Source organism: Coregonus lavaretus, assembly GCF_964263955.1.
Source record: "Coregonus lavaretus genome assembly, chromosome: 22".
In the NCBI taxonomy this organism is placed as follows: Eukaryota; Metazoa; Chordata; class Actinopteri; order Salmoniformes; family Salmonidae; genus Coregonus; species Coregonus lavaretus.
The window spans coordinates 34,899,129-34,959,128 of NC_140009.1; the positions used below are offsets into that span (position 1 = coordinate 34,899,129).

General features: G+C 43.2%; 2 protein-coding genes across 2 annotated transcripts; both read left to right on the forward strand.

Moving 5' to 3' along the window:
• Positions 1-24,696: 24,696 nt before the first annotated feature.
• LOC311149941 (baculoviral IAP repeat-containing protein 5.1-B-like) lies at positions 24,697-25,665 on the forward strand (the record flags this gene model as incomplete). Its single annotated transcript, XM_084187165.1, has 3 exons — positions 24,697-24,800; positions 25,038-25,155; positions 25,567-25,665. The coding sequence occupies 3 exons, from the start codon at positions 24,697-24,699 to the stop codon at positions 25,663-25,665; spliced, it is 321 nt and encodes a 106-aa protein (XP_084043291.1).
• Positions 25,666-41,253: 15,588 nt separating this feature from the next.
• Positions 41,254-42,372, forward strand: LOC311150042 (neurogenic differentiation factor 4-like; the record flags this gene model as incomplete). Its single annotated transcript, XM_084187285.1, has 1 exon — positions 41,254-42,372. One exon carries the CDS (start codon positions 41,254-41,256, stop codon positions 42,370-42,372), a length of 1,119 nt encoding a protein of 372 aa, XP_084043411.1.
• Between the last annotated feature and the right edge of the window lie 17,628 nt (positions 42,373-60,000).

Here is a 60,000-nt window from a genome sequence, read left to right on the forward strand (position 1 = left end):
CCCGACACAGCCTAAACATGAACTACCTAACCACTAACCCAACCCGACACAGCCTAAACATGAACTACCTAACCACTAACCCAACCCGACACAGCCTAAACATGAACTACCTAACCACTAACCCAACCCGACACAGCCTAAACATGAACTACCTAACCACTAACCCAACCCGACACAGCCTAAACATGAACTACCTAACCACTAACCCAACCCGACACAGCCTAAACATGAACTACCTAACCACTAACCCAACCCGACACAGCCTAAACATGAACTACCTAACCACTAACCCAACCCGACACAGCCTAAACATGAACTACCTAACCACTAACCCAACCCGACACAGCCTAAACATGAACTACCTAACCACTAACCCAACCCGACACAGCCTAAACATGAACTACCTAACCACTAACCCAACCCGACACAGCCTAAACATGAACTACCTAACCACTAACCCAACCCGACACAGCCTAAACAGTATGTCTGAATACTGCCAAATGCCTGAAACAAAAACACACAAACCTCGGAGGAAGAAGACAATTGCTTCTGAATTGCCATTGTGAAATGTTGTGTACATTTTAAAATAAATGTAATTTTCTCTAATACCTTTTTTCATAGTTCCATAGTTCCTCAAGGAGTGACGTTTAACTGTGGTCACGTGGGTCGTACTGGGGTACGGATGTAAAAATCCCACAAATCTGCCGTTGGCACACTTTTAAATTAGCCCCAAGGTTGCTTTGTTAAAAATCTTGTTCATTCTCAAACTAAATACCATGACTGCTTTCTCATTAGCTGGGAGTTTTGTTTGAAATGTCCGATACAACATACTTTGGTGATATCCTTATGAACCTACTGCATACCACTTAAAATATACATTTTAATGTGCAGAGTGTGCTATAACACTCATTAAGACAGGCTGGTAGAATAGCTAGCATAACTAGCAATCGCTAGCATTCACTGGTTGAAGTTGAAGTAACATTTGAGTGTAATGGTGTTGACTGGTGACTATCACATGAATATATATAATTCTCGACATTTGGACAGGAGCTATAATCTAGTTATAATACAAAAAAAGGTAAACTGTGTATCGTTAGTGCTTGAATTCAGGCTTGGCTGAACTGCTTTCAATGGGGAAAGATTGCTTCCGTACCCCGCTTCTGTGATTTTCGTTGAACACTTCACTTGGAGCTATAGAACTCTTTGGATTCTATTTCAAAACCTGGTAGGGACATTCTGGGGATTAGATGAGCAAGGCCAGGCGGCCAATAGGAGGAGGTCTTCTTAGGGGTCAAACGTGAGACAGTGTCACGATCGTCTGAAGAAGCGGACCAATACGCAGCGCGTGGAGTGAACATGATGACTTTATTTAATAAAGCAACCACAAAAAACAACAAATGACGATAGTGAAGTCCTCTGTAACACTGACAGAAACATGGAACAAAAACCCACAAAACCAAGGTGAAACCACACAGTATAAATATGGCTCCCAATCAGAGATAACGAGCCGACAGCTGACACTCGTTACCTCCGATTGGGAGTCATATGACTAAATCAACATCAACACCAAACATAGAAATGAAACAACTAGATCCCACAATGAACTACACCCAAATGAAAATGACAACCCTGGCTCACTACAAAGAGTCCCGGAGCCAGAACGTCACAGACAGGGCTCTGCAGTGACATGTTGTCACCGACTCTGTCACATGGTTAACATCACAGGCCACATGTTTTTACATACAGTCGCCAGTGAAAGTCTACACACCCATACACAGCCTTAAGATTTTGCTGCATTCAAATTAAATCTAAAAATAAATAAAAATTATACAACATTTTCAGAAAACATGTTTTCACTTTGTCATTATGGGGTATTGTGTGGATATATTTAATCAATGTTGAAATCAGGCTGTAACAAAACAAAGTCAACAGTACACACACGCATGCAAGGACGTGCACACAAACGCATACACACAAATACACGCACACTAAAATCAGTCCAGTCTAAATCTCTGGTGTTACATTCAAGGCAGAGGTGGAGTGGTTAACAGGTGTAGCTGTCATTACTGTTGTCAGCTATCCATTAACAGGATATGTACGTATATATTTGGTTGACAGATCCAGACTCTAAAGGGATACACCATGTATGTATATATTCGGGCAATGAGAACATCTCTGAAGATTGCTGACAGGTATTGGTAGGGACATTTAAAAGGCCACTAGTTCAATATCTGTTTGGAAATCTCAAGGAACTTCTTCTAATGAAATTAGAAGTCAAAACAAAACAGCCATCTAATATGACACTGTTGTCACTTAGAACTATAATTGAAGTTTATCACAAAGTCAGACAGTTTCACATAATCGTACTATTACACTGTACTGTATTTAGGTTCTAAATAAGGGGTTATATTTACAATTTATTGTATCCACAATACAAAGACCCAGACCATTTTCTCACAAGATATCTCTTCTGTGCAGGGTTTCACCCGGCAACAACTACTCAAGACCACCATAACAATTCAGTAGGCTATTGTCACACCACAACTAGAGCCAAACAGATAAAGCAGAAAAAGCCATACCTGAAGCCCACATTGCCAGCTCTCTCTCTCTCTCTTTCTCTCTTCCTCTTTCCCTGAGTCTCCCCTCTGTTCTTGGTTAGCGACACCAACCCTCGGTTCAGTCCCAGTCCAACCGCACAGCACCTCCACCGGAACACAACTATTTCCTGTGTGAAATCCCTCCTGGCTTGAAACTATTCAGGGGTTTAAGACACAGTACACCGCTGATCACTGGATGGACGGGATGACAAAAAGAGGACGCAAGGAGAAAAAAGATCCAGACATTTCAAAGATTCTGGTCAATTCCGAGAGTCAAAGCAGGAACGTATGCAAACACATATCTCACACTATGGACATTAGCAATGTGGAACATGTGGAAAAGAGACCACAAACACATTTTGTCTTTCACCCCCACCTTCTCTCCCTCCCTCCCTCCCTCCCTCCCTCCCTCCCTCTCTTTCCCTCCCTCCCACCCTTTCGCTCTCTCTCCCTCCCTCTCTCTCTCTTTCGCCCTCGGTGACAAAACAAAACAAGTGCAGGAGATTCCAGCAGCTAATCCCACCAGAACCTTAATATGTGAGGACAACAGTGTCGCGAGAGGGAGAGAGAGAAGAGACAGAGAGGGAGGATGAGAGGGGCTGGAAGGGAGGGAGATTATGAATAATCTGTGGATCGACGGAGTGGCCGACAAGTCACCCAGAAGGAGCAGCCATTAGGAAAGGACTAGGATAGCCTGAATCCAGATCTGTTTGTGCTGTCTTGTCAACTACTATGTTTGTCACAGCCATTAAAGTTGGCAAGACAATACAAACATATCTGGAATCAGGCTAGGGCCATGGCCAGGGAACAAAGCTGAGAATGAAGCTCTGAGGCTCTGTAATAAAAGGGACCAGTGTGTTGTACTGTACAGTAGGAAAAGTCATGTCACAGACAAGTTGGCATTGACCCAACCGGCAGACAGACAACGAATATGGAACATCTATCTAACCCAGAAAGCTCAATGCCTGAAATGTACATAAAATACAAGGCATGGATAACAATCCCATACCAAACTAATGTTATTGAAGATTGATAAAGCACAACAACAAAAACAACAATAAGAACTTTGTAGTACATTCAGTATCAGCAATGCTACTATACATTCATGTGCGGAGTACGCACAGCCATGAACAAATGTGTCACCATTCATGTACAATCATACACTCTTCCAAAACAGTCATCCACAACCCTCCTGTGACTGCTTGCTCAGTGATTCACAGAGCCACATACATCCCCATCAGCTGCATCACACATTATCATTATTTAAGTGGTGCATATTCACACCAGTCCTCTACCCAAGGACTCAGGCTGTCTCCCTACAGCAGAAGGGCAGAGGGGGATGCAATTTGAAGCAGTAAGCACATTTCACAAGCTGAGGGTAAGGGGATAGGGTTAGAGTAGAGGCACAGGGCGACGACTGTCCCTACCTCTCAGTAATAAACAGGCTTGTAAAGTTCACACCACAAACAGTTAAAGCTGAGTGCCATTTCTCTGACATCTTATCCTAACCCTATATCGTTATGTTTTATCTGTACTGACTAGGAGGCCAAGGCAACGTATATTTTGTGACTTTTCTCTTGAGCTCTTGTTTCGAATGTTGATTCTGACTTAAGTATATTCCATAATACTGCAATAGTGTGAATGTCTGAAAAGTCAGGTTTTCGCTATTGTGATCATGTGAAAGTCATAAATAGGACTTTAATCTATTCGTCACCAACCACTCAACGTCATGTGGTTATGTATCACGTTTCAGGAGAAGACCCAGATGCAGACAGTGTCGAAGTAACAAAAGTTTATTACAAAAACAGGGGGAAGGCAAACGACAGGCCAAGGGCAGGCAGAGGTCAGTAATCCAGATCAGAGTCCTAAAGGTACAGAACGGCAGGCAGTCTCAGGGTCAGGGCAGGCAGAGGTCAATAATCCAGGGTGGTGTGACAAGGCACAGAACGGCAGGCAGGCTCAGGGCAGGCAGAATGGTCAAAACCGGGAAAACTAGAAAACAGGAACTTGAGAAAGACAGGAGCAAGGGGAAAACCGCTGGTAGGCTTGACGAAACAAAACGAACTGGCAACAGACAAACAGAGAACACAGGTATAAATACACTGGGGATAATGGGGAAGATGGGCGACATCTGGAGGGGGGTGGAGACAATCACAAAGACAGGTGAAACAGATCAGGGTGTGACAGTTATGTGTGTTTCAGGGTTGGGGTCAATTCTGAACATTTGAATTGAATTTGAATTGGACACACACCACATGAAGCAGAATTTGAATTTAATTTGAATTGAAGGAAGTAGAATTTAATTCAAAGCAATTCAAACAAATTCAACTGAGACATAAAACATGAAAGTCTCATTCATTTGACAAATATTTTATCTAAAGGAAATGCCACTTTTTAATGCAAAGAATACACATACCATTTTAAATATTAGTTTGATTTGAACTCAAAGATGCCAAACAGCATTTTTCTTAGTCATGAGATGTTAGATTGTTCCCTTCCATTCTGCAGTGTTTGATGAATTGATCTAATGCATTCTAGGACATTTATTTTTATTATATTTAAATTATGAATTATTTTATTTATAAATGATTACAAATTATTTAATTATTATGAATGATTATATAAAAAATAAAAATAAACATGATCTTAGAATATTTCCAGACTCAAACATCCTGACCAAACAGGGTTTATTAAGGGTCGTCAGACAGCCAATAACATGCGCTGTGACGAGTACTGAGGATACGAAGAGGTAGGACGCAGACGCAGGAATCAACAATGTAAAGGTTTACTTAACACTGAGCAAGAGAACAACAAAGAGCGAGTACACGACATGACACTAACAATCACACACAACACAACACTGAACAGTCCAGGGCTATATAGGGGTGGTGATGAGATTATGAGGTGCAGGTGCGCTGGAGGTGATTAGGGTGCGTTGGGTTTCCATTCCGGTGTTGCCGAGGTGGTGCGCTCAGACCGGTGGCTCAGTAGACCGGCGAATCAGAGCAACAGAGGGGAGCAACGGAAGGAGACATGACAATTACAAGATTTATTATTTTCTGGATTGATTCCTAAAAAATTTGCATTCCTGTTTTGTTCATCTGCCTTGTCTTATTATTAAACTCTCTTTCTGCAACTGCTTCCTGACTCACTGCGTATACGTCACAGAATACTGCCTCAGTAATTATGGAAGCAGCAGAAGAAAAAGTCCTCTCTCAGACAGTTGGTGAACAGGATACCGACTCCGCCAACACCCGCCAAACCCTTTCTGGTTTTCATGTCATTGGCTGGCTGTCCCTGAGGTGTTGTCTCTAAAGCTCTAGTGGACTCCGGTGCTGCAGGGAATTTAATCAAAACAGGCCCTCGCCTCTTCCCTGAACATAGCCTCGTACCCGCTCTCTTCTCCTTTTCCGGTCCAAGCCCTGGATAATCGACCATTGGGATCACAGCACCACTCACCCTCACCGTGGGATCCAAGCACCAGGAAAGCCTTCCCTTCCTCATCATCACTGCACCCGTACACACAGTCATCCTCAGCCTCCAATGGCTCCAACGTCATAACCCCATCATCTCCTGGTCGAGGATGAAAATCACTGCCTGGGCACCAGGATGCCGAAAGACCTGCTTTCCCGTACCCTGTGGTTCCACGTCGGTTGAGAGTCCTGTAAGTGCCCTCCAGCCTATCAATCTGTCCTCCCGTAACATTGGCCCCGTGTTTTGGGACATAGATGTGGACATCTGCCAGGCTCTGGAGATAGAACACCCTCCTGCTACCTGCCCTCCTGAACGCATCTACGTCCCCACGGGGGTGAGAGATCGGCTGTTGACCTGCGCACACACATCTCTCGCCACCGGACACCCAGGTATCACCTGCACCATTCAATCCATCTCCGATAAGTACTGGTGGCCCACCTAGGCGTAGGACGTCGCCCGCTATGTCAACTCCTGTTCAGTATGTGCCCAAACCAAATCTCCCCCACATGCTCGAGCAGGGAACTTCCTTCCCCTTCCCGTGCCTCAGCGGTCTTGGTCCCATCTGTCTCCGTCTGATGGTTTCACCACTATTATTGTTGTTGTGGACAGATTCTCTAAATCCTGCCATTTTATTCCTCTCTCTGGTCTCCTCTCCGCTCTCCAGGTCGCTGAGGTACTGTTCCAGCAGGTCTTCCGGCACTATGGCCTTCCGGAGGACATCGTCTCCGACCGTGGCCCCCAATTCACACCGCGGGTATGAAGAGCCTTCATGGAGAATCTGGGGGCCACGGCCAGCCTCACATCCAGGTACCGGCCTCAGTCCAACGGGCAGGTGGAGAGGACCAACCAGGAGCTGGGGAGGTTCCTTTGGAGTCACTGCCAGGAGCAGCAGCGGGAGTGGGCCCGGTTCCTTCCCTGGGCGGAGTACGCCCAGAACTCACATCGTCACTCCTCAACCAGGCTGTCGCCCTTCCAGTGAGTCCTGGGATATCAGCCGGCCCTGGCCCTGTGGACCCCAAGCCAGACCAAAGCCCCTGCGGTGGACGAGGGGTTCCTGCACGCAAAGGAAGTTTGGAACACTGCCCATGTGAAGCTCCAGTACGCCGTCCATCACCAGAAGGAGCAGGCAGACCGCCACCGCTGTGAGGCTCCTGTGTTCCATCCTGGTGATTGTGTCTAGCTCTCCACCAGGAACCTCCCGCTCCGCCTGCCCTGCCGGAAGCTGAGCCCCCGCCTACTCCCGCTCCACCTCTCCAGCGTTCAACGTCACTGGTTTACTAACCACCAGTAAGGAATCACCTGGATTCACCTGGTCAGTCTATGTCGTGGAAAGAGCAGGTATTCTTAATATTTTGTACACTCAGTGTATACATTACAATAAGATCAAACACACCTGGGATTGAATTGCCATGATGTACTCATAGAGATCCTGTTAAATTACTAGAGGGGCAATGTCATAAACACTAAAAGTTCCAGAACGGTAAGAAAATGGCAGCCATTGTGGTAAGGGAGAAATCGTAACATTAAGACTATAACTACTCTTCCCTGAAGGAGGGAAATGAGGTACAAAATACTTTGGGGAGTCGCACTCTTGCGACTTCAGTTGAAGTATCTACAATTAAGCCTGACAAGGCCAATGAAATCTGTGCCTCAATGGAAGGCCGCCTTCCACAGGTGATAAGGGTTGGCTCAGATTCGTTCCTTCAATTTAATACCGCTCTTCACCGAGCCCAGGAACGGGCAGAGTGGGGCCAAACAGGTGTTGAACCTTGTTTCCCTCCTTCAGGGAACAGTTGTTAAAGTCATAAAGTTACATTCTCTTTCAGTCAGTCAACTTCGGAACAACATACTATGGGGAAATATCATCATTCCCCAAGCCAACCACAACGGATTCTAAATGAAACAGCCCATGGGAGACGACCAAATATCTCCTATAGTCAACCCTTCAAACAACGCCCAAGACACTGCCAGACCCCTGGTGGAGTGGGAACGTACAACACTAGGTAACCCTTGCCCCTTGCTGATATATACCAGGGAGATAACCTCCACAATCCAGTGGATTGCTTAGAGAGCACCCTGCCGCGAGCTGGATTAGCAAATCAGACAAAAAGCTGGTCACATAACCGGATATCAAATCAAATCAAATCAAATCAAATTTTATTGGTCACATGCGCCGAATACAACAGGTGCAGACATTACAGTGAAATGCTTACTTACAGCCCTTGACCAACAGTGCATTTATTTTTAAAATTTTTAAAAAATAAAACAACAACAAAAAAAGTGTTGAGAAAAAAAGAGCAGAAGTAAAATAAAATAACAGTAGGGAGGCTATATATACAGGGGGGTACCGGTGCAGAGTCAATGTGCGGGGGCACCGGCTAGTTGAGATAGTTGAAGTAATATGTACATGTGGGTAGAGTTAAAGTGACTATGCATAAATAATTAACAGAGTAGCAGCAGCGTAAAAAGGATGGGGTGTGGGGGCAGTGCAAATAGTCCGGGTAGCCATGATTAGCTGTTCAGGAGTCTTATGGCTTGGGGGTAGAAGCTGTTGAGAAGTCTTTTGGACCTAGACTTGGCACTCCGGTACCGCTTGCCGTTCGGTAGCAGGGAGAACAGTCTATGACTAGGGTGGCTGGAGTCTTTGACAATTTTGAGGGCCTTCCTCTGACACCGCCTGGTATAGAGGTCCTGGATGGCAGGAAGCTTGGCCCCAGTGATGTACTGGGCCGTACACACTACCCTCTGTAGTGCCTTGCGGTCGGAGGCCAAGCAGTTGCCATACCAGGACCTCTATACCAGGCGGTGTCAGAGGAAGGCCCTCAAAATTGTCAAAGACTCCAGCCACCCTAGTCATAGACTGTGATGCAACCAGTCAGGATGCTCTCGATGGTGCAGCTGTATAATTTTTTGAGGATCTGAGGACCCATGCCAAATCTTTTCAGTCTCCTGAGGGGGAATAGGCTTTGTCGTGCCCTCTTCATGACTGTCTTGGTGTGTTTGGACCATGATAGTTCGTTGGTGATGTGGACACCAAGGAACTTGAAGCTCTCAACCTGTTCCACTACAGCCCCGTCGATGAGAATGGGGGCGTGCTCAGTCCTCTTTTTTTTCCTGTAGTCCACAATCATCTCCTTTGTCTTGGTCCGTTCAAAGTATGTGCGTAAAGCTTGCACCAGATATAGGGCATGTAACCTCTGTTGCTCTTCAGGAGTGAAGGAGGCGAAAAGGGAAATAGCTCAAAAGCTAAGGACCTATAGGACATAGCCATGACTTTCGGGACGAAGGCCGCATTTGGACGCAATGTCACCGTAGAGTCACCCGGGGAGAACTAAGTACAGGAAGGGTGTACGGATAACGCGTGGAGGTCCCCCAACAACTTCAGTTGAGGCCAAAGCCATGAACAGGGAGGTTTTGCAGGATAGGATCTTCAGATCCACCGACTCCAGAGTCTCAAAGGGGGCCACACACAGAGACTCCAAAACCACTGTCAAGTCCCATGTGGGTGCAATAGGTTTAGAGACTGGTCTGAGACGACGTACACCTTTCAGGAACCGCACCACCAAGGGGTGAGCCCCCGGTGAGGTTCCGTCAATTCCCACATGACATGCTGATACAGAGGCCATGTACACTTTTAAAGTGGAGAATGCTTGAAAACCTCCTGTAGGAACATAAGGATGTCCCTCACAGAGCACTGAAAAGGAATAAGTCCTTCATCTTGGCACCAGAGCTCAAACGCTTGCCCCACATACAGCTATCTCGTGGAGGGCGCTCTTGCAGACTGAATGGTAGCAATAAAATTCGGAGGTAAACCTCTAGCCATCATATCGGCCCTGTTAGTGGACAGGCCCATAGGAACCAAGTCTCCAGCCTTGCTTGCCAAACCTGCCCATGCGCCTGTGACAACAGGTCCCTGCATATTGGGAGTTTACACGGATCTGTACCTAAAAGGCAAATGATCTCCACGAACCAAGGCTGCCTGGGCCAATGAGGAGCCACAATAATCAATGGTAAGCCCTCCTGGAGCACCCACTCCAACGTGGGCTGAATCAGAACCACTGGCAGAAACGCAGGAAAGGAGGGTTTGATGCAACTGGTGTGCCAGAGTGTCCGTTCCCAACAGAGAACTTGGGTCCCTCATCGACAAAAATAGATGACGCTGCACATTTTCTCGCGATGAGTAAGATCCACGTCGGCCCTGCGAAAAATTCCCCATACCTGGGAGAGACTCCACTCCAGAGAGAGAGGGTGCCACCTGGATAAAAGATCTGCACCTGAGTTGAGGCAACCGGGGACATGCGTCACCTAAAGCGAAAGCATGTGCACACTGCTCCCCAGCAATAGGGATCGAACCAAGGTTCGGAGGGAGAGAGACAGAGTCTCTCCCCATCTGTTGATGCACACCATCGCTGAAATATTGTAGGTTCTGACCAGCACAAGCCGGATCAACAAAAACAGGGGGAAGCACCTAAGTGCCAGATACTCTGGGTAATTGACATGCAGGGCTCTCTGCACCAGTGTTCATATCCCCCGAATCGAGTTGCCTTCGTACAGCGCACCCCACCCCCGGGAAAGGAAAGACGCCATCGGTAATTCCAAGCTTCCTCAAAAATGCTACACGTCCTTCCAGGGATTCTGTATGCAGTACGTGGCAATGCGCACACGGACTGGTTCGAGCGAGGCCCACCTGAGCGTGCTTCAATCCGAGACAAACTACACATAGATCGTGAGTATCTTTCAGATAAATGCTATGACCGCACGACTGGAGGCATGATCTCGACCCCGAACTCAGCTTAGCCATCATCGTCTTGGTCATTTTGTTAGCCATCTTACTCATTGCACCAGCAAATTGAAGAATAACAAATTGTTTGTGATTAGAAAACTTATGAGAACAAGTACAACCTTTAGCACGCAATGTCCAGGGGGTGAGCACACTCTACCAATATGGGAAAGTTTAGTTGGCGCAACATAAGACAGTCTAGTTGTTCAATTGTTTGTTTTAGTAGCGTGAACCGTTCCTGTTCACACTAAGGTGAAGAGCAGAATAATTTAAGGAACAAATCCAAGCCTCACACTTATCACCTGTGGAAGGCAGGGCTTCCAGCGAGGCACAGATTTCATTGGCCATGTCAGGCATGATTGTAGATCCTTCAACCGAAGTCGTGAGATTGCGACTCCCCATAGTATAATTATAGTATGTTGTACTGAAGTTGACTGACTGAAAGGGAACCCAATAATCTCTTCTTTCTCCTAAAGTGTGCACTTGTTCACTTCCCTTTACTGATTTAATAGGAAATTACCGGTATCAGAAATACAATGTGTCACGCCTACTCCCGTTCCCTCTCTCCGGCGCCCGACATTGCCGGTCTACTAACCACTGGTCCTGGCAACCCACATTACGCACACACTCAACCCTCATTATTAAACTCACCTTCTGCAACTGCTTCCTGACTCCTAGCGTATGCGTTACAGAATACTGCTTCAGAAGAAAATGGAAGCAGCAGAAGATAACACCATGTTCCGGACGGTCGAGGAACAGGGTCATCTACTCTACCAACAACACGACCAGCTGGTTCTACTGGGTACGACCATGAAGGAGGTCCTCTGCATTCTCCACCGCCTCCACACCACCAGCGAGGTCCATACCTCTGACGGAGGGCCTCCTACCACGGTTCGTCACAGTGATCCAGTCCCCCAGCCTACCCAGCTGTCCACCCATGTCAGAGATGCCCGACTGTATGACGGTACTCCATCGAAATGCTGTGGCTTCCTACTCCAGTGCTCCCTCTATTTCACCTATCAGACGGGAGCCCCCACCACTGATAGGTCCAAGGTTGCCACGGTCATTTCCCTGCTGACCGGACAGGCATTGGAGTGGGATACGGCCGTCTGGGAGAGAGGAGGAGCTGGGTTCCTATGAGAGGTTCATGGCTCTGTTCAGGGTGGTCTTTGACCATCCTCCAGAGGGCAGAGAGGGAGGTGAGTGACTTTTCCAACTCCAGCAAGGTGCCCAGACCACTGCGGAGTACGCCTTCACCTTTCGGACTGTGGCAGCCTCCAGCGGATGGAATGAGCCGGCGCTCCCCACTCTATTCCGCGGTGGACTGCGTGAGGAGGTCCAGACGGAGTTGGCATGTCGGGATGACAACATATCCTTGGGCGCTCTCATCGTGATGGCCATCCGTCTGGATAACCTTCTTCGGGAGCGCCAGTGTCCACCTCGTCACTCGCCTCCCTCCTTTGGCTGTCCTGAGGCAGAGCCTGAACCCATGGAATTAGGGGCCACTCACCTCGGCAGAGGAGACAGCTGGGGCTCTGTCCCTTTTGCGGCCAGGAGGGGCACCAGCTTCAGTGGTGTCCGGTGCATCCCAACCCGGTGTCCACTAGAGCAGAGGAGCTCTTGTGACCTTCCACCTCCCAGGGTAGGCGTGAGTATTCCATTATCATTGTTTTTCCGCCAAACCCTTTCTGGTTCCTATTTCACTGGCTGGCTGTCCCTCAGGTGTTGTCTCTACAGCTCTAGTGGACTCCGGTGCAACTGGGAACTTCATCGACCAGGCCCTTAACTCCTCCCTGAACTTAACTTCATACCCACTCTCCTCTCCTTTTTACGTCCAAGCCCTGGATACGCGACCATTGGGATCCGGCACAATTACACATATCACAGCACCACTCACCCTCACCGTGGGACCCATACAACAGGAAAGCCTTCCTCATCACCACCGCACCCGTACACAAGGTCATCCTCTTCCTCCCGTGGCTCCAACTTCATAACCCCACCATCTCCTGGTCAAGAATGAAATCACCACCTGGGGACCAGGATGCCGGAGGACCTGCTTTCCCGCACCCTGTGGTTCCACATTGGTAGAGGGTACTGTGAGTGCCCTCCAGCCTATCAATCTGTCCTCCCGAATCGTTGGCCTCGTGTGTTGGGACGTAGATGGGGTCATCCACCAGGCTCTGGAGAGGGAACCCGCTCCTGCTACCAGAGCACACCTACGTCCCCATGTCGGTGAGAGATCGGCTGTTGACCTGGGCACACACACCCCTCACCACTGGACACCCAGGTATCACCTGCACCATCCAATCCCTCTCCGATAAATAATGATGGCCCACCTTGGTGCAGGACGTCGCCCACTATGTCAACTCGTGCACCATATGTATCCAGCACGCTCCAGCAGGGAAACTACTTTCTCTTCCTGTGCCTCAGCGGCCTTGGTCACATCTGTCCATAGACTTTGTAACTGATCTCCCCCTTTCTGATGGTTATACCACTATTAAGGTCATTGTTAACAGTTTCTCTAAATCCTGCCATTTTATCCCTCTCTCTGGTCTACCTACCGCTCTCCAGGTCGCTGAGGCACTATTCAAGCAGGTCTTCTGGCACTATGGCCTTCCGGAGGACATCGTTTCTGACCGTGGTCCCCAATTCACGTCACGGGTCTGGGAAGCCTTTATGGAGAAGCTGGGGGCCACGGTCAGCTTCACATCCGGGTACCGGCCTCAGTCCAATGGGTGGAGAGGACCAACAAGGAGCTGGGGAGGTTCCTAAGGAGTCACTGCCAGGACCGGCAGGGGGAGTGGGCCCGGTTCCTTCCCTGGGCGGAATACTCCCAGAACTCACTTCGTCACTCCACCACCGGGCTGACTCCCTTCCAGTGCATTTTGGGATATCAGCCGTCCTTGGCTCCGTGGACTCCGAGCCAGACCGAGGCCCCTGCAATGGACGAGTGTGGAACGTCGCCCACGTGAGGCTCCAGCACGCTGTCCGCCGTCAGAAGGATCAGGCGGACCGCCACCACAGTGATGCTCCCGTGTTCCATCCTGGTGATCGCATCTGGCTCTCCACCAGGAACCTCCCGCTTTGCCTGCCCTGCCGGAAGCTGAGCCCCCGGTTTGTGAGGCCCTTCAAGGTCCACCGGAGGGTTAATGAGGTAACTCACCATTTACAACTCCCCACCAACTACCGGACCTCACCCTCTTTTCATGTTTCCCTCCTTAGGCCGGTGGTTCCTGGTCCCCTTGCTGATGCCGTCCCCCACGACACCCCTCCGCTTCAGCACCTGGTAGAGTGGAAGGGGTACGGCCCAGAGGAGCGCTGTTGGGTTCCGGCGGCCGACATCCTGGACCCCAACATTGTACGGGATTTCCATCTCCACCGTCTGGACCGGCCCGTTCCTCGCCTTCTGGGCCTTCCTCCTGGCCGGCTTCGTCCTGCGGTTGGAGCCGTGCACTCGACGTCGCCGGTCTACTATTTACCAGTCCTGGCAACCCACATTATGCACACCTGGCAACCATCATTACGCACCTCTGCTCCCTATCATTATGCACACCTTGACTTCATCATTAACTTGATTACTTCTCCTTTATTTAGCTCTCAGTAGCCTCAGTTTTCAGGCAGTATTGGTTTTGTTCACGTTCAGTACGCTTCTCCTGTTTTGTTTATCTGCTTATTCTCATTATTAAAATCACCTTCTGCACCTACTTCCTGACTCCTAGCGTATAAGTTACACCATGCCAAGCCCATCCCTCCACCAATCCAATGCTTTTACATTTGTGGAAAATAGTGAATGAGTGCACACTTCAGAAATGGTGTATGGTGTTCTTTGGATGCAACTCAGTATTCTTTGTCCTCCAAACACGACGAGTTGAGTTTTTACCAAAAAGTTATATTTTGGTTTCATCTGACCATATGACATTCTCCCAATCCTCTTCTGGATCATCCAAATGCACTCTAGCAAACTTCAGACGGGCCTGGACATGTACTGGCTTAAGCAGGGGGACACGTCTTGCACTGCAGGATTTGAGTCCCTGGCGGCGTAGTCTGTTACTGATGGTAGGCTTTGTTACTTTGGTCCCAGCTCTCTGCAGGTCATTCACTAGGTCCCCCCGTGTGGTTCTGGGATTTTTGCTCACCGTTCTTGTGATCATTTTGACCCCACGGGGTGAGATCTTGCGTGGAGTCCCAGATCGAGGGAGATTATCAGTGGTCTTGTATGTCTTCCATTTCCTAATAATTGCTCCCACAGGTGATTTCTTCAAACCAAGCTGCTTACATATTGCAGATTCAGTCTTCCCAGCCTGGTGCAGGTCTACAATTTTGTTTCTGGTGTCCTTTGACAGCTCTTTGGTCTTGGCCATAGTGGAGTTTGGAGTGTGACTGTTTGAGGTTGTGGACAGGTGTCTTTTATACTGATAGCAAGTTCAAACAGGTGCCATTAATACAGGTAACGAGTGGAGGACAGAGGAGCCTCTTAAAGAAGAAGTTACAGGTCTGTGAGAGCCAGTAATCTTGCTTGTTTGTAGGTGACCAAATACTTATTTTCCACCATAATTTGCAAATAAATTCATTAAAAATCATACAATGTGATTTTCTGGATTTTTTTCTCTCAATTTGTCTGTCATAGTTGACGTGTACCTATGATGAAAATTACAGGCCTCTCTCATCTTTTTAAGTGGGAGAACTTGCACAATTGGTGGCTGACTAAATACTTTTTTCCCCCACTATATGTGTCCACTGTGACAGTATGTGCTGATTTACTGCTAAGCAGGTGCTAGATTTTGTTTCGTTTTGTCCGGTGTCTGCTGAGGTTTCTTCGACCCTCCTCTGACCTACACCTCCCACTGCTTCTGGTGATAAACGGTGTGGTGATGGCTCCCTGGATGTACCAACACACCACATACTGTAGGTTCAAACAGCCACACAACATACTGTGGCCCCTACCATGTTAGCATATTACTTAACCCTCAAACAGCCAGACAACCTACAGTAGTGGTCTGGACGTTAGTCATAATCCTCTTACAGCCAGACCACATACTGTACCAGTTGCAATATTACCTACACACACTTACACCCTGACCACACCACATACTAGTAGTTTATTGGTTAACTGGTAACATTGGCTGCACCATGTTACCAGTTACGTTACCTACAGCTAACCCTCAAACAACCAGACAAAACTCACTTTGGTTCCCTATCTTTTTTTTTTTTTTTTTTTTTTTTTAACAATTGAAAACGTACACATACCAACAACAGCATACAAACACACACAAAAAACCCACCTGCTCACAACCCCATCTCCAGCGCCCACATCATTCTCTGCCACATGGCCTCAAACTGCAGCATTTTGTTTCTCTCCATCGCCCACTCACTTTCAACATTTAGATAATAAAGCATTTCACCTTTCCATTGTGTTAACGATGGAGGATTAGTTGATTTCTAGTTTTTAAGTATACGTTTTTTTCAAGATGATTGACAAGAAAAGTATCATCCAACCCATTGGATATCTCACTGCACCCTCATATTCCATGTCTTGAAATATGCAGACAGAATGATTAAAAGTAAATGTACATTGTAATACTTCTGACAGCCAACTTTCTAACTCCGCCCATAACTTTGGGACTTTATAGCATTCCCAGAAGGCATGGATTATTGAGTCATTGTTCGTTTTACAGTTAAGACATGACTCTGCAGTTGTGCTGTAAAATGTGTGAATTTTGTCTGTTGTATGATCAATTCTGAGTTTGGGTTTATTCATTCTTGCTCACAGATAAAACTGAAGAAATGCAGAATTTACATTACTAAGAATTGCAAAACACTCATTTAAAATCCATAACACATAATACGTGACATAAATAGAATACAGAACACTTGAAACATTACAGGACATTTTTCATGATGGAAATTGAAATGTTAAAATGTGATTGTTAAAAAGAGAATTTTTGGCGTTTCTCAGGCGGTTCGTATGGGCATTTTATACAGCACAGTTCGTGGCTGTTTCTCAGAAGCCTGGTGGTGTAGTTACCTCTTTTTGGAGGGAGCAGGTCATTCAGTGGGTGATCAAGAGTGTGCATGTCCTTCACGAGGTGCACTGCAGCCTGCTCTTGCCTGTTCTGCAGTGACGGGAGCTGTGGTTGGACAGCTCCACCTCTGGAGATGATCCTCAAGGCCCTCCTCTGCACCCTGTCTAGTTGGGCCTGCTGCTTTTTACTGCATCCAACTACCAGCCCTCCACCGTATGCCAGACAAGGCCTGACCAGTGTAGTGTATACTGTGACCAGATCTTCAGTGGGTAGACCATTTCTTTCTAGAACAGTCAAAAAGGGCAGGCGTTTTGAGGCCTTCCTCACTGACTGCTCCACATGTGTGTCACCACTGAGATTAGAGTCTAGATGAAAACCAAGAAACTTGGTTGTTGTTACCACTGGTACTTCCTGTCCTCCTAGGATTAGTGGTGCAGGTTGTGGATTGTCTCTAGAAAAACATATCAGAATTTCCACAGACCTTTTCCCATTCAGGAGCATGTTGTTGGATGTTGCCCACTCTTCCAGCTGCTTTGCCTCCAAGCCAATGGAAGTCTCCTCTTGGATGCTGGTTAATGGTATGGCTTGGGACAGCCCTACATCGTCTGCATACCCAGTGTCCAGAGTGTCACTGAAGACAACTTTTCGGGTGGACATGTGAAGGAGAAACAGATATGGTGAGACCACGCCCCCTTGTGGCACACCAGAGGTGACCTCTGACCAAGGACTAAATGTGCCATATGCCTTCTTCCAGTTGTGTAGCTGTGGAGCCAGGCTAGTAACCTTGGACACTCGATCAAAGGCTTTGGACATATCAGCAAGTAACACCCTCACCATTGTTGGTTTTCTGGGGTCTGTAGCTGTCAGCCAGGAGTGTGAGGCTTTCACAAGGGCGGTAGTAGTGCTGGACGTTGGGCGGTATGCATACTGATTTGTGCACTCAGATAAAACTGTTGGCATGAGTTTTTTTATGAAGAAGCTCTCCTGGACTTTTCCAAGGCATGAAGTTAGAGAGATGGGCCTTCACTCACTCATTGTACATGGGTTTGACACTTTAGGTATGGGACACACATTGGCAATCTTCCAGGCAGCAGAATGTGTGTGATGACAGGGGCTAGATCTTCTGCATGCTCTTTTAGTAGCCAGGCTGGAATGCCATCAGGCCCACATGCTTTACGTGGGCAGAGTCTGGTCAGAGCTTGCTTTATCTGGCCAATGTTGCACAGCTCAACCTGCCTTGTAGGTATGGGCAGGGGGAAGATTGCAAGAGGTGTGGTGCTTGTCCATGCCTCAGCAAAGACGCCATTCAAAACATCAACCAAGTCATCATCTTCTATACATTAGTTTATACTGGATTAAGCTTAAATGTTCATTAACTGTAATTTTGTTAGTTATATTCCAACATTCTCTCCATTGTGTGCCAATCAGTCTTGGTTCCAACGGTTTATATTTTTTTCTAAGAGATTGTCAGTAGGATAGGCTCTCTGTAAGGATTTGTATATCTTACCTATCATAAGAATATAATTTTCTGACTTAAATAGGATTCCCTCAAGATTGCTCTGATGTTCAGAAGATTTTAAATGGACATTTCGTGATATGAAACTTTTTTGGTCAGTCCAAAATTACGTTTTAATTTTGTCATGGAAATAAATGTATTGCCTATTACCAAGTAATTTACGGTTTCTATGCCTTTAGTTTTCCATGTGGACCTATTTATCAGCAAATTCTGAAAAGCTTTCCAAGGATTGTTCCATACATTTGTGTTTTTAGGGAGTGATATTGGTTCTTGTAGAATACTTTTCATTTTCTTCCATATTGTTATAGTGTTCTAAACTATGAAGTTGTTAATGTTCTTAGCTTTAGCCTTTGAAAATAGACACCTAAAAAGATTCTGGTGATGAGTATGTGCATCTTCAAAATGTACCCATTGTTCCTCTTTAGTGCATTTAACTATATGTCGCAAGTAAAAGCCTTTGGTGGCTAGATGATACAATTTCAAGTCTGGAAGGTTAAAACCACCCTCAGACTTACGAAGATGTAAAACTTCCTTTTTATTCTATGAGTTTTATTTGCCCATATAAAGTCTGTTATGACCGAATATACTTTTTGTATACTCGGAATGTCTTCGGTGGGGTAATTGGTATTAATGAGAATAAATATAAAAACTTTGGGAGCCATGTCATTCTGAAGAGGTTTATTCTACCTGTAAGATTTATGGGAAGATTGCTATAATTTAGCTCAGGTGCATCCTGTTTCCATTGATCATCCTTGAGATGTTTCTACAGCTTGATTGGAGTCCACCTATGGTAAATTGAATTGATTGGACATGATTTGGAAAGGCACACGCCTGTCTATTTAAGGTCCCACAGTTGACAGTGCATGTCAGAGCAAAAACCAAACCATGAGGTCGAAGGAATTGTCCGTAGAGCTCCGAGACTGGATTGTGTCGAGGCACAGATCTGGGGAAAGGTACCAAAATATTTCTGCAGAATTGAAGGTCCCCAAGAACACAGTGGCCTCCATCATTCTTAAATGGAAGAAATTTGGAACCACCCAGACTCTTCCTAGAGCTGGCTGCCCGGCCAAACTGAGCAATCGGGGGAGAAGGGCCTTGGTCAGGGAGGTGACCAAGAACCCGATGGTCACTCTGACAGAGCTCCAGAGTTCCTCTGTGGAGATGGGAGAACCTTCCAGAAGGACAACCATCTCTGCAGCACTCCACCAATTAGGCCTTTATGGTAGAGTGGCCAGATGGAAGCCACTCCTCAGCAAAAGGCACATGACAGCCCGCTTGGAGTTTGCCAAAAGGCACCTAAATGACTCTCAGACCACCAGATTCTCTGGTCTGATGAAACCAAGATTGAACTCTTTGGCCTGAATGCCAAGCGTCACATCTGGAGGAAACCTGGCACTATCCCTACGGTGAAGCATGGTGGTGGCAGCATCATGCTGTGGGGATGTTTTTCAGCGGCAGGGACTGGGAGACTAGTCAGGATCGAGGCAAAGATTAATGGAGCAAAGTACAGAGAGATCCTTGATGAAAACCTGCTCCAGAGCTCTCAGGATCTCAGACTGGGGGGACGGTTCACCTTCCAACAGGACAACGACCATAAGCACACAGCCAAGACAACGCAGGAGTGGCTTCGGGACAAGTCTCTGAATGTCCTTGAGTGGCCCAGCCAGAGCCCGGACTTGAACCCGATCGAACATCTCTGGAGAGACCTGAAAATAGCTGTGCAGCAATGCTCCCCATCCAACCTGATAGAGCTTGAGAGGATCTGCAGAGAAGAATGGGAGAAACTTCCCAAATACAGGTGTGCCAAGTTTGGAGCGTCATACCCAAGAAGACTCTAGGCTGTAATCGCTGCCAAAGGTGCTTCAACAAAGTACTGAGTAAAGGGTCTGAATACTTATGCAAATGTGATGTTTGTGTTTTTTATTTTTAATAAATTAGCAAAACAATCTAAAAAAACTGTTTTTTCTTAGTCATTATGGGGTATTGTGTGTAGATTGAGGGGAAAAAATGATTTAATTAATTTTAGAATAAGGCTGTAAGCTAACAAAATGTGGGAAAAGTGAAGTGGTCTGAATACTTTCTGTTTGTTGCCACTTATTAAGCATCCTAAGTATTTGATATTTTTTGTGGTCCACTTAAAGGATTACTGTAGATCATGAGTTATACTATTTATTTTCCTATTACCATTATTTATTTGTTTAAATCCACATACATTTTATATCCTGAGATTTTAGAGTATTCTGATTATATTTTTAACAAGGGGGTCATTGAGTTTTCAATATTGGTCAGGTATATCAGGAGATCATCTGCAAAGAAGTTTAGTTTATATTAATGTTTACCAATACTGATACCTGTTATGTTTGGGTCCTGTCTAATTATTTCTGCAAACGGTTCAATTGCCAGTGCAAACAGGAGGGTGGAGAGAGGACATCCCTGTCTTGTGCCCCTTTTTAAAGCAATTTCATCAGATAATGTATTATTTGTGTATATTTTTCTTTAGGACATTTATATAATGTTTTTTTAAATGTATTATTTCAGCTGGAAAGTTGAAAGCTTCCAATGTTTTGAATAGAAAATGCCATTCAAGACGGTCAAAAGCCTTTTCGGGCATCAACAGCCATTATGATAAATCTATATCTTGTTTTTAGCGTATTGTATTAAACTGAAACATATTCTTGTATTTGTTTGTGTTTATTTTTAATAAAGCCTTTTTGATATGTATCAAGTCTGGTAAGACTTTTGTCAATATATTGCTTATGAGCTTTGTTTTTTTATTGTCACAATTTATTAAACTTGGGTCTGTAATCAGCAGGGGACTCTCCAGATTTTCCTGGTTTAATATCAATGAAATAATTGTTTGATACATGGAACTAGGAAGCACTGAATTGAGTGACGTGTGTTTTCATTTGCGTAAATACTGTTTTAACAGCGTCAAGTATTTCTTTTTGGCTAATCTCTGTTTTTAGTGATTATTTTTTGTCTGCTGATAATTTCTTCAGGGTTGTTGAGTCTAAGAAGGCTGTAGGATCAGTTGTTTAATTCTGATTTACATAGATTTTCATAGAAGATTTTAAAATGGTTATTAATTGCATTGTTTCTAATTCACATATTTGTATCTTTATCTTTTAAAATTATAACTGGTTTGGCGTGTATTTGTTTTGTGAGGGCTGCGAGATGTTTACCAGGTTTATTTCCCATTAAGTAGTATGCTTTATTTGAGTTTAACCTGTAGTTGTCTCTCTTCAAAAGTAAAATATCATATTCCTGCTTAAGTTCAGAAATTGTATTTTCTTCTTTACCTTGTAAATATTTTTTTATGGGCTTTTCTTAGAGATACATTTTTAATTTTTCTTTCGTTTTAATTTCTAACTCAGATTTAACTTTTGCCGAGTATGAGATTATCATTCCCTTAATGTACGCCTTAAAAGGATCCCAAATTATATTGGGGGTCGGCTTTTCTCTGTCCTCTATGTCTACATTTGTAATGGTAAAGGTTTTTATTCTTTCATTTACGTATTTAATACATTTCGGGTCCTGAAGATGCGCTCTGTTGATTCTACATATTCTGTCGCGTATTTTCTGTTAGTATAATTAAGCATGATACCCGAGAATGATCCGATATCACTATGTCGTGGGTTTTTTAAATCCATTTTAGGGGGTGGGGGAATGTAGTCAATTCTTGAATAGCTTTTCTTACTTTGAGAAAAAAAAGGAGTAGTCTTTTGAAGTTGGAAATAGTTATCTCCAGGTGTCCTGTAAATTATTTGTAGAGATTACATTTTTCTGCCTTTTTGGAGGCTCATTGAATTTGCCTTTTTATTGCTAAGTCTGTCAATCTTATCAAATGTATTGTTTAGGTCGCCTGCTAAAATAATAGTTTATCTAATATAGCTTGAATTCTATCTAAAAACACCAGATTTGCCCCTGGTGGGATATACAGTGGGGGAAAAAAAGTATTTAGTCAGCCACCAATTGTGCAAGTTCTTAAAAAGATGAGAGAGGCCTGTAATTTTCATCATAGGTACACGTCAACTATGACAGACAAAATGAGATTTTTTTTCTCCAGAAAATCACATTGTAGGATTTTTTATGAATTTATTTGCAAATTATGGTGGAAAATAAGTATTTGGTCAATAACAAAAGTTTCTCAATACTTTGTTATATAGCCTTTGTTGGCAATGACACAGGTCAAACGTTTTCTGTAAGTCTTCACAAGGTTTTCACACACTGTTGCTGGTATTTTGGCCCATTCCTCCATGCAGATCTCCTCTAGAGCAGTGATGTTTTGGGGCTGTCGCTGGGCAACACAGACTTTCAACTCCCTCCAAAGATTTTCTATGGGGTTGAGATCTGGAGACTGGCTAGGCCACTCCAGGACCTTGAAATGCTTCTTACGAAGCCACTCCTTCGTTGCCCGGGTGGTGTGTTTGGGATCATTGTCATGCAGAAAGACCCAGCCACGTTTCATCTTCAATGCCCTTGCTGATGGAAGGAGGTTTTCACTCAAAATCTCACGATACATGGCCCCATTCATTCTTTCCTTTACACGGATCAGTCGTCCTGGTCCCTTTGCAGAAAAACAGCCCCAAAGCATGATGTTTCCACCCCCATGCTTCACAGTAGGTATGGTGTTCTTTGGATGCAACTCAGCATTCTTTGTCCTCCAAACACGACGAGTTGAGTTTTTACCAAAAAGTTCTATTTTGGTTTCATCTGACCATATGACATTCTCCCAATCCTCTTCTGGATCATCCAAATGCACTCTAGCAAACTTCAGACGGGCCTGGACATGTACTGGCTTAAGCAGGGGGACACGTCCTGCACTGCAGGATTTGAGTCCCTGGCGGCGTGGTGTGTTACTGATGGTAGGCTTTGTGACTTTGGTCCCAGCTCTCTGTAGGTCATTCTCTGCAGATTTTTGCTCACCGTTCTTGTGATCATTTTGACCCCACGGGGTGAGATCTTGCGTGGAGCCCCAGATCGAGGGAGATTATCAGTGGTCTTGTATGTCTTCCATTTCCTAATAATTGCTCCCACAGTTGATTTCTTCAAACCAAGCTGCTTACCTATTGCAGATTCAGTCTTCCCAGCCTGGTGCAGGTCTACAATTTTGTTTCTGGTGTCCTTTGACAGCTCTTTGGTCTTGGCCATAGTGGAGTTTGGAGTGTGACTGTTTGAGGTTGTGGACAGGTGTCTTTTATACTGATAACAAGTTCAAACAGGTGCCATTAATACAGGTAACGAGTGGAGGACAGAGGAGCCTCTTAAAGAAGAAGTTACAGGTCTGTGAGAGCCAGAAATCTTGCTTGTTTGTAGGTGACCAAATACTTATTTTCCACCATAATTTGCAAATAAATTCATTAAAAATCCTACAATGTGATTTTCTGGATTTTTTTCTTCCCAATTTGTCTGTCATAGTTGACGTGTACCTATGATGAAAATTACAGGCCTCTCTCATCTTTTTAAGTGGGAGAACTTGCACAATTGGTGGCTGACTAAATACTTTTTTCCCCCACTGTACAATGAAATCAGTGTGTATTTTCCACCATGTAAGGTATAATTCAACATTAGAAAACGGCCTTCTTGGTCCCTGTGCTGGGATATAAGGGAAAATGGTGTATTCCTATTTATCAGGATGCCTACACCTCTGCTGTTGCTACAGTAGGTGGCAGCCTAGGCCTCTCCAACCCAGCTCCTCTCCAACCCAGCTTTCTCCTTTTTTTAAACGTAACTCTTGAAGGAAAACCACATCTGCTGACAATCTTTGTAAGTGTTCAAGGGCCATTTGTTTATTTTTGTTATCATGGAGCCTGTGCTCATTCCATGTAATAAGTAGGATTATTTTATTTTATTTTATTGTATAGAATCAAAGTTATATTTGTCTGTTCCGTCTATCACTAAAGAACCAGATAAAACATTTTAGCAGACATGAGGGCGGTGGACATCCCATGCAATGGGAGAGTGATAGTATGAATACATAGTTATTGTATACATTAGATATATGGAGCGTGTGAGCATGTGGGCTGAGCAAACATTTAACAGAGAATACACAAAAAACATAAAGCAAAGTTCTTCTTTGTACTTAGAGGCTCTATGCCTTTTTAGAGCTTTTATGCTCCAACTCCTCTCCTAATGTACCAAAAGTCTGTGGATTATGTCATTGTACATACAGGCTTTCCCGGACCAGGAAAACCTCTGGGCTCTAGTTTCTGCCTACTACCCATCATTGATACCACAGCTGCTGGGCATCAACCCATAGGCCTATGGTAGATCTATTTTGTGACTTGACAGTGTGTCTATTTGCAAATGGCAGGGTCTGTCCACTGCCCCAGTGAGAACGAGCCTGACGTGGCCTGCTGCTTCTTCTGTCTCAGAGAGCTGGAGTGCTGGGAGCCTGAGGACAACCCATGGTAAGTATGGTCCTTACACTAGAACCAGGGCCCAGAGTTATTACTGGTCTGTGCCCTAACTGTATGAGCCACCATTAAATCCTCCTCACCATTCACATTGGATTCAATACCATTATTGTTCAGTCGAAACTCTACACCTTTGACATTTGCATTATCAGAGTTGTCACTGTGATAATAATTGAGTCTTTAATGACCTACATGTCTCTGTCTTCTCTTTCCACTCTCTGTTGTCCGTAGGTCTGAGCATATCAAACGCTCAACGAACTGTGGCTTCCTGGCCATGAGGAAAGACTTTGAGGAGCTGACTGTGGCTGAGTTCTATCATCTGGAGCAGGAAAGACTGCGCATCTACATTGTAAGTCACCAACCCTACCCTATATATATATTTTGACACAGTTTTCTATACAAGAAACTGTATTGTCCCCAATGGGAAAAATGTCTTAGACAGATACTGCTAAACATCATATACATTGCAGCCTCACACACATTGCACATGTCATACACATCATACATCATATACACCTACATCTTCTCATTCAAGGCAAATACTTGATATACATGCATTGCACATTGTCCCTGTATTTTCTGCTGTGTGTAGACTCATGCCTTGACTGAAAGTTGTGCTTTTAAGTATTTTCTTTAAGTTCACAAGCTATTTGTTACTTGATGTAGGGTTGGGGTCATTTTCAGTTGACTTCTGTAGGCCTAAGTTGTGTATTACTTGGAGTTTGCCCGTGTCAATAGCATGTAATTTCTACTGTTGCAGAGGAAGACTTTCCATCTGAAGATCGGCATTTTTCGAGATAAGGTGGAGGAAACAGTTGATTACATGAGAATGCTGTTTGATTCGGCACCTATAATGTAGTTGACATTAAGGAGTGTATATTTTAGCCTTTGGTGTGTGTTTTCTTATCTGTAAATATTTTGGTGTGAATTGATACAGTTTTTCTATTCTATACCTTTTAATGCAGTATTGCAGGATTTTCTAAAATGTTATGCAGTATTGCCTCTTACCACAAGGTGGTGCCTTCACACTGGAGTAGTGCTGTTTTCAAACATTATGTCGCAGATGTGTACCATAGCTCAGGTTCTCCAGCCCATATTCACAAAGCCTCTCAGAGTAGGCGTGCTGATTTAGGATCAGTTTTGCTTTTTACATCATAATGAATAAGATTGTATTGACAGGGTGGACCTGATCCTAGTTCAGCACCACTACTCTGGCTGCGTTTACAAAGGCATCCCAATTCTGATCTTTTATTTCACTAATTGGTCTTTTGACCAATCAGACCAGCTCTGAAAAAAAGATCTGTGAAAAGATCTGATGTGATTGGTCAACAGACCAGTCAGTAGAAAAAAGATCAGAATTGGGCTGCCTGTGTAAACGCAGCCTCTGAGACACTTTCTGGACCCTAATTCCCCGGGGCAATCATGACTGAAAGAAGGCACACATTGAACATCCCACAAAATAACAATGTTTCCTGATTTTTTTATCCCAAATACTTGCCGTTGGGTTTTCCTGAACGTGCCACCGCCACCATTTCTTTCTGCCTCATGTTTTCAAACCTTGACCCTGGACAGATGGCCCCTTAAGCCCGTCCCACTCAATACCAACTGTTGCCCTAGTAACATCTGTCGCTTATAGGGGCGCGTTCAGCAGGGAGAGGCGTGGCACATAGGGGTGTACTGAGCTATAGGACTGAGACGGTGCACAGGGACGCTGGGGTGCTCCTGGAGAGGAAAAGTTGGAGGGGGATGCTAGAGTATCAGTTGGATTTTTTGCTGAATCGGCAGTTAGTTGTCACAGCAGCATTAGCATAGATCATGTCATGTGACTGTGAGGAAGTGTTCCATGGACTCGATGAGGGGTATGGGACATGTACAGAATAATATCCTAAGCACTCATTTGCTTATTGTCTTACTCCGACATATGCAGTGCCTAGTGAAAGTCAACACACCCCTTGCACAGTCTTTACATTTTCCTGCCTTGAAATTAAATGTAACGGAATAAATTACTTTTTTTTATATACCAGTTTACACAACCTACTCCACATTTTCAAGGTGAAAGACAAATTATAGTATTTTCAAAATTTATAAAAAACAAAGATGTCTTGTTTGCGTATGTCTTCACACCCCAGAGTTAATACTTGGTGGAAGCACCAATACTGGACCATTCAGGAGCACTCAGCACCTACTAGAAAAACATTCTGGTGTGTCTTTCGCATTAGCATTTGTGTAATTGTCCTGCTGAAAACTAAAACTCTGTCCCAGGGTTAGATATTCAGAAGACTAATGCAGGGTTCCCTCAACATTTTAATCTGGGCTTTGCCCCTTTTCATATTTATTTTGATCCTGACAAACTCCCCAGTCCGGTGACAAGTATACCCATAACATGATGCTGCCACCACAATGCTTGAAAAAAGAGAGGAGCAACAGCATTGCATTCACTCCACATTACTGGCCAGTATTGCAAAGTGAAAACAAGGAAGCCTGTGTTAAAAAATCCACTCCAAATCATCCATTCTGTTTGCAACAAGGCAGTTAAGCAATACTGAAAGACAACATGGCAAAGAAATTAATTTTGGCCTAGATTAAAAACTACAGGCTTGGGTCAAATCCAACACTACACAAAACGAATTGTTCAGTGGGACAATTACACAATGTTAATGCCAAAGACACACTAGCTTTCCAAGATTGTTCCTGAGTGGCCTAGTCTCAGTCCTGACTTAACTCTGCTTGAAAATCAGAGACAAAGTTTGAATATTGCTGTTCATCAATGATTTAGCAATTTTAACAAAAACAATGAGCAAATGTTGCCCTAAGAGTTGTGCAAACTTGGTAGAATCGCGTTCAAAATGATTCACAGCTGTAATGGCTGTATTCACATTTTTTTCCAGAAAAGAAAGAATGGAAAAAAGGTTTGCTGTAATATTTAAAATGGCACTGTCCACATTACTGTCTTGTCTTTTTCATCCAGATCTCACAAGAGTGGAACTTGTATTTGTATTAGGCTACATTTGAAAAGTCCCATATGTCAGAACAAGATGTCCCACTGGGCACAAACTGGTTGTTTCAACGTAATTTGTCAATGTATTGTGACATGGAATCGATGTGGAAAATACATTGGCTTTGAACAAAGTTTGCAACTGTTGTTTTGAGGGTAACCACAGGACATCATGGTAACCAATTTTCTAAATAGACAAACCTTGTATAAAATGTGTTGAATTTGTACCTTTGAAACAACGTCAGATCTTCAATGTAATATCCACCATAAGAATATAATAGGCTAGAAAGCACCTCCTACTGGAGAGTTGATCTATCTACAGCTATCCCTTCAGTGTTTTAACCAAGCCCAGACCTGCTTGGCTTTGATATTTGCCACTGACTTCTACCATGTGCTATTGTGAGAACAATTGTTTGTGTAATCTCCACTTAATAGATACACTGTTGCTATCGAAGTCATTCCAAAGTGTAGGTTCAACCGAGTAAATGAAATGTAACCATACTTTATCAATCATATATCATCAATGATGCTATTTAGGCCTATCCCTCTGGGCAAAAACTGGTTGAATCAACGTTGTTTCCACGTCATTTCAACAAAAAAATTCAATGTGATGATGTTGAATCAACGTGGAAAACGGATTTGATTTTAAAAAAGTCACCCAACTTTTCACCTAAATCCAATGACATGGTTACATTTCTTGTTAATTTCACGTTGAATTTACAACTCAACCAAATGCCAATCAAAACTAGACATTGAACTGAAGTATGTGCCCAGTGGGATATAGCATTTGGGAAGTCATCAACAGCTAGCCTACTGTTTAAATTCAGCTCAGGATTCAACAAAAAATAGACAATACATATAGGCCTAGGGTTTCAAGCTTTGGTTGATTTCAAATGGAATCTACAAGCTAATAATTAATATTTTGGATTCACGTCTCCATCTCAACCAAAAATAAAAGTTAAAGAATAGGATTAAATCAAATCAAACTGTATTTAAAGTACATTTAAAATGTGTTTTGATTTGATTTAGTCATTTTCTTTAACTTAGATTTTGGTTGGAATGGAGACATGAATCCAACATATCAATTGTTATTTTGTAGACAAACTGGAATTAAAGCCAGACTCAGTGGCACAGATTGAGCGATCAAGCAGAAGAGTCCACTCCTTCAAAAGTTGATATTTGGTTGCGTTGACAACCAAACACAATTCAGTATCACTTTTGCAATATGGTAAATACCCTATTAACTCGTTGACAAGTTAACAAATTATATGTTGGATTCACATCTCCATCTCAACCAAAAATAAAAGTGAAAGAATAGGATTAAGCTAGTGGCTCAGATGGAACTATACAAGCAGTAGATACAGCTCCTTTAAATGTTGATATTTGGTTGCCTTGTCAACAAACACAATTCAACATTACTTTAGTAAGACAGTAAATAGCCTAATGTTAAGGCTATTTTACAAATTAATGTAACAGTATTTATTCAACCTTTAAATTAGTAACACATTCATGGCCACATTTTGAAGTTACTGTAACAATAAATATTCTCTTATGTAATCATAGAAAGCGTGCATGTTCTGGTTCCCATGCCAGGTCTGTGGAAATGTTCCCAATTGCTATAATAATCTGCACATAATCTCAAACGGTATTGATCACTTGCACAATGTACTTTAATGTAATCTCAACTATCTGCAATCCAGGTCATTTGGTTGTGCTATTAGATCAAGCATAATGATAACACATTAAGTTGTTGTATAAATAAACAAAATATCTGACATTGTATTCCCATTTGAATTTTAGTGTGCTTTCATTTTACATTTTAGTCATTTAGCAGACGCTCTTATCCAGAGCGACTTACAGTTAGTGCATACATTATTCTCCCCATGGGAATCGAACCCACAACCCTGGCGTTGCAAACGCCATGCTCTACCAACTGAGCTACATCCCTGCCGGCCATTCCCTCCCCTACCCTGGGCCAATTGTGCGCCGCCCCATGGGTCTCCCGGTCGCGGCCGAATACGACAGAGCCTGGATTCGAACCAGGATCTCTAGTGGCACAGCTAGCACTGCGATGCAATGCCTTAGACCACTGCGTCACTCGGGAGGTTATGGTTGAAATAGCAGTGATAACAAATTTAGGTGATAACTAAACCAAAAATCAGACATTGATTTTCCATTGGAATTTGATTGTGCTTCTAGATTGTTTATTTTATTTTATTTATTTCACCTTTATTTAACCAGGTAAGCCAGTTGAGAACAAGTTCTCATTTACAACTGCGACCTGGCCAAGATAAAGCAAAGCAGTGCGATAAAAACAACAACACAGAGTTACATATGGGGTAAAAAAACATAAAGTCAAAAAATACAACAGAAAATATATATACAGTGTGTGCAAATGTAGCAAGTTATGGAGGTAAGGCAATAAATACGCTATAGTGCAAAATAATTACAATTAGTATCAACACTGGAATGGTAGATGTGCAAGAGATTATGTGCAAATAGAGATACTGGGGTGCAAAATAGCAAAAATAAATAACAATATAGGGATGAGGTAGTTGGGTGGGCTATTTTCAGATGGGCTGTGTACAGGTGCAGTGATCGGTAAGGTGCTCTGACAACTGATGCTTAAAGTTAGTGAGGGAGATAAGAGTCTCCAGCTTCAGAGATTTTTGCAATTCGTTCCAGTCATTGGCAGCAGAGAATTGGAAGGAATGGCGGCCAAAGGAGGTGTTGGCTTTGGGGATGACCAGTGAGATATACCTGCTGGAGGGCATACTACGGGTGGGTGCTGCTATGGTGACCAATGAGCTAAGATAAGGCGGGGATTTGCCTAGCAGTGATTTATACATGGCCTGGAGCCAGTGGGTTTGACGACGAACATGTAGTGAGGACCAGCCAACAAGAGCGTACAGGTCACAGTGGTGGGTAGTGTATGGGGCTTTGGAGACAAAACGGATGGCACTGTGATAGACTACATCCAATTTGCTGAGTAGAGTGTTGGAGGCTATTTTGTAAATGACATCGCCGAAGTCAAGGATCGGTAGGATAGTCCGTTTTACTAGGGCATGTTTGGCAGCATGAGTGAAGGAGGCTTTGTTGCGAAATAGGAAGCCGATTCTAGATTGTTGAAAGCATAGTGAACACATTAGGAATTCAACAAACCTTTGGCTGTCTTTTTGAGTAGGTGAAAATAGGTTGGAATCTCATTGATAAATGTATCTACCAAATATTACCCAATTCTCGAGGTTGAAATGACGTGTTGTGCAGTGGGTTTTTGCCTAATATGAATTATCTCCAGCTTCTTGCAGTTTGCGTTAACAGTGCTTGACTTGGACTGAAATAGTTGCTGGCACTCATTTTTGGTGCCGGTACTGTTTACATGTAGGTGCAGGAGCTCCACAATACTTTTGAGCTGATATTCTATAATCAATAGGAACAGGAGCTCGAGCAGTAGAAAATATGAGGTGCTGGTACTCAGCTCCGAGCTCCAGCAAAAGTCAAGCACTGCCTGTAGCCTAATAAATTGGATCATACCCTTAAATTAAAACTGCTTCAACCTTAGCATTCCCTAATAATAGCCCGGTGTATTTTCTCTTTGTTTTAGCATTTCTAATTAATTATCTGCTGAATTACTACGTTTAGCACTACAGAGAAGAAGTACCAATTCATCCAGAGATGTAGACTACTAGCCAACTTCTGGTAGCACCGCTCTCCGAATAATCGATGCCCTCCACCCCTCAATGGATTTTAGGCACCATCCATCGCGCGCTCAGTGGCCCTTGAAATCACCGTTTATGTCTCGAGTGTCAGAATAATAGCGACATACGACCCTCACAGCGCGACCAAAGGCACTTCTGGCGCATTTAGCATATTGAATATTTAAATGTGCAGAGTTAAGAAAAACGACCACCTAAACTGTGTGCTTTTCATTCCGAACACAACGTTTTGATTCTGCATTCAAAATGTATTTTACTTTATTATAAATATTTCAAAACAATGTCTGTATTCTGTTAATAGATGTGTTGCCCCTACATGGGCCCAGCTGAGTGAAGGTTGATGTTAAGATGACAGGACAGATAAAGCCGAGTCTGGCGAGCAGACAGCACAGTCACTCGTCTCAAACCGTTTAAAGGGATTAGTTGGCGCTGGGGCAAGTCCTCACGTTTTCGGAATACCCCCATAACAATAATAAACCATGCACCACTGAGCAATAAATCAAATCAAATCAAATCAATTGTTATTTGCCACATGCGCAGAATATAACAGGTGTACCTTACTGCTTACTTACAAGCCCCTAACCAACAATGCAGTTTTAAGAAAAATAAGTGTTAAGTAAAAAATAGATATGTAAAAAATAACAAATAACTAAAATAACAGTAGGGAGGCTAAATACAGGGGTACTGGTACAGAGTCAATGTGCGGTGGTACAGGTTAGTTGAGGTAATTGAATCCCAAAACATTTCAGCAATCAGAATCCCAAAACATTTCTTCTGGGCCATTTTATAACCCAATACCTTTGCTCAATTTAAAGCTTGTCCAGCCCTATAGCCTATTATGGCAATATCCTTATTTTAACTGAACCCTCTAAAATGAATATTCAGTCTTGCAGATCATTCAATTGACACTTCGCTAAGCCCCGCCCCAGAATGTGGTGCAACCAATCGCAGCGTTCCAATGGATAGCAACTGTCTTCCAGTCTATTGCTGTGTTCAAAACAACTGGGAACTAGGAACTCTGGGAAGAAAATGAGCTCCGACTGGGGAAAATTGATTTGAACGGTCATCCAACTTGGAATTCCAACTTGGGAACTCGGGCCTCTTTCTAGAGCTCCGACATTCTGATCTGAAGATCACTGACCTCGTGATTTGACCTCTTATTTTTTCAGAGTTCCCAGTTGTTTTGAATGCACTGTAGTCCCCTGTAGCTCAGTTGGTAGAGCATGGCGCTTGCAACGCCAGGGTTGTGGGTTCGTTTCCCACGGGGGGGCAGTATGAAAAATGTATGCACTCACTAACTGTAAGTCACTCTGGATAAGAGCGTCTGCTAAATTACTAAAATGTAAATGTAAGTCAGAAGTCTGAGATTTCCAAGTTCCCAGTTGTTTTGAATGCGGCATTATACCAATTAATTAGACAAGCTCCCATTTAAATCAAATGAAAGCCAGTGAGAGCTATGGCAAAAACTGAGTGTTTTCTTTAAAAAATTAATGTTTAAATGGCTAAATAATTGAACAGTGTACCAGGAGTAGAAAAAAAAGAAGGAAGGGAAGTGCTGCTAAGGTACACAGTAGTAGATTTTAGTAGACAGAAGGTGCTCTTTGGTAAAAGGGGTAAATTGGTCATCAAAAAGAAAGGAGGACCAAGGCACTCTTCATATAATTAATTAAAATGCCTTTATTTGTATGGCATGTTTAATGGAAACAAAGTTTTAAAACGCCAACGCGTTTCGGCTGCATGGCCTTCGTCAGGGAGTACAAAGATATGATAATACTGTCCTCTTTTGAACAGCTTTTTCCAATCAACCCTGCTTTGAAGGGGGAGTGGTTACAGAATTCATTGGACAACACCTAGTAAGCAGTACTATACACATGAAAAAGTGAAATACTGTAAAAATGCATCTCAAGGCTAGAACCATCAGAACCTCTAGAAAGGTAGTTGTAACCTTGAATATGACTTGGCAAAGTGTTAAGAATAGGAGAGCCGTCTATTTTATAGTACACTAGAACACAGCAAAGTGTACCAGGAGAATGCAGAGCCTGTTGATAGAGTATTTTCCGAGTCAAAATTAGACTTTTGTTACATTGTTGCCTAGCTCAGCTGTTTACCTAGCTCTCATCTCAGTCTCATTGACAACCAAATGTTGCTAACGCTAGCTAGTTACTTAATATACTGTAACTTGTTTTCTCAAAATGTATGTTAACTAGCTAAGTTAGAAATGTTATAAATGCAACTTCCATCTGCTGTCGACATCAGCAATACAATTCGAGAGCACTAGTTAGCTCCAAACGTGGTTATAGCTTTGACTGCATGCTGACAGTGAATTCAGAGCCATTCAGTGGTTAGCTACACTACAAACATAATTTTACCAGGTTCCCGTGAAACAATTGTAATGACAGTCCACCACAACATACCCAAGAGTTTCCTGAATAGCAAGGGGTCGTCTGTGTATAATTTAATGTATTAGAAACACAGTTTGAGATCATTGTGATGGGATTTCGCCGGTGTTTGAATGGAGAATTGGGCTTCCCAGGAAGGGTCAATTATCAAAACAAACTCTATTTTATTTTCCACTTCTGAGGCCTGTGGTGTGGGAATAAATTGAATTATTCTAACTAAGAGGAAATGTTTCAATGGTTCCTTTGGGGTCCCCTAATGAAATTATACCAATTCTCCCAAACTAATGTCTTACAACCCCCCTCCCCCCCTTCTGCCCTGCCATGCTGAATCTCCCAGCACCTGATTTATTTTTAATGATACTATACCCCTCCTCTTCTTACGGCTGTGTCATGGTAATCATCAGGATTGCATCCCAAATGGCACACCTATACCCTATGTAGTGCAAGCTACACACTACTTTTGACCAAGGCCCATAGGGGTAGTGCACTACACAGGGAATAGGGTGACATTTGGGACGCAGGCCAGGACTCCTCCATGCAGCTGCCTCTAGATCACATTAGCCAAGCTTAATATTGACTGGGGCGAACTAAACAATAAGTTGAGGGGACCGGGAGCTTAGAGGGCTGGAGGCAGCACAGGCCCTGCCAATACTTAGACTGCAGGAGGTAGATGAGGTGTTTAATCCATGATGCTGAAGAGCCTTTTGCCCTGGAGGATCAGTTCATTTCCATCATTAAGCATCTCATCCCTAGGCCTGTACAGCTTTACCCACTCAGAAAGCTTCAATCCAGACTCAGATAGGTTGCCCAACATCAAAACCAGCATGACGAGGGACCATGACTCTAGAGGCAACTTGATTCTTTTATTTTGCGCTGCTTGTCTTTTATGAGTTTAACACACTATTATCACTTTTAGTTTTTACATTAGATAAGACACTTTACAGCTGAATTTGGTTGCCACTGATAGTGTGACAAAGTCCTTTTAGAAATAAAAAAGTGCTGAAGATGGTTACTCTATATGAATGTGATTGGCATGGGACAAAGTCAATCTATTGTAATCATTTTGTGAAGAGATTATATGCCTGATTCCTGGGACTGATAAAAGTTTTTTGTGGAAATCCACAGAAAGTAAAACATTTACCATCTCAATTTCCTTTGCCGTAAATGACCTTTTTTTTTTTGCATATCAAGTATCAATCAATTTCACCTAAGTTTTTACACAATAAATCAGTAAAATGATCAAATCAATATGGTAATCTAATTTGATTAAAAGCACGTTTCATCCATTGGACTAATTCAGGCTGCTGGCATGCCTGGATGCTGCTGTATTTGCATAATAGTCACACAGGGAATCAGTGGGGCCACTTGTGGGACACAAACACCTGATCACAGACACACTCTATAGCTCCTTGCCAATCACACCTATTTATTATTCTCATTCAAAAAACAAATGTCAGAAGAAGAAATCTCTGTTGTTAGATTCATTTTATAGATGATACCTGAATCTCCCTATTCCTCCTAATGCTATCGCTCTGTCTGGAGCAGTGGGACTGTTCCCTAACACTGTTTAGTGTGAGAGACACAAAGATTACCGCCCTTGATTAGTGGATTGGTGTAATCTATTCAGGCCCCTCGCTCTCTCCCTCCTGCTCCCTCGCTCCCAAAACCCCCTTGGGATATGCCTGACTCCCCCAGGACCACTAGCATGGCAGATGGACCCCCCCCCCTCCCCCCTCCCCCCTCACCAACATCCATCTCCCAGGACTCCCAAATACAGTGTTGACACTCAGAGGGTAGATGGAATGGAGGTTGTAGTGTCTTTAGAGAACTGAATATGAAACTACTGTCACCTTTGTTTAATAGCTCTCTATCTCCACTGTTAGATGTAGACGCCACAAGGCAGATTCCCCATTCTTTATATTGGCCACTTTAGTGTGATTTTAATCCATTGGCTGCCTTCGAGGAATTGTAAAAGGCTCAGTCTGTGCCCCACCTGCTAAAAATCTCATCAAGCCGACTTTGTATATAAGGAAACACTCCTTGCAACCTGTTGACTTAAAGTTTGACTCCTGAAATCAATCCATCTAACTCTTACCTAAATCTAAGATTTTATGGTTTGAGAAATGTCTATTTACAGTACAGTACAGTACATGCATGTCCATTTGATTCTGCATCCATCACACGAAGTCTCTACTGCCGAGGTGCTGCAGCATGTTTAGAGGGGCTGCAGGCCCATTGGCAGCAGGTGGCATAGCGTGGTAATGGCCAATTGTATGCCTCCAATTAGGCGGCAGATCTCCATATATAATATTGGTTTGATTTACATATGGAGACAGACTCAGTCTCATTCCCATCCTCCCTGTCCGGGAACAGGAGGCAGGAGCTCCCTTTTCATTCTACTTCTGGCCTCTTTATTCGCCTTCTTCGATTTCCCTGAGGGGACACTGGGATTGCAATAATAAAGAGAGCATGTAGACGTCAAAAGTCCACAGTCGTACAGTGTGTGTGTGCATGCATGTCTCCCCATGTGTAAGGCACATTCAGTGGGGCTTAGTCTCTCCCCCAGGATAGTCTGTATGTATATTCAGCCTCAGTCAACAGCTAATAGAGAAAGCTGAGGGGGACTCGATTTTATAGGACACACACATTTACTATACAGAGACAGATAAACAGACAAGAAAACACAGACATACAGATGGAAGACACAGGGAGAGGAGTAAACAGGGAGAGGAGTAAACAGTGTGAGGAGTAAACAGTGTGAGGGGTAAAACTTGTCACTTGAAACGGTTCAACTTCAAATATGCTTTGTGACGAAAATTGAGAGGTCCATTGCAAGGAAAATGTATCTTGAATCAAAAAGATTTGAAACAGGCAAATAAGGCAAACGTTTCATTCGAGTTAAAAACAAGCACACAACACTCCCCCCTCCTCCCCCATCCCCCTTCCAAACACACCCCTCCCTTCGCACACATCCACGCTCCCTCCATCCTTTTATGATTACTACAAGGGGCTCAGCTTTCAGCCCGGCCGAGGGAGCATGTGTGCACGGCTTTAATTCCTATTGTATTTGTGCTGTCTCGGTGTGCCAGTGTGTGTCTGTGTTTTAGCGAGCGATGGAGAGGGAGAGAGAGACCCATCTGTCAGAGTAGCGTAGAATCCCCCCGTTCCCCTCTAAATCCATCCCATGGGGCAGGAGCGAGAGACAACTCACTTGTGGCAGGGGTTTTTGTGTTAAAAGAGGAGGGGGGTGGGGGGGGGGGGGGGGGGGGGGGGCAATAACAACAATCATAACAACAAAAGCAGCATTTAAAAACCTACTAAAACCCCCAAACCATCAAAGCTTGTTTCCTTACCCACGTGAGTGGGGCACTTGTTAATATTGGCGGAATCACCTAATTAAACAAATATTCTAGTGATATTTGTCAAACTGGATATTTTAGTCACAGAATTGAAGCAGGCAGGAAGAACACAATTCCCAAGTTCCCCCTTAGTCTGTCATTAGGGACACTGGGGACGACTGTGGGAAGCTAGGCAGCACTACTATTCAGCATTCCCAGAGCTACTATTCCCAGAGCAGGCTGCAGGTGTGATGAGGACTGGCATGGACTCAGGGGAGGTAGAGATTGTGGGGGACAGGAGTTACCTGGGGACTATGGAGCTAAGTGGGAGCAGGGGGCTGCACATAGAAGACACTGGGTCTGGCTGCACAAACTGTTGACACACACGACTACTTCTGGTTTCCACATTGGACAATGCCATGCACACACACTCATTTGCACGAAGCGCGCACACACATAAAAACCAAACCGTCCCTACTCCATCCACACGCCCACATGTGCAATGCGCTGATGAGGAATGAAAAGGCCACGTGGGTATGGATGTCGAGATATCAAGTGAGGCAGGCAAGTGACGTGTGAACACACAAGCAACAGATGCACCCCCTCTTCCGTTTTTATATCTGACCATCTGTTCCTACAATGATCTAGAGAGTCCTACAGCCTAGCCCAGCAACTTAGTGTCATAGGATTTTAAAATGCAAATTTTACTCAATGATGCTGCAATATGTTATATTTATATCTATGAGCTAAAGACCAAAAGGAGATGTAAATGAGATGTAGGCCGATGTAGGTTTTTCGATGAGAGAGAGTGCAAGAAAGCCCAAGAGCACAGTTGCAAGCACCATAGATCAATGCGGGGGCACGTGCGCCGCAAGCCCCGGCTGTCAATAGCATCTGACCACAATAGAGTCCCTACTGTGTCGAGGCTCGCCCTGCACCATGCACTGGGACATCACATATGTTGTGTTTGTTATGCCTTGGCATTTGTTGTGAAATTGGAAAAAGGTAAGGAACGGAACTAAATTATGGTAAATGTTAGTCTGGCTAACACCTCACTCTCTTCCTGACTTCAGAGTCTGGAATTACTCTTTGATGTTGGCACAATGCCTCGATAATGAAGGAGGCTGTGCTTTAACTGGTTGGCTCTCCTCTGTGTCTTTCTCACTCAAATACCCACATGCAGAGCCACCCCCTTCCGTTACAACGGTTGGATTTTCAAATCCAAACAATGTGTGGTCTAAACCCCAGATGAAAAAAAGTTTTGAGAGAACCAATCAAACCTGTCACACCATTTCAGAGCGAATATTTATTTAACAAACAGCCTCCTGTCCAGACCAGTCACAACTTTCCCTGCGCTGTGTCACGGTAGCGTCAGCCAGTCTATGGAGGGGTAGGAATAATGGAACAATTACATTTACATCATTTAATGTGTGCAAACAGTTTTAAGTGTTTAAAGTGTTTTTAAAAACAAGTTATATTAAACCTAAAATACCCTTTAAACTATCGGTTGAAACAATTAACTTTGAAACACCATCCATTTTACAATTAACTTTGAAACACCATCCATTTTACAACATCCACAATTAAACTTGGAAATTATTTGTATTTCGCAAACGAATGAATTATTTTTAGTCAGATATGATTTAGTCTTGAGTTGTATATCAAATCTACTTTCGCTTTACACATTTTATTTTAATATAATGATGATACAATTCCAACCCAACTATTATTTAAAAATAGATACTGTATATTCCCAGAGCATTCCGGCGCCCCAACCGGTTTTAATCAGATAAACGTATTTGCTGCTTGACTCTTTCAACTGTTCTTGGGCACAGAGACTGGGGAGTAGGGTATATGAGGCTAATAATCAGAAGAAGCAAATTAATGGACGGGTGAACAACGCATACACCTAATCTTACCACACCAAGCTGTCAAAATCACTTACACCTAACGCGATGAAGGAGCGTCCCTTCTTCAGAATATGCATAACTAAAAGTTTCAAAATTGCGCGCTTTGGTAATCATGGGTATGATTCCAACCAATGATCATCCGAGCATTAACGAAAATTAATAATCTAAGTGTTGTGCAGAATGAACATCAAAATTGTTAAGGAAACGTAAACATTTTGCATACAAATTGGGTTACGGAACAACCGTAGCATATAGGCCTCTCACATTTGGAAAGGCAGCTTCAAAATGGAATTGCTTAATACATCTCATGGTTGCCTATTTCAATTAAAATAATGTATGACATAGGTTGTTATGGACAATTGTGGACACAATATTGTATGAAATAATTATGGAATTGTGGACATTTGCGCAAACTCTCTCTCTCTCTCTCTCTCTCTCTCTCTCTCTCTCTCTCTCTCTCTCAGACGCACGCACACACACACAAAGATTGGTGATGCATGTGCGGTTGTTTGGACGAGACACTTTGGCCACGAGCCCGCCACACGCCTTTGGATAAGATTAATGTTATGGGTGGGACACTCGTGGGAGTGGCCAGTCCACCTCCTAAAGGCTAAACTCAGACATATTCATGCCAGTCCGAGATGAAAGTCCCACGCGCACTGATTGTATAACTGAGGGAACGAAAAGGAACTTGGAAAGGACTGTGACACTGCGCAACAGAGAGAAACGGCATCAGTTGAGGATTGTCTATAAAGTCATTTTGCTTGGTACTGGGACTTTGGAAGTTAGCCGGACGTCTGACAAGTTTGGAAGAGCGAGTTGTGTACATAAACAGGTGCGTTTTGATTTTATGTTAATAAAATAATTGCATTTCATGTGATTCTATTTCAGATCATTTAGTATTCGTCATAGAGGATCAACCCATAGGCCTATGCATATTTCTGCAATACGTGCCAACAGAAACAAACAACTGTAAACTGCCTTAATATTCGATAAAAAAAAATAAAAAAAACGATTTTCTATAACAGGAAAGGCAATTGATGACGATGGCATTCTTCATAATGGGCTTATGCCAATGCCACCAAACAACTATAATGCATTATGGTATTTTATCAACAAGAAAGCGTGATACCACTATCTTTATGTATTAACCTGATATAGACTGTTATAAATATAGATTATATGGTTTGTATTGTACCATATTCAATACTATTGTCAGTGTCAAATACAGTTATGTTGTTTGTTAATCATACAGTCTAGACAGAGTTGAGTCTGTGTGTAATACACTGTTGCTATTCATGATTTATAGGCCTATAGTAAACTGTGCTACTTTTTCGCACGACTTCACAATCACTAACTAGGACGACTTAGTTGTAGAACAATTTTGTGTGTCCTTAGACAGAAATGTATTTGGTTGTTGGTGTGTTTAGGAAAGTTCGAGTCCCCATTGAACGTTTTTTATCCTTCGGACTCAGATATCAATCTATTGTGGCATTTTCGATACAATTCCACTCAAAATTGGATTTAAAACGGTACTGATTCCACTCAGCAAATCAAATTTAACTGTTGATGCAGGAGATATTTGGTCCGGTTGTTACCGTGTTTGTTGACTTGGCTCTGTAGACTACCCTCAATTTAATCTGAGGGTTTTATAACCAGATTAAATCCCGCCATGTCCCAGATTGACAGCATCTCCAAAACCACCATGGCATAAACAGCAGGGAACCACCGAGTTTATCCCCAAAGTTTCTCACATTAGATCGTCCTACAAAGGAAGGAAATTATTATGCATAGATAGTGCTATTTTCAATTTGAATAAGTTGTTTTTGCTGTCAGAGTTGAGAGATGTTCTGTATCTGGTAAAATGTTCATCCATTCTGTTGGAATGGAAAATGAGCTGTCCCTGCCAGTGTGCGCTGTCCACATGACAGTGCTGAAATTATACTCTCTTGTCTATGTATAGGCAAACAGTTTACTGGGAATTAAGTTAAAGAGATAGGTCGACCAATTCCAATTGCAAACAATGAAGAAAAATAAAACAGCTGATTCATGAGCTTGACCAAATGTGTTTTGTTTTCCTCAGATCACAATGATGACCAAACGATTTGGTAAGCCTGGAGGAGGAGACATGCCTGAGCTGGTCAGTTCCCTGGCCTGGCTAGAGGAGGACCTGAGCTCCCAGGATGGAGAGAGAGGTCCAGAGATGGGCGGGCGCTACGGCCTGGGCCCAGGAGGCTGTGGGAGCATAGAGCTGGGCAGCGAAGACATGGAGGATCAGGAGGAGGAAGACAATTATAATGATGATGACGAGGAGACCGGAATGGATGGAGAGAACAAGGCGCCCAAACGGAGGGGGCCCAAGAAGAAGAAGATGGCCAGAGGCAGACAGGAGAGATTCAAGGCGAGACGCACCAAGGCCAATGCCCGTGAGCGCTCCCGCATGCATGGGCTGAACGACGCGTTAGATGTGTTACGCAAGGTCATGCCCTGCGCCGCCAAGACCCAGAAACTGTCCAAGATTGAGACCCTGCGGCTGGCCCGCAACTACATCTGGGCCCTGTCTGAGGTGCTGGAGAGTGGTCAGTCCCCAGAAAGCCACGGCTTCACAGAGATGCTGTGTAAAGGCCTGTCCCAGCCCACTAGCAACCTGGTGGCTGGGTGTCTCCAGCTGGGGCCTTCTTCCCCCATGATGATCAACAAGCTGGATGACAAGCCCTTTGGAGGAGCTCCAGGAGTTGTTAGTGGTGTAGCACGGCAGCCTGGTGGCCATCACCCCCTGAGTGGTCACTACCCCTCTCCGGGCCTGCCTAGCCCCCCCTACGGGTCCCTGGAGGCCTCCCACCTCCTCCATATGAAGAGCTTTGAGGGAGGGCCCTACGAGAAGCACCCTTCCCCTAATGAGTGTAGTAGCAATGGCACTCCCCCTTACGACGGGCCCCTCACGCCCCCCCTCAGCATCAGTGGCAACTTTGCCCTGAAGCAGGAACCCTCCCCCCACGAGGCTGAGAGGAACTACCCCTCCCACCCTGCCCATTACCTCTCGTCCCTACCCCACTACCCCCCCTCCTCCCTGGCCGGGTTGCCAGGGCCTCAGGGCCACCTCTTCCAGGCCTCGCGCTACGAATTGCCCCTAGACATCCAGGCCTTCGACTCCTTCCCTCCACCACACATGGTCGCCTCACAGATGGGTACTATCTACAGTGAGTGAAGGGGAAAGTGAAGTTGGTTGGCCAGGCAGGGGAGAGATCCATACACAGCCCTGCCTCTGGTCCTCCAACCCTTCTGCACATGCATAGGCCCGTGGCTCTATGAATGACTGTGTAGATAGACAATGATATGACGTTTACACTGTCTGGTATCCTACTCTGGGAGAGCATGGAATGCTCTGAGAGAGAGACTCAACTAAACTCAACCTACCTGATCATAATGAACTATTGAAGAGATAAAGATGCACCCTTAATTGTATTATTAATTTATTCTCATTGTTGTTTATTATTTGTGTTGACATTATTTGTATTGTCATAATTTTTTTCGGTCTGTATAAGTCTTCCCTCAGTTCCTATTATATGTAGCTATACTATTTTACCAAATCAGATATCCAGGTATAAGCACTGCACACTGTCACAGACATTCATGACCAGGGATATTTCTTACTAAAACACAAGGGTACTTGGGTTGAAAGAAAGTCCTCTCTTGTGTGCTTGAGGATGGAGAGAAAATGTTTCACACAATGTTGTTCTACACTCATTTACTTAAACTTCTGCACTGAGGCCCATACTGTAGCCAGCATCCTTTTAGTCATATGAACAGAAATGCATTTAATTTATATCCGTATTTAATATTTATTTGAATAACTATTGTCTATGTTAATTTTTGCAATTTTCTCAGCACTGTTTTTGTTTTAGTGTCTTCTTGGTATATAGTTTTTCAGTCACTGGCGACTTTACTAATGAAGCATTTCAAGTATGTTTCAGGATTTTGTCTCTTGTGGAGTCCGTCACTACTTTGTCATACTGTTTTTGTAAATATTTAGCTGTTTCGCACTTAATTGAATAAATATTCTTATATTATATACTATTTCTGAAGCAACACATTTTGCCATTGTCTTTTCACTCAAATGAACACATCAGATATAGGCTACCAGATAGAGTATATCAGTTTCAGCTGTACATAGTTTACTCCATAGTGCCATTGGATATGGGTAGTTACATTACCAGTGGACCAGTGGATTTCTGGGATCTTTTATATCAGCTCATGAAACATGGGACCAACACTTTACATGTTGTGTTTATATTTTTGTTCAGTATATAATATAGACAATTGATTTACATTCAGCTGATAAACTAAAAGACAATGCTTGTTTTGATAATGGGGTCCTGTGGTTAATGTTGATGGAGATGTGTGTGATGTCATTCCTGGGCTGTGCTACAGGGTTTCCCTGCATCTGCCAGGTCAGGAAGGGGCACACTGGGCCACTGGGCCATGGGAAAACAGGCCTGGGGAACAAGTGACTGTCATGGAAGCCTTTCTCTCTCTCCCCATGATACATTCTCCTATACACCTCATGCCAAAACATGTTTGGACCAAATCCAAGCTTAGTAAACATCTTAATCAAAACTTATTACAAACTGTATTTATAAAAGTCTAAGATTAAAAAAGCCACTCATTCATCACTCTGGGATCTATTTGGTAATATTGCGGTAAAACATGTATATACTGTATATAACATTAATATAACATTTAAAAAAGTAAACTGAAGCCCAACTAAAATTATTTTTCTGACACCCATTACCAGCACTGCTGCTCAAATTCAGGTAAAGTTCCAACACAATGTATATCACTCGACAAACAACAAAAGTTTAAGTTTGACTCTGGCAACAAGGATTTGTTTCAGCACCGTGTTGACATAGTAGAATATGATGGTTCTTCAGACAGACAAAGGGCAGGGTGACAGCGTGCAAAGATGGAGAGCTGAGAGCAAGAGAAAGAGTGTGTGAGTCTATGTTTACCATTGTGGTCCTTTAGCCAATGGAAATAAAGAGGAAGGAGCCTCTGTGGCTGTTGTCCAAAACAAAAGCTCTCCCTCTCACCTCATCCCCTCCTCATCCACCTCTCCTTAGGCTTGTGTCTTTTCCAGTCCCTCCAGTCCCTGCAGCATGAGAGAAAAGCCAGGGAGGGAGAAAAAGGGAACGATTGTTTTAGTGGGCACCACTGGTCCATTGTAAGTGCAGCCTGTTCTTTCTCTTGACCCCTGACCTGTATTGTTGTGGCGCTTCTCGTTCCGATATGAAAGACAGCTGGGAGAACAACGGGGGGTTGACGGACAGCTGGGGACAAATTGGAGAGAGGGAAAGAGAGTGGGAGAACGAGAGTGAGCGGGGAAGAAAAAGTGAGGGAGAGAAATAGGGATGCAGGGTGTGAGAGAGCAGAGGTGAATGAGGTCCTTGCTCTATCCATTCACAAGTGTTTCCTTTCCTTTTTTTCTCTCCTCATCTCTCAGCCTGGGCATAGGAATGGCACATAGCTCCACACAAACACACACACACACGTTGGCCAGGGAGAAGGTGCTGGAAGAGTTGATGTCTGGTGTGTTGCTACTGCTTTGTGCCATTGCTATATTTGCTATGGCGTGTTTGTTAAGTGGTGGGGGAAGGGAATGTGGATTATCCTTCTGAAATAAATGAAATAGTAGAGAAGGAGATATTTATTAAATATCAGATAGCAATTTCCGAAACATTATGTTTTAATGTTTTAAAAAGATTAGGAAAAGTGTTAAAGGTCAGAGGTGATAGAGAGACAGATAGAGCAAGGAAGTGCCAAAAAGGTTTTTACCGTATATAAAATGCCATCTTGGCCAGCGTGTGGGCAGCAGACAGCGACCTGTGGCTAGTCAGTCAGTCAGTCAGTCCCATGGGACAGTGCATATGTCATTGTCATCTGTGACGCAATTCAATCCACAGACATGGACTGATGTGCACAGGGCCAGGGCCACCTACATCTTATAATTATGCAGGCACTGGGAGAAATCTGCCCTATGTATGTCCATGCCCCTCATTGTAAATAAGAATATGTTCTTAACTGACCTGCCTGGTAAAATAAAGATAAAATAGAATAAATGCATAATTGACGATATACAGCATCTGGGGTATTTTGAACATTGGAGTCACATTATCAACAACACAGAATTTTGAATCCATCTTTACTCAACAGAGCAGGCAATATTCCATTTCAGTTGCGATTAAAAAAAGGGGGAAAAGTGAGCAATAGAAAAAGAGTGACTGGATGATGTAGAGAATGGATCAGCAAAGTGCTGTCTGAACCTCTCTATCTGTTGTTTTTGTCTCTCAGAGCACAGCATTACTAATCCACTGGTCAAACAACAGCCTCTCCCACTAAAATGAGAGATCCTGATCCATAGGGGCCAGCTAGATGGAGGGCTGGATGGAGGGATAAAGCATTGTGATTAAGATGGTATTAATGTGTCCATAGGAGCTGCTGGAAGGATTTAATCAGTGTCTGCACTGCAGTTAATCCCCTAGCCTGCCTTTAAGATGGGGCTAACACTGTGATCCTCCCTCTCCTCTCCTCCCTCCCTCCATCCTCCTCCTCTTTCTTTCCTCCTCTTCTCGCCTCCTGGGTCGCAGCGTCACATACAATGTAGGGAGAAAAGAGGGAGAGCATGAGGGGAAGAGAGAAAGGAGTGCATAGGTGGTAGAGGTATAGCGGGTCCTGAAACTGAGACGGCTGGGACCGAGGGGAGCAGCTGGGGAGAGAAAGAAAGAGGGATAGACCGAGGGAGGAAGAGATTTGGGGTGAAGAAAGAGGAAAACAATAAAGGAACAGGGGAGACAGGACGAGATTGTCTTGGGGAGGAGAGGGGGAGGGAAAAATACAAATTAAAGAGATGTCGGGTAAGATCAGACACAGAAGTAAACTCCCATCCATAGTGTCAAACATAGTATGTCATGAACTTGGCTTGATACCACTAAGCTCTACATTGCACAACTCCACATGATATTACGTCACCAGACACAACTCTACAACAACCACCAAAACGATTTTCACTGGACAAGAGTAAACATGTGCCACTAGCCGAACCCCCTTGTATAGAAACAACCATGTTCACTGCTTTAAAAACAATACCCTTTCTCCAAGTACACCAGGCACAACTTATAAAAGGGGTTGTTTGGATCCTGGATGCTGATTGGTTGATAGGAGTTATAGCACCTCGGGCCTAAGAACAGCCCTTAGTCGGGAGTTATCACACGATAATCCCCAGGTTCTCATGCCTTGTTGCTTAAATATACAGTACTCCTGCCCATATGGAGACACAGAAGTATTTCAGTGGGACTAGTTAGAAAAATAAGGGAAAACAGTTTAAATGGAACAATGGTATCAAAAGAAACTGCGAGAAAGAGAGTTGGTATGGGGTATGGGGGGTGGGGGGGGAGAAAGAGAGAAAGAGAGCAGATCGGCGGACTTAATACGTATGTGAGTGGATATAAAAGGTGATATTGTGAGGTTGGGATGAGGGGGTGGGGTCCTACCCCTCCCAGAGCTGTGTGAGAAGTACTAGGGTGTCGGAGTTAAAGAGCTTCTAATGGGCTCTGGTGCTGTCCTGTTTACCCTGGCCCCCCTCCTCACGCCCACTGCTTTGTGGAAGTTGCCCGGCTTTGAGGCTCCCACAATGGGGCGAGTGGAGGGACAGATGGGGGTCTCTTTGGAAGAGCCAGGGCACAGAAAGAAGGCAAGGTAGGAGGGCCCGGAGCAGAGAGAGCATCTGAGAGAGAAGAGAGAGCTGACGTCTAGCATCACGCACTGCTGCCATCAGAGGCATGGCGGGAGAGAAAGAGAGATGGAGAGATGGAGGTGAAGGAGTAAAAGGAGGATAGAGACAAAGGACCTTTTTCTCTCCTTTCAGATATTATGCAAGGAGTCACGTAGCGCAGGCCGAGCCGAGTGTTTCTTTGGTCTGCTTGTGTCAGCTTTGCGAAGGGAGTCCTGTCCAGTCCTGTCCGGACCAGAGATGTCATGGGGGTCATGGAACTGTTCTCCAGGGTCAAGACCACTGTGTCCTTTGACCTTTGTTGTTACATTCCCTGTTGATTCTCTGGCCAATCAATGTTGGTCGCTGATAAATATTCTAAAAGCCTGGGTGAGCTTCCTTGAGGCCCTTTGCTCCACTTTAGTAGGCGCTAAAAGGAATAAGTAAAGTTAGTTTGAGAGAGAGAACATGCAATGGGTGAGTTAAGTTATACTCTGAACATAAGTGATTCATTTGTAGTGTTTTGTAAGTGAAACCAGAGCTGTTTGGGAGCAGTGCAACAGGGGACCTGTAGTGATGGATGAAGAAGGAGGAATGGAGGAGGAGATGTAGGGTGGAGGAGAGGTATTGAGAAAGGGGTGGAGGAGGAGAGGAGATGCAGGGGAGAGCAGAGGGAGGGACTAGGCACAGGAGTAACAGATGGGGTCTAATTTGGAGCTCAGTTCACGTTATAAACTTTCTGTTGGGAACATCTGTCCATCTGTCCATTTGCCACCCACTTTCACAACACTGTTTACATATAGGAGAACACTAGTTAGTTTGTTTAGTAGAGACTCCTCAATTAGAGAGGAAGTAGTAACTTTAAAACTCAGTTGTAAAGACAAGATATCATATAATAGCTGAATCAACTGTTGTGGAAACCCACTGGGCACACCACTTCATTTCAACATGGATAATTGGGTCATATTTGGCTGAGACAATGGTTGATTCGTGAGATTACAACCTTTATTCACCCACTCAAAAAGTCAGCCAAAAGTTAGTTGAATTTACAATGTGTTATCACTATGCCTTCAACCATCTAAAAGTACAACCAAAGTTCAAATGGGAATACAATGTCAGGTATTGTGTGCTTCATCTAATAGCAGAACCAAATGACTTGGATTGCAGTTGAGATTACATTAAAAGTACATGGTGCAAGTGATCAATGCCGCTCGATTGTGAAGATCTCCACAGACCTGCGACGAACTATGCATGCTATCTTGAACATGCAAACTTTATTTGATGACATAAGAAGACATTTATAGTTACAGTAAAATTAGAATTTGGCCATGGATGTGTTACTAATTTTAAGGTTAAACGATACATTAGTTTGTTAGATAGTCTTAACTTTAGGCTATTTACGGTATTTCAAAATTGATATTGAATTGTGTTTGGTTGTCAACGCAACCAAATATCAACATTTGGAGGCGATTTATCTTCTGCTTGGATAGTTCCATCTGTGCCACTGACTTAGTCTTGCTTTAATTCCAGTTTTTAATTCCAGTTTTCCTTCCACAAATGAATAATTCATATGGTGGATTCACCTCTCCATCTCAACCAAAAATCGAAGTTAAATAATAGGACTACATCAAATCAAACTTTAATTGCACTTTAAATAAAGTTTAATTTGATTTAGTCCTATTCTTAAAACCTTGATTTTTGGTTGAGATAGAGACGTGAATCCAACATATCAATTATTAATTTGTAGACAAACTGGAATTAAAGCCAGACTCAGTGACACAGATGGAACTATCCAAGTAGAAGATACAGTACATCTCCTTCAAATGTGGATATTTGATTGCGTTGACAACCAAACACAATTCAATATCACTAAATATCTTTACATTTGAAATCAACCAGCTTGAAACCCTATACCTATTTTATTGTCTATTTTTAGTTGTATTCTGGATTGAATTGAAAGAATAGCTGTTAATTACTTTTCAAATGCTATATAGCCCTAAATAGCATCATTGATGAAATATGAATCACAAAGTATGGTCACATTTAATTTGCTCCGTTAAACCTACCCTTTGGAATGACTTTGATGGCAAAAGTGAATCTATTTCGTTTTTAAGTGGAGGTCTCTCAACAATCATTCTCACAACAGCAGATTGGTAATAGTCAGTGACAAATATCATAGCTAAGCAGGATTGGGCTTGGTTAAAACCCTGGATAGGAGACCAAAGGGTAGCTGGAGATACAGTGGCTTGCGAAATTATTCACCCCCCTTGGCATTTTTCCTATTTTGTTGCCTTACAACCTGGAATTAAAATTGATTTTTGGGGGGTTTTCATCATTTGATTTACACAACATGTCTACCACTTTGAAGATGCAAAATATGTTTTATTGGGAAACAAACAAGAAATAAGACAAAAAAAACAACAGAAAACTTGAGCGTGCATAACTATTCACCCCCCCAGACCCCCCCCCCCCCCCCCCCCCCAAAGTCAACACTTTGTAGAGCCACCTTTTGCAGCAATTACAGCTGCAAGTCTCTTGGGGTATCTCTCTCTCTATAAGCTTGGCACACCTAGCCACTGTGATTGTTGCCCATTCTTCAAGGCAAAACTGCTCCAGCTCCTTCAAGTTGGATGGGTTCCACTGGTGCACAGCAATCTTTAAGTCATACCACAGATTCTCAATTGGATTGAGGTCTGGGCTTTGACTAGGCCATTCCAAGACATTTAAATGTTTCCCCTTAAACCACTCAAGTGTTGCTTTAGCAGTATGCTTAGAGTCATTGTCCTGCTGGAAGGTGAACCTTCGTCCCAGTCTTAAATCTCTGGAAGACTGAAACAGGTTTCCCACAAGAATTTCCCTGTATTTAGCGCCATCCATCATTCCTTCAATTCTGACCAGTTTCCCAGTCCCTGCCGATGAAAAACATCCCCACAGGTGATGAGAGGTGTTGGGTTTGCGCCAGACAAGGCGTTTTCCTTGATGGCCAAAAAGCTCAATTTTAGTCTCATCTGACCAGAGTACCTTCTTCAATATGTTTGGGGAGTCTCCCACATGCCTTTTGGCGAACACCAAACTTGTTTGCTTATTTTTTTCTTTAAGCAATGGCTTTTTTCTGGCCACTCTTCCATAAAGCCTAGCTCTGTGGAGTGTACTGCTTAAAGTGGTCCTATGGACAGATACTCAAATCTCCCTGCAGCTCCTTCAGGGTTATCTTTGGTCTCTTTGTTGCCTCTCTGATTAATGCCCTCCTTGCCTGGTCCGTGAGTTTTGGTGGGCGGCCCTCTCTTGTCAGGTTTGTTGTGGTGCCATATTCTTTCCATTTTTTAATCATGGATTTAATGGTGCTCCGTGGGATGTTCAAAGTTTCGGATATTTTTTTATAACCCAACCCTGATCTGTACTTCTCCACAACGTTGTCCATGACCTGTTTGGAAAGCTCCTTGGTCTTCATGGTGCCGCTTGTTTGGTGGTACCCCTTGCTTAGTGGTGTTGCAGACTCTGGAGCCTTTCAGAACAGGTGTATAGATACTGAGATCATGTGACAGATCATGTGACACTTAGATTGCGCACAAATTGACTAGATTTAACTAATTATGTGACTTCTGAAGGTAATTGGTTGCACCAGATCTTATTTAGGGGCTTCATAGCAAAGGGTGTGAATACATATGCACGCACCACTTTATCGTTATTTATTTTTTACAATTCTTTGAAACAAGTTATTTTTTTAATTTCACTTCACCAATTTGGACTATTTTGTGTATATCCATTACATGAAATCCAAATAAAAATCAATTTAAATGACAGGTTGTAATGCAACAAGATATGAAAAACGTCAAGGGGGATGAATGCTTTTGCAAGGCATACATTCTCCAGTAGGAGGTACTGTCCAGCCTATAGTTTTTTTCTGATAGTGGATATAATGTTGAAGATCTGACATTATTTTAAAGGTACAAATTCAACATATTTTGTACAAGGTTTGTCTATGTTGAAATGGTTACCATGATGACATAATCCTGTGGTTGAAATGTAATCCTCAAAACAACAGTTTTGAGGATTGATGACTTTTTTCAAATCCAATGTATTTTCCATGTATGAGTCCACGTTACAGTATAATGACAAATTACGTTGAAACAATGTTGATTCAACCAGTTTGTGCCCAGTGCTTTGCTCTTCATATTTTTTAAAAGTCATTTATTTACTTTTTTATAATTTTTAGTCATTTAGCAGATGCTCTTATCCAGAGCGACTTACAGGAAAAATTAGGGTTAAGTGCCTTGCTCAAGGGCACATCGACAGATTTTTCACCTAGTCGGCTCAGAACCAGCAACCTTTCGGTTACTGGCACAACGCTCTTAACCACTAAGCTACCTGCCGCCCACTACGAAATTGCATGAAAGGATTTATGCTTATTAGAATTTGTTCTGAATATAGCTAAATGATTGGTAATACACACAAATAACCTCTCCCGGTTACAGTGGAATTTATGTGAATTTTCGGAGATAAGCTCACATCTGTTAAACAGACCACAACAGTCATAGTCTCTCGCCTTTTTCTGAACCACACAATTAATAACTGGATTGGCATCATAATTGAAGGTTTAAGCCCTGATTAAGTCAACATTAGCCATAACTGTAAATTATATATGATCTCTATGATCTATGCCAGGGGTACTCAACTCTTACCCTATGAGGTCCAGAGCCTGCTGGTTTTCTGTCCTACCTGATAATTAATTGCGCACACCTGGTGTCCCAGGTCTAAATCAGTGGAACTGGCTTCGAGGTCCATAGTTGAGTTCGAGGGATCTATGCATTTATTCAAATTCCTAACTCCTCTCACCTATTAAATAGGGGTCATAAGTACTGGTTGAGCAATACTGACATCTAGTGGTATGGACAGGTAACTGTGGTGAGTGCCATGGCTCAAATGAACAACCAGAGCCATGCCCTAAAATAGTGTGTGAGAGGTCATACAAAAGGTTTTGCTGTGACTCTTATGTGGATGATGTAAAAAATATTTGTTGGTCTGATGTGATTAATAAGGAGCATCCAGACGCTGCACTTGATGAATTTATGAAATTGCTTCTTCCAATTATTGATAAACATGCAGCTGTCAAGAAATGGACTGTTACAACTGTTAAGGCTCCATTGATTGATGAGGAATTTAAAAACGGTATGGGGCGAAAGGTATGGTATGAACGAGATGGGGGGAAAGGAGTGGCTAATAAGTCTGGCTGCACATCTGACTGGCTGACTTACTGCAAATTGAGAAATTATGTGACTAAACTCAACAAAAAGAATAAAAAAATGTATTATGAAGCCAAGATCAATTATACAAAGAATGGTAGAAAAAAACTTTGGAGTAATTTAAATGAAATTATGGGCAGAAAGACAAATTCAACTCCATCTTTCATCGAATCAAATGGCTTATTCATCAAAAAACCATTTGACATTGCCAATTATTTTAATGATTACTTCATTGGCAATGTGAGCAAACTTAGGCAGGAAATGCCAACAACGAACAGTGAGCCATGGTATTCATGCATATAAAAACTAATAATGAAAGAAAAGCATTGTAAGTTAGAATTTTGTAAAGTTAGTGTGGGAGAGTTGGAAAAATGATTGTTAACAATCAGTAATGGAATAGATGGAAAGCTACTGAGGATGGTAGCTGACTATTTTCCACTCCTATCTGTCATATCTTTAATCTCAGTCTACAGGAAAGTGTTTGACCTCAGGCCTGGAGGGAAGCCAAAGTCATCCTGCTACCCAAGAGTGGTAAAACAGCCTTTACTGGTTCTAACAGCAGACCTATCAGCTTGCTGCCAGCTCTTAGCAAACTGTTGGGAAAAAATGTGTTTGACCAAATACAATGTTATTTCTCTGTAAATAAATTAACAATAGACTTTCAGCATGCTTATAAAGAAGGGCACTCAACATGTACTGCGCTGACACAAGTGACTGATGATTGGTTGAAAGATAATAAGAAGAGTGTGGGAGCTGTACTGTTAGATTTCAGTGCAGCCTTTGATATTATTGACCATAACCTGTTGTTGAGAAAACGTATGTGTTATGGCTTTTAAATCTCTGCCATATAGTGGATTCAGAGCTATCTATCGAATAGAACTCAGAGGGTTTTCTTTAATGGAAGCTCCTCTAATGTCAAACATGTAAAGTGTGGTGTGCCGCATGGCAGCTCTCTAGGCCCTCTACTCTTTTCTATTTTTAGCAATGACCTACCACTGGCATTAAAGAAAGCATGTGTGTCCATGTATGCTGATGATTCAACCATATACGTGTCAGCAACCACAGCTAATGAAGTCACTGACACCCTGAACAAAGAGTTGCAGTCAGTTTTGGAATGGGTGGCCAGTAATAAACTGGTCCTGAACGTCTCTAAAACTAAGGGCATTGTATTTGGTACAAATCATTCCCTAAGTTCTAGACCTCAGCTGAATCTGGTACTGAATGGATGGCTGTTGAGGAGACAAAATTACTTGGTGTTACCTTAGATTGTAAACTGTCATGGTCAAAACATATAGATTCAATGGTTGTAAAGATGGGGAGAGGTCTGTCCGTAATAAAGAGATGCTCTGCTTTTTTGACACCACACTCCACAAAGCAAGTCTTGCAGGCTCTAGTCTTATATTTCTTATTGTTCAGTCATATGTGCTGCAAAGAAAGACCTAGTTAAGCTGCAGCTGGCCCAGAACAAAATGGTATGTCTTGCTCTTCACTGTAATCAGAGGGCAAAGTCTCTGAATGTCCTTTAGTGGCCCAGCCAGAGCCCGGATTTCAACCCGATCTATCATCTCTGGAGAGACCTGAAAATAGCTGTGCAGTGACGCTCCCCATCCAACCTGACAGAGCTTGAGAGGATCTGCAGAGAAGAATGGGAGAAACTCCCCAAATACAGGTGTGCCAAGCTTGTAGCTTCATACCCAAGAAGACTCAAGGCTGTAGTTGCTGCCAAAGGTGCTTCAACAAGGTACTGAGTAAAAGGACTGAATACTTATGTGATAATTAAGTTGTACAAAATTTATAAATTTGCAAACATTTAAAAAAACCTGTTTTTGGCTTTGTCATTATGGGGTATTGTGTGTAGATTGATGACAATTTAATAACATTTAGAATAAGGCTGTAATGTAAAAAAAAATGTGGAAGACGTCAAGGGGTCTGAATACTTTCCGAATGCACTGTATATCAGAATTCTACAAACATATACTTTTTTTTCTCAAATTACTTGAAATAAGAGACTTCAAAAGTTAAATGTTCAATTTATATATGAACACCTTGCTGCACACAAAATGATTACTTATTACCATATTCATGTTTGATAAATTATCTGCTTCTCCCATGGAATAATACCCAGCCACTGTCAGGATGAATAATCCACACAGGGTGAACTTCGACTTCCACTGCACACAGTGCTTTTGAGAGCATCTAAATCTGGCACAAATCTATGTTTGGTTTGACACAATGCCTTTTCGCAGCTCCAGTATGCCTGTGTGTGTGTGTGTGTGTGTGTGTGTGTGTGTGTGTGTGTGTGTGTGTGTGTGTGTGTGTGTGAGTGTGTGAGTGTGTGAGTGAGAGAGAGAGACATCTCACAAATGTCAGTTTATATTCCAAACATATAACCCAATAATTTTTCATTTTTGAACTTCGTTACAGGTTTAGTCAAAACATCTGCAACCATGTCTGCCGTTGGACAATATTCAATACTTATTTTACCATCACTGAGTGCAGATCGAATAAAATGATATCTGATGTCGACATGTTTACATCTCTGACGACATACTGGGTTCTTTGACAGAGCAATTGCACCTTGGTTATCTTCAAAGATTGTTACTGGTGCGTATTGGCACTCACTATCCATCTCGCCCAATAACTGTACAAGGTACAAACTTTATTGTGTAGTAGCAGCCAGTGCCATGTACTCTGCTTCACATGTAGATAAAGCTACTGTTGGCTGCTTCTTAGATCTCAATGAAATAACAGGTCCACATTTAGTTAAACTAAAACAATACCCTGTTATGCTTCGTCTGTCACTTTGATCTGCTGCCCAATCAGCATCACTATATGCTACGAGGTTGAGTTTTTCCACCCCCTTTTTGTAACACATCTCCTGATTCATTGTCCCCTTCAAGTACCTCAACACATGTTTAGCTGTTATCCAGTGTTGCTCTTTTGGTTCTGATAGGTATTGTGACAGCTTGCTGACAATCCAACTGATATCCGGTCTTGTACATGTCATCACATATATCAAGCTGCCTATCACTTCACGATACCTTTTTGAATCAATAGGTTCACCATCACCATCAAAGTTTTGTTTTTGTTCACATGGTGTTGACCTTGTTTTATAGTCTGACATACCAAACCTTTCCAGTATCTTGGTTATGTACCTTGTTTGGTTCATCTTTATTTTCCCTTCACTTTGTGTAAAATCAATGCCTAGGAAATGTCTAAGCCTCCCAAGATCTTTCATCTTTAATTTTTCACTTAACATTTATTTTACACTTGTGAGTGAGTCACTATCACTAGCAGCGATAATTAGATCATCGACCCAAATTATCAAAATGATCCTTTCTGTTGCAGTTTGTTTGTTATAAACACAGTGATCAGCTGGGTTCTGTGTAAAACCATTTTCACTAAGGTGATCATGCAACATTTTGTTCCAGTTCCTTCCTGACTGTTTCAGGCCGTACAGTGACTTGTTCAGTTTGCAGACTAGTTGCTCACCTGTATCTGACCTGACTTCAAAACCCTCTGGTTGCTCCATGTACACTTCACAGTCAATAGGAGCATGTAGATATGCTGTTTTGACATCCATCTGATGTAACTCTAAGTCATACTGAGCTGCTAGCTGCATCAAACAGCGTACTGATGTCATATTTGCAGTTGGAGAAAAAGTCTCCTTATAGTCTATTCCTGCCACTTGACTATACACCTTTGCAACATATCTTGCCTTGTATGTCTCAGTCTCATCTGAATAGTTTTTGACCGCATAGACCCACCTGCCCCCCACTGCATTTTTACCCTCTGGCAGTGTGGTCAATGTGAATGTATTATTTTCCCTAAGGGAATCCATCTCATCCTTCATAGCAGTAGCCCAAATCTCTGATTTTGGTGAAATCATTGCTTCTTTGAAGGTTTGTGGTGCATTGCACATTAATCTGTAGCAGTAGTCAACACTAGGTGGTATCTGGTCATCACACTTCACTTTACACTCATAGTCTTTGAAGTACTGGGGTTTCTTCTCGATTTGTACATCTTGTGTCTCTTCGGAATTTTGATCTGCCATCTTGGCTTTTGGCATGGGGGATTCAAATCTCTCCCCATGAAGATCATCACTCATTTCCAAATCTGTATGAGTTCGGCGTTCGACTACACCTTTTGTAACGAACTTGACTAATCTGTTTTTAAGAACTTTTCCAGTGTCTGGGTGGTAGACTAGGTATGCTGGACTATTTTTATCATACCCGACAAAAATACCCTTTTCACATCTTGAGTCCAACTTTTTCTTGTTCTGTCTGTATGCATAGCAAACAGATCCAAATTCTTTCATCTTTGAAAGATCAGGCTTTCTCCCAGTAAACATGTAGTGTGGAGTCTGTCCTACACGCTTATTGTAACACCTATTGCGAATTACTGCAGCAGCCATTACAGCATATGTCCACAAGTTCTTTGGTAGGTTGTTCTCAAGTAGCATGCATCTTGCCATTTCAAACAGTGTTCTCCAATTTCTCTCAGCGGTCCCATTTTGATGGGGTGAGTAAGGGGCTGAAGTTTCATGTCTTATGGCATTCTTACTGAGCAGTGACTGGAACTCTTTGGCTGTGAACTCTGTGCCATTCATTATCTGACCTGACACACTTTATTTTCCCATAAGGGGCCACATCAGCAATTAACTTCTCAGTAGCTTTTACAGTATCACTCTTTGCTTTTAGGAAATACACAAAAACTGACCCTGAATAATCATCCGTAAATGCTAGAGTATATCTGAACCCAACTTTCGCCTCTGGCTCAATAGGGCCAGCCAAATCAGTGTGCACAAGCTCAAGAGCCGCTTTTGCCTTTTCATCAGGCTCTCTGTTTCTGCTCTGAACAAATTTTCCCTGTGTGCAGATTTCACAGTTGAGGGTAGATTTGTCAATCTTACCTGTGATTTTCATTCCCTCTGTCACATTTTCTAACTTTGACACATCCTCAAAATTACAGTGGCCAAGAATTTTGTGCCATGTGTGAATGTCATAGCACCCATGACATCCATCATCATTTTCATCACTTACAGTGTTAAGATAGTAAAGTCTATCGTACTCCTCGATGTCAAAAGTGGTACCGTTCTTGTGGATGAGCTTGTTACACCCCTGTCGAAAGTTGACTGAAGCGCCTTCGTCAGCGTTGTTTTCACCCGACGACCCGTGTTGTCTCTCAGGTAAACCTCCGCTGCACCTCTCCTCTTCGCGACACCATTCGTTCTTGTTCCGTCCGTCAGCCAGCTCCACGGAATGTTTTTCCGGTTTGAAAGTCTCGTCAAACTCCTTAAACTTCCCGATGTCCGTGACTATATGTGACGTTGCTCCCGTATCAACCATCAGCCCTTTCTGTTTCAGTCCACGAACCTGACAGTCACATATTCTGAATGCAAATGTGTGGCCTTCAGCATCTGTTGCTTGTTTCACATTGTCTCTTCTTTTTCATCTGCAATTTGCATCAGTATGAGTGGAGCTCTTGCAAAAACCACACCACTGTCTCCGTTCTCTGCGCTCTCCAGTAACGGTACATTCCCGGGCCTTGTGCCCTTTCTGGCCACAGTTGAAGCAGGTTATCTCGGTCCCTTTATCTCTTCCTCTTGGCCAGCTAACTTTAATGTTACTTGCCTTCATCACGTTGTCGTCAGTGGAAATGGCGCTAAACTTCTCGGTGGTTTCATAGCTCCTCAACTTGGTTTTGAACTTGCCAAAGGTTGTCTGCTCGTCACTCTGCGTTATGTGGATGGCAAACGGCTTAAATGATTCGGGCAAACTTTTCAGAATCATTGCAATCAACAGCCCGTCACTTAAAGTCTCTTCAGCATTCCTCAGTGCTGTAATAGCCGTCTCAGCACGAATGATATAGTCCGCAACACTTTCGTCAGCGGCTTTCTGAAGAGAAGTTAGCTCAGTGTAGAGGTTAATCACACGTGGCTTCCCTTTACCTGCATAATGTTCCCTCAATATCTTCAACGCTTTTCTCCCATCATCTGCTGCTTCTCTCATTATCAGGGAAATACTTTTATCATCCAAAACCTGTATCAATTCGGTGTAGGCTTCTTCATTTTTCTCTCCGTCTTCTTCAACTTCATCCACGCTCAATATGGCGGCCTTTAGCCCTAGCAAACGCAAGTGCCCCAAAAACTTCGTAGTTTTTTTCATCTCCGTCGAAACATAATCTATTCCATCTGCTTCCATGTTCCCTTCTGGGCCCATAACCTGTTGGTGCTGTCATCTTCAGGACAGGAATACCGGTTTACTTAACGGAGGAATAAACACACATGTTCATCGTTGGTGTTTTAACCAGAACGGGGGGAATGCCCCTTTCTTTATTTTCGCACATGCACAGTTGTACATCTCTCATAGGGCATGACTGTACCAGTGTAAGAACACAATTTAATAACATATTAGTCTATATGTTAACAGAGAGAGCCACAGAAACAGAGCGAGAGAGCCACAGAAACAGAGAGAGAGAGAGAGAGACAGAAATGGAGAGAGAAAGAGAGAGACAGAAACAGAGAGAAATAACCACAAAAACAGAGAGAGAGAGAGCGACACAGAAACAGAGAGAGCCACAGATAAAGCCCTTAAATTGAATTGAATTGAGAGAGAGAGAGAGAGAGAGAGAGAGAGAGAGAGAGAGAGAGAGAGAGAGAGAGAGAGAGAGAGAGAGAGAGAAACATAGAGAGAGAGCTACAAAAACAGAGAGAGAGAGAGAGACAGATACAGAGAGAGAGCCACAGAAACAGAGTGAGAGAGACACCGAAACAGAGAGAGAGCCACAGAAACCGAGAGAGAGAGAGAATGTCTTCATTCTTTTGGAATTGCTGAGTGTAATGTTTACTATTAATATTTATTGTTTATTTCACTTTTGTTTGCTATCTACTTCATTTGCTATGGCAATGTTAACATACGTTTCCCATGCCAATAAAGCCTTTAAATTGAAAATTGAATTGAATTGAGAGAGAGAGAAGAGAGAGAGAGAGAGAGAGAGAGAGAGAGAGAGAGAGAGAGAGAGAGAGAGAGAGAGAGAGAGAGAGAGAGAGAGAGAGAGAGAGAGAGAGAGAGACAGAGAGAAACAGAGAAAGACACACAGGTACAGAGAGAGACACACATAAACAGAGAGAGAGAGAGACACAGAAACACAGAGAGAGAGAGCGAGACACACAGAAACAGAGAGAGAGAGATACACAGAAAGAGAGAGAGAGATATACACAGAAACCGAGAGAGAGAGATACACAGAAACAGAGAGACAGAGATACACAGAAACAGAGCGAGAGCAACAGAAACAGAGGGAGAGAGAGAGAGAGAGAGAGAGAGAGAGAGAGAGAGAGAGAGAGAGAGAGAGAGAGAGAGAGAGAGAGAGAGACAGACAGACAGACAGACAGACAGACAGACAGACAGACAGACAGACAGACAGACAGACAGACAGACAGACAGACAGACAGACAGACAGACAGACAGACAGACAGACAGACAGACAGACAGACAGACAGACAGACAGACAGACAGAAATAGAGAGAAATAGAGAGACACAGATACAGAGAGAGAGCCACAGAAACACACAGAGAGAGCGTACAGAAACAGAGAGAGAGCCACAGAAACAGAGAGAGAGAGAGACACACAGAAACAGAGAAAGAGACACACAGAAATAGTGTGAGAGAGAGAGACACAGAAACAGGGAGAGACACAGAAACAGAGAGAGAGACACAGAAACCGGGAGAGAGAGAGAATGTCTTTATTATTTTGGAACTGCTGAGTGTAATGTTTACTGTAAATATTTATTGTTTATTTCACTTTTGTTTGCTATCTACTTCACTTGC